This window comes from Centruroides vittatus, unplaced genomic scaffold (genome assembly GCF_030686945.1).
Source record: "Centruroides vittatus isolate TY-2023 unplaced genomic scaffold, ASM3068694v2 contig_109, whole genome shotgun sequence".
NCBI classification, from domain to species: Eukaryota; Metazoa; Arthropoda; class Arachnida; order Scorpiones; family Buthidae; genus Centruroides; species Centruroides vittatus.
Window position 1 is genome coordinate 366,759 of NW_027120701.1, and position 72,089 is coordinate 438,847.

At 30.7% G+C, this 72,089-nt stretch overlaps 1 protein-coding gene across 1 annotated transcript; it reads left to right on the plus strand.

Moving 5' to 3' along the window:
* The first annotated feature begins 1,301 nt into the window (after positions 1-1,301).
* LOC136975666 (uncharacterized) lies at positions 1,302-6,420 on the plus strand. Its single transcript, XM_067270776.1, has 6 exons — positions 1,302-1,456; positions 1,529-1,738; positions 3,122-3,341; positions 5,550-5,781; positions 5,865-5,994; positions 6,154-6,420. Exons 1-6 carry the CDS (start codon positions 1,340-1,342, stop codon positions 6,355-6,357), a joined length of 1,113 nt encoding a protein of 370 aa, XP_067126877.1. The 5' UTR covers positions 1,302-1,339; the 3' UTR covers positions 6,358-6,420.
* Positions 6,421-72,089: the final 65,669 nt, after the last annotated feature.

Below are 72,089 nucleotides of genomic sequence, written 5' to 3' on the forward strand. Positions count from 1 at the left end.
TTTATAAATTAATTTTCAAAAAATTCTTCTTATTGAATTATTTAATTTTATTTTTAAAAAATTACATTTATTAAGCAATAACATATTGATAATTTATCTCAGACATTTCAACTCGAGAAGTAATAATTATCTAGGAAAAGCTTGTTAGTTCTCAGGATTTTGTCATTCCCGATAAAAAAAATTTATAAAATACTATCACAAGTCATTCGATATTTACAGTTCTTTATTATCTGCGTATTAAGTAAGTATTACAAAAATGTATTTTTACTTGAAATTCTAACAAGTTTTCTGATATACTTGAAATTTTAATACGAACTTAATATACAGGTTAGCCCAAAGGTCAGATAAACTGATATTTTAATCAACTCTTTAAAAAATTCTAAAACCCTTTTAGAATAGCTGATACTTGAAGGACACCTGTCCACTCCCACACAATTTATCACGAATAGTACGAGTAGTTTGTGAAGTTGGTATACTCAATTCCGGTTTTTTAAGTAACTTACGCCATTCGTTTGCCAACCTTTTAATGAAAATTATAAGAAATTCTGGCCATTTGGCTATACCCTTTGCAGGCGTGGGAAACTACAATAGATAGGGGAAAATGCTCATAGTGACCACAGAGAAAAAAATAAGGAAAGTGATGATAACGGTTGTAAAGAGTAGCTAAAGGTGCCAGTGGTAGAGAGTAACTAGGTGGTGAAAAATGACGTCGAGATATACGAAAAATTTCCGGGTAATTTCTGGCTTAAATTCAATCCCGGTCCTCCAGAATGTTAGGATAACGCCTTATCTTCGGTTCTGCGACTATCTAGAAGATGGAATAATTTTACACAATATATTTATATTGTAAAATTACAGAAATGAAAACTAATATAATAAGATTTCGATGCCTTCTACACGTGTTTTATGTTCTTACTCTCACAAAGGTAAATTTTTACAAATAATCTATGTTAGAGTAATTTTTATTCTATATATATGTAGCTCTATATGTAGGCTGAGAAGAGCCTACAAGAAAACGTCGGCTTTTCTAGTGTTGATTGGATTCCCATGGTCGGAATTCACATGTGGAAACCTTCAACATGTTTTTGTATTAGTCTTGGTGTAATTTTACAAAAGTTTTATGTCAAACTAAATGTATAGAAATTTAGAGAAAGCTATTATATGAAGCTAATCAAAAATTGTTAGAATATAACTTTGTTTTAATCAACTGATTTAAGATTTAATCGTTTCCATCTAGGTTATCTGACTTTTTGGCCACTCTATTGATATTGAAATGATTTTTAAATGAATTAATACATTTATTAATATTATTTTGTAAATTTAGGAATAATCTGCAGAAATGGCAATCATTTTACCGGTATTGTTTACATATGCTATGGTTGGGATTACTTTTGATTACAAAAATTATGTAAAAGAAAATTATGCTATTTATGGTAATTTATATCATAATTCAACAGTAAGTAATAATAAAACAAACTTTATATTTAAAAAATTTAATTATTAAATTATATAAATTTATATTTTTAAGGTAAAAATCGATGAGAAATATTCTTCACAATATAAAGTGATCGAAGTTCCTAAAGACGTCAGAGATCTTTATGATATTGATGCAAGATTATCTTTGCGTATGAAACTCTATTCTTATAGATCGAATTCTTTCATTGATGGTTTAATTAAAAATTCTATTGGAAATAAACGCAACAATTTAGAAATCCACATTTATGTTCAATATCAAAAGGTATATAAAAATACTATATTATTCAGTAAAATTAAGATTAACTAGTTATAATCCTGAAAAGTCGAATTACAACACCATAAAAGTAAAGGCACAGTGTTACAAAATTCGCTGAAAAGATAGAGTTGTTGAAATATGCTAACCATCAAAAATAAGCAAAAGAGATGCCAAGTAAATTCATTTATTTAATAACGAGGCTACATACCGGTACATGTGCAGTAATATATTATATTATATGTATCTATATGCGATTAACAACAAGATTATCAATTACTGCCTTAGATGGATGTCGTGTGACATCCATATAAAACGAAGCAAACATACAGATTAAAGGAAAATGCTTTCAGTGAAGTTGTCAACCTTATCGGTTGACAACTTCACTGTCAACCTTACAGGCTCAATTGATAATAAATCTGTGCATATGATGTTCCTGTGATAATAAATGTGAAATATGCACAAGGAGTGTCCGTCTGTCACGCGTGTTCTCATCTTAAACTATAATGCTGAGTGTTTGCACTGCTTTCCTCCGATAAAATATTTAATAAAGCATTGCTTTTAAATTATCTTGCAAACACTTCTGTCTAGGTTGAAATAGTTTCTAATATAGACAGAAGCAAAATATATCGATGAATAATGCATGTTTCTGCTCGAATTTTTAGTTTGTTGAATTCTCTACAGAATCATGCATTGAGTCCTGTATCGCAGAGTTAGTGGTACGCTTTTAGCATGTTGTCTAACTTGGAAGCCAATCTCATGCAAATGTTTCTTAGTTGTTTGCGTAGCTATAATTACACTACCAATATTCGGTACATGAGATTTAATCTCCCTTCAGCAGCAAAAGAATTATGCACTTCTATGTTCCTAATGTATCAAATGTCTTTCTAATCTCTGCTTCCATACACCGCTCCCACGTCAAACATTTCCTGAGTGTTCCTGAAATCACTGTACCATTCAGCGTTGCACAGTAATGACATTAAAGCACAAATGAGTAGAATTGGAATTAACGACAACCCTACTTATCTAAACTAAGCAATCATGTTCTAGTAGACATCAATTAAATAGCGTTGTATTTCTTTATATTCAATTGTTTATATTCTAGGTATACTGTAAGCTTTTAACAAAGTTTTTTGCGTTTATTCATGTCTCATAAGGTAGTGGCGTATTTCCAGTCTAACCATTTTCATGCCCCTTCCATCACTATCTGTGACATAATTCGCTACTGAAGTTTAATTATTCTCATATAACAGTCTCCTCTTTTTTACAATTCCACAAACTGACGCTTTTTCATTCATTGTATTGCAATTTTACTGTTGAAAAATTTAACTTCTAATTTATTCGGATTTTTATAAATGAAATAATGATATTAATAGAATTGTATTTTAATAGAGTATAGTAGGAATTCCCGAAGATGCTAAACCATACTATGACTTAGAATCAAGGCTTAATAAGTCATCTAGCACTCATTTTGTCAAGAGAACAAGAAACGGTGCAATAATACAAATAACGCTCCTATTTCCTTGTAAATCTGAGGATCATCGACAAAAAGTTTTAAAAGTTGTACTAAACCATTTACCAAAATCTGGTACATTCGATAAGAAATTTATTGGTAAGATCTTCTATTGTTTCTTAGTATTTATCAGTATTTTAAATTCTTTATATACTTTGGAAAACATAATTATTAGTTTTTAACTCTCCCCGCCCTGTCAGCATCAAAACAACCTTTTTAACAAAAGGTTTTTGTGATTACGGGGTTGGATTATTGTGGATGCCTCTCCACACAGCCAACAAGAATAAAATTAGCAACACATATGTACTGTACTTTAGTTATCTCTATGCTGTTAATGTTATTCTTGTTGAATCGTGATGAATTATTTCTTACTTTCTAGAAAATACCTGTATGTAATGTTGTATACATATCTAGTAGTCCAAATTAAATCATATTTTATATACTGCTGTTTCCGTACATACAAAAAAACTTCTGCAGCAAAAAATTTAGTTGTCAAACCCACCACTACGGGAATTGCGGAGCTTCATGCGGCAGAAATAAACATAGCAAATTTACAGTGTACATGTGTCAATTTCTGGCTATAAAACTGCCTATGGTATATGAAATATTATTTGCATTATTTCAGACCGGTAGTGATGTTCATTTATGCGCCTTTCTTGTAGTGCTGTTTAGTAAAAAAAATGCTAATGCTGCGTTTCCATTGAAAGTTATAACACATTAAGAAATCGCAGCGTTACATGTTCCGCAGAGGTGAGTTTTTGAACTAAATTTTTTCTTGGTGTTATATCTTAATATGTGCTAAAACCAAAAATCAAAGAGGTTTAAAATACAAATTAGAAACACAAACGGGTAAGTTATCAATCCCTGATTTATGATACATTACTGTGGCTGGTTCTAGAAGAAAGAAATCATAATTCGGATATCGAGTTTGTTCTCGAAGTTTTCTTCTATATGTATTGTGAACATTCTAGGACAGGGATGGGCAACCCGCGGCCCTCGGGCCGCATGCGGCCCGCAGTAATATTTTTTGCGGCTCGCGTGGCTTAAAATATGAATAAATATATCAATTTCCCAGCTTAATGATATATTCGACAAAAATTCAAACGTTATTATCTACAACTTATATTCGTGAAAAGTTTTTCGCAATGAATTTAGTAAAAATTAAAATAAGAAACCGGCTAACAGACACATCGAATCTAATTTAAAACTAGCGGTGACTAATATTTAACCGAATATTTCCGATATATTACGTTTAAATCGGTGCCAGAAGCTATATTAAGTATACATATGCTAATTTATAATTATATATGAATAAAGAATTGTGATTTACCGACAGTTCCCCCCTCTTTTTTCTTGTGTGCGGCCCGCGTCAGTTCAAAAGTTTTGAAATGCGGCCCTTACGTAGAAAAAGGTTGCCCATTCCTGTTCTAGGACATTTCGCCGACAGGTGTATAAGGGATTCTCAATTTTTTAAAATTCTTATTGTACTTTTTAGACTATTAAACCAGATAACCCCTAGAGCAAAATAGCTGTTACACCCCAGCTTCCATAATCATTGTTACATATATAGATTAAAAGAAGGCACGAAAAACGATTTGAAATAAGAATCTGTAATACGTATCTTTATTGACATATTTGTATGATTTTTCACGTTCATAAACAGAAAAAAGTTTTTAACATGAAGAATACAGAAAAACAGTAAAGTTTATCGTAAATTTAAAAGTACTGTACTGCAACTTTTTTTAAAAATTTCATGCTCAGAATGGATCCATCCAGGACTTCAAACGTCGATAGAACCCAAATTAACTGAGTCAACTCACCTATAAAAATGTCATTTGGAAAATCAGATTAATAACAGAGCATTCCTTTTATTCTTAAAAAATTTTAAGAGGCGAAAAGTAATTTATTCCGGTAAGTACTATTTACTTGTAGCCAGGTAGATAACACCACTGGACACTGATAGTTGGCTATTGGTTCCTACCAAACCAACGGGCTGGTACCATATAATAGTTTTACCCGGCGCAACCCCTTTGTAAGTTTTCCCATGTGTTGCGTTGCCGTCTCCCATTAAACCAAACCGAACGATTAAATGCCTTAAAAAAGAAACTCTCAAAGCAATTATTTCAATTTCCTAATATTACAGAACTTTCATCTGTCTCTTCTGGACTTTCAGGATGGATCTTTACTTCAATGTCCATCAGGCATTCAAACTGAAAGATTCATAAATTATTTTATGATAATCCTTAAATTAGAAATAAAATAATATAGTTATAAATTAGTAATATATTTTAATACATTTTCCTTCAGAGGGACTTCAAAATGTCGAAAAAGAACTTGGAAGTGATTACCCTGGATTTTATTTTCGACAACAATATTGTGCTGGATGTAAATCATTCTTGAAAAGTAACTTGAAAGATATTTTAGAAACAGCTGAAAATCTAAATGAGATGTTGAAAGATAACAATGGGGTTCCAATTAAGATGGAACTAGAGGATCTTTCAACTGTGTTTAAGGGCCTCCCAGCTTTTGAAGAAAATCAGTAAGTTTTCTTTTAAATTCTGAAAGTTCACAATGAACTAGACATAATTTCTAAAAGTTTGACAAAATTGATAAATTTTAAAGAGAAATAATTAAAAAGTTGGATGAAGTTGAAGAATTATACAACGATATTCAAATTGCAAGAAACACTTTCTTAGATTGGGATTACGATAGATCTTTACCAGATGATTTTGACTCGGAAGAAGAAAAAATGGTAAATTTATTTTTATAACAAAAATTATTTAAAATATAATATACAGTATTTAAAAATAAATAACTTAAATTAGCATAAAACAAAGTGTAATTTAACGTACTAATGGTTATTCATGAAATAGTAACAAATTTTTAATGTTATGGTTTTACTTTTCTACAGATTAATCAATTTCATATTGACTTACAAAAAGCAAAAGAAGAATTTACAACAGCTATACTTAATCTAGATATTTCTTCATCGGCGTCAATAAATCAATTCGATGAAGCTTATAAGGCTTATGGACCTACAGACACACACGATCGGTTCCAAAAGAGATTGGAAGAAATACAAAAGAAAGTTGATAAAATTCATTCTAAACATTGAGATATGCATTTATTGTTTAATGTATATTTTCTTTAATTTGAATAAATATGATATGTTATAGAAGAGTTACATGCAAACTGAAATTTTGGCGCATTCGAGATTTGGATTCGCATCACACACACGTGAGAAACAGGCTTTATCGGAGAAGGTTACGTAGATATTTGGCTGAAATCTTAACATAACATGTATGTTAAGATTTTATTATTATTTTATGTGAAATTTTTCGTATTCAAAAAAATATAACTTTTTCTTGCTGTTTGTTAGTAACGGTGTTGGTCTTTCTCGATTCCCAAAAGATTCTATTTGGAAGTAATTAGTGATTTTGAAACTCGAATGGTCTGAGATGAAACTTCACATAATTTGAGTAAAGGAATCTTTACTTTGGATGTAATTATTTCATAAAGTTATTAATATTTTGCTCATTAGATCGATTTCCAACATTATACAGTTTTATCTATTTAACAGATCATGGGAGAAGTTCGCTTAAAAGAGCACGTTCTCGATTTCTCCCCCAGTTTACATATTATAAGTCAATGTTGCAGATTATCGGGACAAAGTTACGTCTAGGATGCATGGCAATCTACACTATGATGTGCATATGTTATGTAAAGAGGTTATGGAACTTCCTATTAGTCAACTTTTAAATACGGACAGTTAAAATATTTTTTACAGGTTTATAATGGAGAGGTTTCATTGACACACGTATAAGACAATTACATATGTTAAAAAAGTATAGTAAAATATACATAAACAAACAATGCAAATCACGTATACGTCTTAATCTCGAGTGGGCGAGACAAATGAATAGCGAAGTGATTAGTGAAATCATATTAATTAATTAATTTAACCAGGCAATAGACACGCTGTTCTTTCTTACATAGGGAAGAGAGGGACTAGTTGTGACACAGACAAGCTGTGTCAGAACTTATAACTTTTTACTTTGAGGCTGATATACTGAATGCCATCATTGCATTCTACGCATCTCTCTTAATATTGCATATGAAGTTGGACAAAGAATATTGCGCAGCATTGAAGTTTTACTAGTTAATGTGTTTTTAGGGACGAAAAGTAAAATTTGCGTATGCAGATTAAATTACATGATAATAAATATAAATAATATATTTTTGTCAATCCAGGAGTATTTTAAATGGCCAGCCAGAAAGCAAACAATATGCAAAAATTCAGAACACAATTGTAATTTTTAACGCGCTGTCTATAATTTAACAATTTTTATTTAAATTTATTGAGTCCATTACTTCCGACGCGATATAAGTAAGATATTCATAATTGTGACAAGCAAAAGGTTACAAGATTAAGTGAAAGCGACTGAAAAAGTAGACAGAAAGGTGTATTTTACAGCACTTTTTAATGTTTTTAGAATGTCTATACTTTAATGTGTCACAAATGACTTTTATCCGAGTGCTATTACACTCACATAAACTGTGCAGTGATAACAAACAATGATCATTATTATGTATGACTTAATTGCCAATCTGAAGATATGTAGAGAGTAATGATGGTTATGTTTCAACCAAATATGCCAACGACTAGTCTAACCTACATATTTTGGTTTATAGGTCTTAGTCAGTTTACGTTAACTTTTCTCATTCTTAATTTTCAAAGTTTATTATTAGCTAATTCTTATTTTATAACTGTAGTGTTATAAAGACCTTGTATATACATTATAAGAAAAACATTCCAAATAAATTCAAAACAGGTTGTTATATTCGCGTCAGTTGTTTTTATCTGTTCATAGCTTTTAATTCAAAGCATTTTCCCTGTTATTGTTATATTCTTTGGACTTTACAAGTCTTTTGCATTATTATCACTGATTGCTTCACACACTTGTAGAAAATAATAAATTACTCGGAACTATTTAAAACCTGCATAAAGGTTTCAAGCTCATATAATGAGGGGGACGATAAGGTACTCAATGTTGTGTTAGAAGTGCAGCTAGTATACACATTATATAGAAAATACTAAAAACTCTCACAGCTAACCGCGCCCTTTCCTACTGAGTAGCATACATATATTAAAAAATAGAACCTAACTAGCAAAAATGAAAAGTTTATTAATTTGTAAGGGATACTTTAATACCTGTATGCATAAGCACCAGTCCGTATTATTCCAGAATAAAGTAGAGTATCGGAAAAATAAATTCAATGTACGGTTGATCAACTGACTTTAACTTTTGCTTAATCATCTTTTATCGCTGATTTATTAATAGAATAAGTACCGTGTAGAAAGTCAGTGGAATCATGCTCGACATTCCATACACCATTTTCAAATTTCTAGGCTTACAGGAAAGCAACGCTGAACGTCTGACGTACACGTTTTCGCGTTTAAAACTTCGGCCTCAACCTCGCTATTAACACACATCAACAAGACGATAATTACGTATAGTCAGTGGCAACAGAAAAATACATAAATACATACATTACAGTATGTTTTGGTTAAATATCATCAGATGCAGGCATATTGGAATTCAATTAACAGAAAATAGGCATGTTACCCCAAGAAAAATGTGGCATCTTTTCCATTTGTCAGGGTAAGAGGCCTAGTGGAGTCACGTGTTCTAGCATATCCGATCGGGATCGGCGGTAGCTGACAATGGAAACTTCAGAACCTTAACTACATCACACATTAATTGTTTTTCTCAGTTTTTAATAAATTCTATTTTAACTTTTAGTTTTAGAATTACACTAGAAACATTTCACAACAGGAAACTTCGTTCTATCTTTCTTTTATTCCTCTCAGATGTAGGAAATGTGGTAACGGTAGTCAACTTTAGCGTTCCGCACTTAATATTGGCCCAACGATCCATCGTACAAACACATAACAATATCTTACGCCATCTTTTGAAAATATCAAAAATTAGGCATCTTTTCCCGATTACCATCTTACCCCGATCCACCCTCTATCTAACATTAAAAATATTATTTAACATTAAAGACATACAAGAGAAAATGCATGATAAACGTGTATAAAATATTAAAAAAGTGCTAAATGTGACACTTAAAAATACTTCAGTTAAATACAATTAATATCAGTTTTGTAAGCAATATTATAGTGTCTAATATCATGTTTGACAAATCAATAATTATTTATTTATTTTTATTATTTACTTATTTATTTATTTAGCTAAATTGTTTAGTAATCTAATTTTCATCTGCCAATTTTTAATTTGTCGTTGTAAGAATTGTGGGGTTCCAGCTCAGGTTCGAATGTCTCACACTCACACACCTCTTTTTCATACGTACAGAAAATATCTTGAAGTTTTTTGCATTTCTGAATGTGTCAAGGACTCCTGAGTTCAATCATTAAAAATTTTGGGGTTGCCGTGTAGTATAGAACAAAACCAGAAAAGTAAAAACAACTGTGTAATTAACAGGTTAAATTATGTCTTGATATAATTTCGTTTTTTAATTTATACGATCCACAGTTGTAAAACACTCTTAAACAAGATGCTTGATCAAACTAAAATGAAACTGTTTAGTTTATTCACGGATTCAGTTCCCATTTCGCTACGAAAATATCAAACGAATATGGTTCATAAACATCGATATTCGTTGTAATTGTTAGACAGCTGATTGAAAGGTTTTAAATAAAGAAATCATCTTTAATTAAAGTAATAGCAGCGTAAACACAAAAGTTTATGAACACGAGTAATTAATTAAAGTACATCGTTTAATATAATATCATAAGAAAAAAATACTACTGACTTTGCTATAAACATAGTACATAAATAAATTTATTATTATTAAGATCATTTTACTCCCTTCTAAATTTTAGAAGAATTGATATCGTGCAAGACAGTGCTAATACAATTGACTTCTGAATGAAACTTTCATGATTTTAGACGTAAATAATTAAATTATTTAAAAAGTAATATTACTAATGTTCTAAAGTAAGCCGAAATTTTCTCTATTATTATCTACAATTTAGATCACAGTGATGTATAAAAAAAAAGACTAGAATCGTTTGTTACATAGAACAAGGTTATTTATAATAATATGATACAAACGAAACGTGTTTGAAAAGTAAAGTAAAAAATTTAAATATAATAGTATATATTTTATATTATTATTATTTAATTTTCTTTATTATATAAATTTAATTCAATATCGTAAATACTTATAACCCCTTAAAAATTGATATATAAATGAAGTTATTAATAACTGGTTTTAGTTGATAATGAATTAACTGGCCAGTTTATCATTGGCCAGTTAATCTGGAATACAGAAATTATCATTAAATATAGTCAATATAGATAAAACATCTTAGATTAAACATGTAATTAATGTATATCAATTAAACAAATAATAGCCTAAAGTAATAGCAGAAAGTTTTTTACATAATAAATAATAATTCCAAAACATTTAATGCTCGAAATAAAGGTTATATTGTATCAGGACAAATTTAAGAATTTAGACGAATTTTTACTTAGAAATATTCCATTTCAATTACTTTTATAGAGAATAGAATAAGTTGGTAAGTATCCAAATACAAAAGGAATTAGTCAATAAAAATGTCATAAAATTTCTTATAAATAATTAATAATGTAAAAGATTTAGAATCATTTGGAATTGAGCATAAATTTGCTATATTATCTATTTTTTACAAACAGAAATTTACTTTGGACTATTTGCCTCTCATCAGTCATTAATGTATAATACGATAAAACTGAAATACTATCTGATGTTGACCTTGAGATGAACTAAGTATTTATAAAACGTAGAGGTATAACAAGTAAAACTGTAAAACTAAAGAGATAAAACTTGCTAAGATATAAAATAAATTGGCAAATAGGTAAAAACATAAAAACTTTAAAAAATAACAGGTGTAAAATGCTTTATGTTTATCACGTGAGCCTAGTTGATAAATAAAATTGTGTAAATAAAATTACATATATAAAAAATAATAGGAATAAAATTTAAAATTTAATAAATATTTTATAAATGAAATTAAGTATATGTAAAAAAAATTTCTTTTTTAAAATGATACTTGCTTGAATCACTGAATTTTTTCTGCAATTTCTTACTTTATCAAAGGTGAAGAAAAAGTGTGTGGTTCGAGTATCACTTCAATAATAATAATAACAATAATAAATAAATTTATATATATATATATATGTATACTTAATTTCATTTCTACATAATCTTTTAAAATTTTTTTATATTTTATATTTTACTATTTATGAAATTTTATTTATAAACATCTATTAAAACGAATAAGTTTTGCAAAACAAAATTATTTTATTTGATTTTAATTACTGTGTTTTAAGCTTTTTTTCGTTGTGTCTTTTTAGATTTAATTTTGAAATAGATTTTAGATCAAACGGTTGATGTATAAAATTTCAACGACTCCCTTCCAGAACCTGTTTATAAGATTGCTGAAAGAGGTTCAGATCGGAAATGCGTACAAAAATAAAACAACAAAAATAAATAAGACAATTTAAAGTGATTACTCTTTTTAAAAACCTTTCCTAGTCCAATAATTGTTCACTTGACAATTTAAGAAGTGATCTACAATTATAATATCCAGTTGTTAATTTTAATAAATATATAACATTTGTCGATACGAAAAGTAAAACTATTTTAGCAAATAAACTTTTATATAATAACTTCGAACGAATAAAGTAACGCAGAAAAATATTCTTAGAACACATGCACGTTGACTTATAATTAACGTAATTTAGAATGAACAGTAGCTAATTAATTAGAGTTTGGTCTTATTATTATTTTATGCACTTTGCTTCTCCTTCCAAAAACACAGCAAGGACGAATTGTTGCAATAGAGTTACAGATACATTACCTGTACACACACCACGTAAGTTATTATCAGGAAGGTAAGTGAAATATCATTCAAATAATTTTAACAGTTATATAAATTCGCATTTTCTTTTTCTGATTTTGTTTTGTATTTTTATATAAAACGATCAAGTTATATATTATTGCTTCGAAGAGTAAATGTCTGTAATTACAGATATAATGTCATCTTTATATATAATTTCATAGTCAAGTCTTTCACTGAACAAGTTCTATTTATAAATTAGAAAAATGATAAAATTAGTTTGTTAAACCCGTAGAAATTATTCGTGGTTGGTCAGGGCATCTGCATGACCTATGAGAAGTGGGCACCCTTAAAAATTAGACAATATGTTTAAAATGTACATGACCTTTAAGTAGCTTAAAAATATAATAGAAGTTCTAATATTATTATTTTATTCTAAAATCCACGTTGTATTAATATTTTAATAAAATCATTTTTGAGGATACTTTATATTTAAAAATATATTAAATAATTTTTTAAAAAAATTGAGTGGGAATGTGTTGGACTAAAACATACGTTATGTAGACACTGATCTTTACTATTGAGACTACGCAATGAAACTTAATAGAAATCCAGCCTGTCACCGTGACGGGCAGCCGAATTTAACTGTATTCATCTATTGCACACATTGCTAACAGCAAACATTTTAATTGCATCGGCGACAGTTTGAGTGTGCTTCGTCGGCTCTTCATCTCGAGTTGGCTTTGTTTGTAATTAACTAATATTTTTATTTACTGCTACCCTATGCCATTTCTCAATTAAATGTAAAGATTACGACATGATAAAGATGTTAGACAAACAACGACTTCCTTTTCGAGGTCACAGAAACGAATGGAACTTCACTCTCGATAATGCGATTTTAATTCATGATGAATTTTTAGCTACTGTGTAGTCGATACACGTGTCTCCAGACTAGTGTTTCTCATTTCCCGGTCTTTTGCTTGTCCCCCGGGAAAGAAGTAAACTGTTTCCAGGGATATAATTAATTATTTTTAAAATATATAAAATATCTTGAAATCGAATGATATAATTATTTTTCATTTTTTAAAGTAATTTAATACGTCCTGCAACCACCAAAATTATAATATTAATAATGCTGTGTAAAGTATATATTAAAATTAGCTTTGAATTACGTAAAAATTTTCACAATTAGAAAAAATTTATTAAAGTTTATCGGAAACTGTTTACAAAAAATGCCTTTGAATCGAATTGAAGATTTACAGAGAAAATGAACTTAGATCAAACTTCTAACTTAAAAGGAAATTTTCGTTTTTTAAATAAAACATAATACAAAATTTTTCTGAGCAGAAGTTCTTATCGTTGTTATTCGAAATGTCAGAATAAAGGTTTACATCAAAAGATCAGAAAATCAATAAATAAGTAAATAATAAAAATCTGACGTATTTGTTGGTGTCGAATACACTTATATTGAAGATACAAATGATTTTCTATAACATGACAAGCTGTAATTTTTTACAATAAGAAATATTGTAGGTGGTAAATTGGAACCCCTGCAGACAGTGCCAAGATGATAGCAATTGTGAATTGAAATTATGATTGAAACCAGCTTACATTAATGTCTATGAAAACTTTTTATTTTAAACATAGATCGGTGTTCAACCATTTTTTCACACAGTTTTAGTTAGATACATCTGGCAGCTCAGTATCATTTTGATAGAAATTACCCAGTTTTGTAAATACATTGAATGCAAACTGCAGCAGAATTTTGACAGATACATACCAAAATTATGTAGGAATATACAGTCAAGTCCGCATAAGTCGACACCCCAAGGGGAAGTGAAAATGTGTCGAGTTATCCGACATGACCGCTAAAGCGAAGTTGAAAAAAACCACAATACTACAATTAGAAAAATACAGTAGTGCAATGTATCTCTCTGACCATCCATCACTGGTACTAAAGTTGGTTTCTTCTCCAAGCACTCCAGCAATTTCCATCGCCTTTGTTTCAGTATCTGTCCCGAAACACAAAGATTCGATGAACGAATTTGCCTTAGCCAACGTATTTTTTTTTTTTTTCATTCATTCATTCATCCATGTTTATTGACTGTAAAATAATTTACAATTTCCTGTACCTGCCAGAGGCACAACCAGGGAGAAAACGTACAATTACAATAGTTTACAATTGAAATAGTACTGAACATGGACGAGTACAGATGCAACAGAGTGGGAAATCACAGAAAAATGAAAGTACAGTATCCGCGCGTCAGCTTGATGCCCGGAGAGAACGTACACAAGAGAACAGGGGGGCAGTGCTTATGCCCGAAGTGGGAGACTTATCCCAGCCTGAGAAGGAGAGGCCTAGGGTTAATCAAAACCCCTTCAGAGATATTGAAGGGAGGGGAAAAACAATTGGCTCGTACCCAAAAGCCCGTGAGGTAAGTCAATTAGCTTCTCCCAGGAGAAGTTTGCAGTTGGTCATTACAGTTTTCTTTGCTATGTTTTTGAAAATACGATAAATTTCCTGGTTCTTCCAAATATCGTGTAGGCCACATGGCCAAGTGATGTTTATCTCGCTCAAGAGAAGACAAAGTTCGTTCCTTTCACTGCTGGTTATTGGACAATCCTAAAAATAGTGGCTTGCATCATCCTTGATCATACAGATTGGGCAGTTCTTGTTGATGCGGTCTGTGAATCAGGCGAGATAACTTGCGAACTTTCCATGGTTGCTCAAGAATTGCGATGTGAAGTGATTAGGGGTGTACCAGTCGATTTTTAGGAATTGATTGATGTTGGGTATAAACCGATAAGTGATATGATTATTATATTCATTCCAGCGTAACTGCCAATTGTTGATGGCCTCCTTCCAAAGGAGTCTTTTCAGGGTGCCCTTGCTGATCCTGTTATAATCAATAGTGATGGTGTTGTCTAAGGCTGCTTCTTTTGCAAGGGCATCTGCCCGCTCGTTTCCCCTCGTTCCCTGGTGAGAGCGCACCCAGCTGATCTGAATACGATTAGGGGAGGTGTCTATTTTGTTCCTTATGTTCACAGCAAGTGGATGTAGCTTGTCAGAATAGATAAGATTGAGGGCCGAGAGTGAGTCTGTGAAGATACCGATTTCTAAGTTGTTGTAGGTGTTATCTGCCCAGTCCAGGGCCTTGCAGATTGCCAGGAGCTCAGCCTGGAAAACGTTGCAGTTATTGTGCAGCCTGTTTTTGATGGTGGATTTCTTGATTATCATCATATGCCACAAAGGCACAGCCGATTCCACCTTTGATGCCAGAGCCATCGGTATAAATTATGATTCTAGCCGCCCTCTGGTGGTCAGGGTTGCAAGAAGTGTTTGCATAGCTGTAGATGGTGTCACAGTAAAGGTGGTCTTTTTCCAGGTCCTTTGTTTTTAAGATGGTACTGCCAATTTGAATATCTTCGCCCATTTTTGCTTGCTGCATCTTACGTTTTCGTGTGATGTCAATGTCGATGGGCATTTTGCGTGCAATAACTTGTATGCTGTAGTTACTAGTAGTCCGATAGGCCTTCGTAAGCAGCATCAGAGCACGTCGCTGCGCGGACACCAATTTTCTCTTCGGGTGAACCTTAGAGGCCGCCCAGCCCCAAGTGCCGCACCCATATTTGATGATAGGAGTAAAAATACTGTCGTAAATAGTTGAAAGGGCCACAGAGGAGAGGCCCCAATCTCTCCTGGCCACCTGGGCAAACGCCTGAAAGATCATGCCAGTACGGCTTGTAACTTGCTCTATATGAGCATCCCACGAAAGTCTGTGGTCCATCACTATGCCAAGGTACTTAAGAGTCTTCTCTACTTTGATGGTGTTCCCATTCATTTTAAGGACCGGTGTTCTTAGGTAGAGGTTGCCCTTTCTCGGTTTATTGTAGACTATTGCCTTAGTTTTGTTGGCATTAAAAGACAGTTTATGTTCGGAGCCCCATGTACTTATAAGATGTAACAGGCGATTGCCCTTGGTCTCAAGGTCTGCTCGAGACCTGCCCCCGACAAGCATGAGCACGTCGTCTGCATAAGCAGTACTTGAATCTTGACCGAAGTGCTTCCTCAGAAATACGTCGAACATTATATTCCAAAGCAGAGGTCCGCACATGGACCCCTGCGGACAGCCTCTTGTTATTGTTTTCTGGACCTCGAGGTTTCCATACTGAAGGACGGCCTCTCTGTCCCTGAAGTAGTCCAATAGCAATTTAAGCAGATTGCGGGGGCAATCGATTTTACGCAGCTGCTGTGTCACTAGGGGCCACCAGGTGCTGTCAAATGCCTTGGAAATATCCAAGCTGACCCCTAGGACGTATTTGTTATATTGTAAAAGCTGCTGAATGTCTTGAACAGTACGATAAATTGCGTCTTCGGCAGATTTCTGTCGTCGAAATCCATACTGTCTATCACTCAGGCAGTGATTGTGCTCCACGTGCCACTCCAGACGAAATTTGATAAGTTTCTCTATTTTCGTTTCTTTTCTTTTCTTTCGAAGACACAATGTAGTGATGTAAACTTAAACACTGGGCGAATTTTTCATCCTTTTTATTCGGTTGGAACGCTTTTTTATTACATAACGCGTTTCGGGCCGATGCCCCTCTTCAGCCAACTAAACATTAAAAAGTGAGAGATGGCTATATACAAATATTTAAAATAAATATCGTGACAATATACATAATTAGTTTTTAGAGGTTGTTACCTTCTAAATCCTGGTAAGAGCTTGTATACCGTTAAAAGCTGGTCCGTACCTCATTCGGTAGTTTAGACGGATGTAATAGTCCAAGGGTACGAATCTTGATAAAATTCCATAAAAAAGGAAGGTTTAGTATCAGTCTGTAGAAGTATACGGGGTTATTCTTTCACAAATCATATTTGTGAAACCATACCTGAGATTCGTCTTCCGGTGTGTTGTCTAACACAGAGCTCGTACTCCTCCACCTCAACTGCGGAGCACGATCTGTTTTTAATTTGCATATGTCTGGTCGAGCATTAGCAGGGGAATATTCCTTTTTTTAATAGGTTTCTTTTCCGATAAAATTATTCGGGGGGTTTGGCGGTGATTTTTTTTTTTTTTTTTTTTTTTTCTAGAACATAGCACGTGGCCATTGCTATTTTTTCCCGCTTTTAGTATTTTTAATATTTGTCGCTATGCAAATGACGTAACAGATCTTAAAACAGTTTTTTATTTTATAGTATATTTTATAGTAATTTAATCCAGTTTTCATTAATTTTTATGCTTAGATTAGTATTTATGCAGGTCTTATTTTTATTTTTAATGATTTCTACACTTTCTTTGAATTTTCTGTTGTATGTCTTATTTTCTCTATGTAAAATGCTTGTTTTAGTATCATCGATTTTACAGTTATTTAACACACAATGGTCATGGAATACTGAGTTTAGTCTGTTGTACTTTAAATCGGCTATATGTTCTTTCACTCTTATTTTGAGTTTTCGTTTTGTTTCTCCTATATAGAAGTTGGTATTTTTGCAAGTGCATGGTATCTTATAAACTATGTTTTTCATATCTTCTTTTTTTATCGTCTGTTTCTTTTTTCTTTGTTTCGCTTTAAGTCTAGATAACAGGTTTACGTATTTTGGGGCAAGTTTTATATTATTTTTCCTCATATCTATGTCGATTTCTTCATAAAGGTTCCTAATGTATGGGAAGCTGGTATATTTTGGTTTCGATTCGGTTTTTTTATCTTTTATTTTTGTTTGGTTATTAGTAATTTTATTTTCCCATTTATGAATCAGTCTGGTTGGGTACCCGTCTAGGGCAAACTTTTTCTTCAATTCGATGATGTGTTTGGGTTTATTAGTTTCTTTACTAGTTCTATTCTGTATTTTTCGGTATTCCATGTTAAAGATGTTTTGTTTTATATACAATGGTATATTTGAAGTATATTTTATTGTGGTGTTAATTGAACATGGTTTTTTAAAAGGTTCAAAATCTAATTCGTTTTCGTTTCTTGTTATCATGACGTCTAAGTATCGTATACTATTATCGGCCACATTTTCTTCCTCTATTTTAAATTGGATATCCTTATCTATATTGTTTATTATATGTTTTATCATGTTAGGCTTTACTTCTGCATCATTATATATAATTAGGACATCATCTACATATCTTTTATAATATTTTATACCTGTTATATTATTAATTTCTTTGTCAACGTCGATCATTATTATTTCAGCTAGTTTCGGGCCTATGACGGACCCCATACTAATACCATTATTCTGTGTGTAGTATTCTTCATCTATCTCGAAATAATTACTCATATATGCAAATTCTATTAATTCTATGATATGTGATTTTACTTCTAATTTTTTAAGTTTATCTTCGATTAATTCCCATTTTATCGACGGGTACATATCAATCACATCCAGACTAGCCATTTTTGATGTTTTTTCTATTTTAACGTTTTTTAGACTGAATTTGATGTCTACAGCATCAGGCCCACTAGTACTAACGAACCACTCACAAAAAAAACCGGGTAAAAAGGTATATCCTGGCGATAACTCGGAAAACGCGGAGCTCGATCCGAACACAACCAAACAAGTCACTATCCAGCGCCCTCACCCCTTAGCCAACGTATGAGAGCATCTTTGACGTCTTTGTATGGCGACTTTCTCTGGCATTTTCGAGACAGCCGCGACGTAAATCTTTGTTGGATTTATGTCGCGGCTGTCTCAAAATGTTTACGTCGCGGCTAAGTTTCTTAATTTTCTCTTTTTTCTTCAGGATTCCTACCAATGTTGTTTTCGAAAGGTTATTTTTTTTGTTTTGCAAATTCAGCTTGCGAAATTTTCTTACATTCAAATTCAGAAACAAGTTTGTATTTTTCCTTCAGCATAAGCGTTGTTAGCTTTCAGACACTCATTTCGGTTAATGTTACCCTAGGTCACAAAATGGCGGCGGCTGGATTTTTTCCCCATCCTGGCGACCGCGGTGGAGAAAAATTTTTTCCTTAGAGTCGTGACGTCGACGCCTTGGAGAATTTTTCCCTGTTCGGTTTCATACCTGAGTTCGACGTTGGCGAGTGTCCTGTAACCTCGAAACGGCGACTTTCGTGTGTGTAAATTTGGGACGGTAGAGGGAGCTTTTTCGTGACGTCGTGCGAGAGTAATATCGGCGGGTAATTCGTAGTGGTTTTACGAACGAATATGCAAATGCTTGATCTGTGACGTGAATTCTGTTCATTTCGATTCAATTTTATGCAAATTGCCTACCAGTTGGAAACGCCTGCTGCTGTGTTACAGTTCGGTTGAACAGTCGTATTTCTTTTCATAACGATTTATCGGTTTCGAAATAACTATTAGCGCTTAATATTTGTTATTATTACTTCCTGTATTTGTAAGTATTCCTATTTCTTTTATTGTAATATTTCGCTAAGCGTTAGAAAAACCTCTAATTAGAAATTAAGGAAAGGCTTTGTTTTTTTTTACCTACATCCCAACCTCCCCTCTTTTAGTTTATTACAAATTGTTCGGAAATGAGTGATTTAGTCGATTTGCTTTCCAACGACGAATTTTGGTCGAAATGCACTTGCCGTGATTTTTACAAGTTGATGGAAGGCGAATTTTTGGAGTTAGGTGTACCTCCTCTTATCGATAGCGCATTTAAATTTGCTGCGAAATTAGGAATACAGCCGACCGAGGCCATTTGCATTTATTGTGATTCCCTATGCAAATTATACTACCGGAGTAATAGAGAAAGCTGTTTCCTGCGATGCACGAAGTGCCGTACAATGACTTCAGCCTTCGAAGGTACATTTAAAAGTAAATTTGGTCGCATTTCCTGGGGTAGCATTCTGTCGTTTATATGGAACTATCTTTGTCTGGAATGTACTGCGACGACCTCTGCGATTGCGGCAGGCATATCTAGAAAGGCGGGTGTCGATTGGTCCAATCACATAAGGTTGGTAATGCTTATTGCTATGAGTAATATGTCATCATTTAAAATCGGAGGGCCAAATAAAACAGTGGAGATTGACGAGACTGTCATATGTAAGAGAAAGTACGAGAGAGGGCGTATATTAAAGAGCACGAAATGGGTGGTTGGCGGAATCTGCCGGGAAGACAAGAATTGCTTCGTATGTCAGGTTAACGACAGATCAGAAAATACTTTGAATTGGATCGTGTATAAATACGTAAATTCAGGCAGCACTATAATAACGGACGAATGGAAAGGATACATGCATATTGACGACATCGAAGGGGTAGCAGTCGAACATAGAACAGTAAATCATTCGAAAAATTTCGTCGATCCCAAAACAGGAGATCATACTCAGAATATCGAACGCCTCTGGGGCTATTTAAAAAACAAGAAACACCTGCCAAAACACTATACTAGTGATCTATCTGACTCGTACATGTACTTGTTTATGTATAAGAAATTCTTGAATTGGCCCTCCAGGAAACCAGGCGAGAGATTTCAAATTTTTGCTCAACACTTACGCAACATCTATCCTGGCAGTGGAAAAGTGCCGATTTGGCGCGAGCCCGAAACCGTTCCTTCGGCGCCCGCGGCGATTACGAAGCAGAAAGGAAACAAGAAGAAGGGAAAGATGCCAAAAAGCAGGAAAGTGCTTCCACATCAAAAGAAGGAAAACGCCAATCGACAAATAAAACAGCGGCCGAAGGAAAAAGAACAGGGAAGAAAAGAAATGCACCGAAAGAAAATCTGGAGGTAAGCGAAACTGGGAAAAACTTGGATCGGACAGGAAAGAAACAAAGGAAGAAGTAGCCAACGTTCATCGGAAAGTGAGTAAAAAATTACTTTTTCGCTTTTTTTAATTTGTTATATTTCGGATAAAATCCGCATATACTGTCGAGCTATTCAAGATGGCGGCCGGTCACGTGGCCATCTTGAATCGAGGGAAAAGTTTTGTCCCCGTCGCAGTCTCCAACGTAGGGAAAAAATCCAGCCGCCGCCATTTTGTGACCTAGGGTAACATTAACCCTCATTTCTAATAGAAATGTGAAACACGTGCTAAAAATAACGCATGACGTGAGAAAATGCAAAATCTGATTCTGCTGTGACGTTGATATAGATTGTATATTTTCGTTTTGTTTATCTGTTATTATTTTATATACAGTCAAACCTGTTTTTATGCGGGGGATAGGGACCGCATTTAAAAAGAACGCATTAAAAAAATAGCACGAAACTTCACAAATGGCTGTAAATAATAGTTTTCGCGACACAATCAAAAAATATTTTTTTATGCGGTCAACAGGGACTGCATAAAAAAAGTCTCACATAGAAAATAACTCAAAACCGTACGAAATATAATTTATTGACAACAGATGTCAGCACTTGACTGCATCGTCTGGTCTATCGTCTGTTTTACATATTTTTGTCCAGGTGGTGTTTTGTTGACTTAAAAAGTAAATTATTTCATTTTTCGCATATGCATGCAATAATATTACTATAATAAGTGCATTTATGCTATAATAAGTTTATTTAGCTATAATAAGTCAACGTAGGACATGACGAATCGCACGAGACTAGTCGCCAACTATACCGCACAAATTAAAAATTCGCATTAAAAAAATCGCACAAATAAAAATCGCACATAAAAAGAGCGCATTAAAAACAGGTTTGACTGTATACAAATACCGTATTTTACGGACTATATAAGACGCACTTTTTTTTCGAAAAATTGCCTCCAAAATTCAGGTGCGTCTTATAGTCTGTAAAATACGGTACATAAAATGTTACTATATACATATTAATAAAAATGCCTTAATAAGTCGACTCCAATCCTGAAAAAATGAGTTCACACCGCACGGTGCGGTGTGAACTCATTTTTCAACTTATCAGACGTCTAAACGAGTGTGGGACAGCAAAAGTATGTCGATTTATCCAGTGGTGACGAGATAAACTGTTACGAGTAAACCAGAGTTTTTTAACATTAATACCTATGTAATTCGGCCGGGCCCACAGAAAACTGACTACTTAATCGACGGTGTCGAGTTATCCGGGTGTCGACTTATGCGACTTGACTGTAATTATATAACAGGAGTGAGCAATCAAGAGATCAGTGGGAGCCGAAATTTTGGTTTTGCAAAATGCATGGGAACCGCAGTTCTGTACTGTCGTGGCAGATAGTATGGTAAGGCGCGCGATTTTATTATATAATATAAAACAAATATTGAATTTTTTTAATGAACATATTTTCACAAAATTATAAAAATAAAATTGTAATAATAATAATAAAAACAGAAATTAATACTTTTAGCAAGAGCCGCATGCGGCTCTCGGAGCCGCATTTGCCTATGCCTGTTATATAACATGAAACGAATTGTACAGACTATTTTTAGTTTCATTAAGAATAATTGCATTTTTCATCGTAAAGCTTTTAAAATATTTTATAAAATGGCTCTCATTATTAGCGATCTCGTTTTAGTACAGTAACCCAATTAAGTCAACAAATAACTATAAAGACTTTGCTTGTGGTAAACAGGTAAATACATTTCACTTAGAAATTAGTATTGTAAATTCATTATATAAGAATGTGTTTACATAGATGATGCATATTCCTCACTATAAAAGGGCAATTTAAATTTTAACGACTTTATTCGAAGAGTAAAACTTCGAGCCATTTGATCTAATGCCATTATATAACCTGCAAATTTGAGTAATTTTTCCTTTATATCAAGTTTCATAGATTCAAGACAGCAGCGACATGAATTCGAATAAGGAAGAAAAAGTTTGCATGAATTGTTTTCTTGCACCCTGTTGGTCAATGGCTCTCATTTATGGTTTGGATCCTTTCCAGAATTGTTCCTGTAAGCAGCCAATTTGCGAAATTAAATATCCGAAACTGAAAAAGATCTATATTCAATTTTATCAGTTTATATTCTGGCAAAGTACTGCTATTTTATTATGGCAATCGATACCAGTTTTAGGAAAGTCTGCAGTGTGTACTGGATGGTATGATGTATTCAAAACTGATGTTCAAATAATGAGAACATATCTTTTAGCAGTGTTCCTGATTTATTCAATCACATTGACCTTTATCAGCCGTAACAAGATCAATCTGATTAAAGAACTAAATAACAAATACTTTTATGAAAAAATGATTCTTGAGAATAACTCTCTAATGACAAACGTCTCTCTTGGTTTTTCGTTAATTCTCATTTTAGTAATTATTAGTTTTCAAGTTGTCCATATGATTGTTTTCTATCCTGCTTTTGCAAACAATCAACAGTTCCGATTTGAAACTTTTTTTTGCCCCATCGGGCCTGAAGTGCTGATATGTTTATTAATAGGAGGAACATCGTCCGCTCTACTGTTAGCCGCATTATTATTACTTGTGTTTTATAAAGAATTTGAAGAACTGTTCCGCGAAATGGCTACGATAAAAAGAAATGACATAGACCTGAAAATGAAGTTACAAAATTTGATGAATCGTCATCATAAATTGTGGATTTTTATAAATCAATTTAACACGAAATACGAAATGGTTTGCGTCATCATTTATTTTGGAATAATTTGGGCAACGATTTTGGTACTACGCATACTTTTATCTCGATATGCCAGAGTTGTTTAGAATTTCGGTTTTGATGGTGATAATTATTTCATCTTTTATCTGCGTTATATGTGGCTGTTTGCTGTGCTGCATCGCTTTCACGGTATTTTTGTTACGTTTAATTAGTTTTTATTGTTCAATTTAACTCATTAATATAATTTTAACTTTTTTAGATGGAAAATGGATTTCAAGACATTAGGCAATTTGGAATTTGCAATTTGGAACTGCATCAAAAGCTAGAAGTAGAAATTATTTATTTAAGTAAAAATTAAAGATCTTATTAGTTTAGTTTTATTATAGATCACTTTTTGTATAATAAATTTAATATTAATTATTAATTTTTTGTCAGATATTGGATTTCATGAAAAGATTTGGAAAAGTCTCATTGTGTCTTTGGATTGGAGGTTTTTTCTGCATCAACAAGAGAATACCTTTCAAGGTAATTTTACTAACGGAACTCTTTTAATATTGTATTTTAGCGGTTATTAAATAATGCGTGTTTATCGAAATTTCAAAATAGCGCAATGATAAGAAATTGGCATGGAGAATTGGTTATCAGCACCAGCAACGAAGATATTTGAAATTAATTTCTCGTTGACCTCTTTCTCCTTATAGGAGATCTGAGCAGAATAGTTCTAACAAAGTTTTTCTGTTTGTTTTCGTACAGAAGGCATTGATTACGGTAAATTTAATTGTTCAGAATTACACATATTGCAATGTTACGCTTTTTGATCATTAATGAAACGTTCACGTACGATATTCTATTCGGACCATACTAACATGCTGAAAATTGGTTGCACTGAGTATATTGAAGAATAACTATCTTGTTAAATTATTTCGTTGATGAACCTACTTTGGAAAACATTCATATTTTTAGAAAAATATTTCTTCGCAACTTCCTGCAAAAATTCTTGTTATAATCTCATTTGTAAACAAATTTTATGTAAAATTGAAATCAAGTAAAACTCAAAGTACCGCGATAAAGCTTTCTTATATTTTTATTTAAAACAATTATTTTTCTAACAATTTTTATATGATTTTTTTTTATTTTTTAGATGGCTACAACTCTACATTCTGTGTTTTCGGGATTATTGAAGTTGAAGAAGGCATCAAATTTTCATAGAAGCTGTAATCAGATCTTTCTGAACTCCTCTAAATTGAATGAAAACATTTAAAGTTTGTTTGTATATACCGTGAAATAAATAACAGTTTTGCTACAAATTCTTAACGATTGATTAAACTAGTTTGATAAACATTAGTCAAGTATGTTTTTGTTATTCTATCGGAAATATAATATATTACAACTAGTAACAAAACAAATCAATCTGAAAATCACTAATTTAATACTGGTTGTAGCCAAAATAATAAGCTATATACTCTAATTATTTATATTTTAATTATGTATATACCACGCAATTAAAATATTTCCAACGAAACTTGCGTTTAGATAAGCTTCACTAACATTTTTATCTCTAATACAGCAGAGAAACGGAAGAGCAGCTATATATTCTCTTTATAGGATTAAAATAGAATTTTATGAATTCTATTTTAATCCTACAAAGAGGTTTAGGTTCAAGGCTTGTGGTCATACTCTGCATCTTTAGACTCAAATTTGATATCGATGCAAAATCATTAGAAAAGTTCAGATTTATTCTCAACATAGAATTCCTGTACCAAGGATAGCCATTGATTGCGACACTCTATGAATCTATATACTATTTATTATTTAAATTGTATAAAGTACAAAATAGACAATAAACACTGAAAATAATACATAAAAGATAAAAACAAAGATAAAAATAATCATAAAAGATAAAAAATAAAGATATACTAAAAAATAAAATATAACTCATGGTGACTGTGAAAGAAGCAACAAATAAAAATAATACAAAACAACAAGCACATAATTAAAATGTGACAAGTCACAGAGCAATAATTCAAAGTAAATATTGGGTCAAATCGAACACATTATATTATATTAGTATAAATGCCACTAACTATTATTTTTCCATTAATTCGCAAAAAAAAAAAAAGAGAATTATAAGAACCTTCCCTTAATTCCGTCTGGTTCCCGCGAAGCTAAAAACGGGAAGAATCGAATGTTAATTTAACTATCAAAAAGCAACTAAAGAACTGATGTTCACAGGGGTCTTCAAAGCGACAATATCCTTTCTCTCGCATCGACACAAGAAAATATCGAAAATATGTTATAACAATCAATTGTTAAAGCGTGAGAAAGTTGACATTTAACTAAGTCCATACAGATAATCTAAAAACAATCCAAAAATATTGTGAAATTTCTAGTCTATTTTCTTTAATTCCCACCGTACAGCGATGAAACATTCGACATGCCATCACTTCCAAACAGAAAATCACTTGATCAGATTGCCACACCTGATAAGGATGTGACGGCAGTGCACGCAATCTTGAAGGCAATCCGGTAAAAACTATCTGTTTGATTTGGTGCCTTATCCGCGAATAAACTCGTAGAAATACCTTCTTTTTGTGATTTGTGCAAGTGTCATCCTAAATGTCACTCCAGACGTCCACGGAAAAGTTTCCTCAGAAACAACAATCATACCGTGGTGTGATAATTAACAAATTAATGGACACTCATTCTCTGTCAGTAATAGTTACTCGAAATCAGTATCAATAGTACTCTCTAGCGAATTAGAAGCTAGATCGAAGAAAATACAAGTATGGTCCTCTTACCTATATCCTTTTAGTTGCAATCCCTTAGTGACTATTAAACTTTTCTTTATATTTTCAATAGTTGCTCTTACTCCTATATTACCGACACTTTTCCACAATCCAGCTGAATCTCCCACTCGCATTAAATAGAAAAAAAATCAAAAAACACGTAAAAGCGAAGAACAAAAGAACGCTATCAAATCATACCATGAGAGAATCTTGGCAATCTGACGCTGACAGAAAGAAATAAGCCTCGCGCCTTAACCCCCAGCTTCTCACATATTTCATTAGGCAGTAATTCACAAATGTCAAATCGTATCAAATAATTTAAGTCAGTAAGTAATAAATGGCAAAGTACATCAAATATTTAAAAAGTGATTACGTCGTAAATAACAAAGTATTATACATCAAATAATTCAAAAGTCAGTAAGTATAAATATAAAGTACTGTACATCATATATAGATAATACAAACAGAGTTGACCAATGAAAAGGTTCATTTTACTCTAATTTACAAAACAACATCTTTACTTATTGCTGAGATAGTTTTATTAAGAGAACTAACGTTTTCGGCCTACTCAATAGGTCATCCTCAGGCTTAACTTTCGAAAACAGAACATTAGCGTTCCATTAAAAAAATACATTTTTTTAAAAATTCAAAGCATCAGTAACGGAAAAAAATAAAAAAATTAAAAAGAAAGAACATGGTAATATATACAAATATAATATTACCATGTTCTTCCTTATGATTAACCATGTCCGATTTCTTCCTTATATAATTATTACCATGTTCTTTCTTTTTTATTTTTTTTTCCGTTTCTGATTCTTTGAATTTTTAAACAAATGTATTCTTTTAATGGAACGCTAATGTTCAGTTTTCGAAAGTTAAGCCTGAGGATGGCCTATTGAATAGGCCGAAAACGTTAGTTCTCTCAATAAAACTATCTCAGCAACAAGTAAAGGTGTTGTTTTGTGAATTAGACTAATTATTTGCTGAGCAAGTATCTGCTTTAGGTTCATTTTACTGCGTTAAAACGAAAAATGAAAAAAACAATATATTTTTTTTTTCTTTCTTAAACATAAAAAAAAGTAATCAAAATAGTTTTATTAAATATAATTATTAAGTATATAATAATAATGTAATTAGTTAAATTTAATGACGAAAAATACAGCTTAAAAATTATACGTATAATCACAAAGTGTAGTATAGTAAACATGACAATGATGTAATTGATGAAGCAATTCTACTTATGCCGAAGATAACTTAAAACTTTAAGTAGTAAGAAGAAAAATCAGAAATATCAAATTCGTAATTTTGCAAGTTGTATGAAGCAATTTCGAAGCAAGTAAGTCAGAAATGTCAAATAAAATAAAGTACAGTAGAGCGTCGAAAAGTGTAACCAATTGAAGACTGGGGACCTTCCAGTTAATGATTTGTTCCAGTTTCCGATTTTGTACGAAAAAATACATTAACTTGTCCCATGTTAAAATTTTTCTCTGTTGCATATCGCTTCCTGTTGAATTTTTCTCCGTTGCGTGTCGCTTCGTGTTAAATTTTCGTCGATTTTAAGCCTAACGAAAATTTTTATTATAATAATCGAGGCTATCGTATCGTTAAAAATTATTTCTGCATTTTGTACAAACAAAATAAATATATTAAAAAATATAAAAAGCATGAAAATTATACTTTAGAAGTAAATTTAGTATCAAAAACATTCGATTCAGCACGACACAGTCCGACTGAAAATCGTTCCACTTTCCGGCCATTCCACTTACCGACGTTCCACTTACCGACGCTCTACTGTAATTCAAATCAGTAAGTGATTAACAGCAAAGTACATAAAGTATTTAAAAGGTCATTAGGTCATAAATGGCAAAGTTCATAAAGTATTTTAAAAAGAAATTATGTCATAAATGGCAAAGTACATTATATATAGATGGCACAAACAGAGTTGAACAATGAGATGATTCATTTTACTGTGTTAAAAGAGAAAATGAAACAAATATACATATTTTTCCTTTCTTAAAAAATAAATAAAGAGTAATAAAAATAGTTTTATAGCTATTATTTGAAATCCTGTTTGATTCCATCAAGAAAATAATGCGTCCAACTCATCAAACTAATCTGATCGATCAACAAAATAAAGATGAAAATAAAGCCAAGTGTTTATTTTAAAACTCAACTTTGGGTTCATAGTCCAAAAATAGTTTTACTAAATATAATTATTAAATATATAATAATAATGTAATTAGTTAAATTTAATGATGAAAAATAGAGCTCAAAAGTTATTCGTATTATCACTAACTATAGTATAGTAAACATGACAATGAAGCAATTCATGGAGCAAGTCTATTTGTGCCGACTATGACTTAAAACTTCAAGTAGTGAGAAGTAAAATTAGAAATATAAAATTCGCAATTTGCAAATCATATCTAGTAATTTAAAAGTAAGTAAGTCAGTAAGGTCAAATCATATCAAGTAATTTAAATCAGAAAGTCATTAATGGCGAAATACATCAAGTATTTAAAAAGTAATTAAGTTATAAATTGCAAAATACATCAAGTACTTAAAAAGTCATAAAGTCATAAATGGCAAAGTACATCAAGTATTTAAAAAGTCATTAAGTCATAAATGGCAAAGTATATCGAGTATTTAAAAAGTCATTAAGTCATAAATGGCAAAGTACATCAAGTATTTAAAAAGTTATTAAGTTATAAATGTCAAAGCACATCAAGTATTTAAAAAGTCATAAAGTCATAAATGGCAAAGCACATCAAGTATTTAAAAAGTCATTGAGTCATAAATGGCAAAGTATATCAAGTATTTAAAAAGTCATTAAGTTATAAATGGCAAAGCACATCAAGTATTTAAAAAGTCATTGAGTCATAAATGGCAAAGTACATCAAGTATTTAAAAAGTTATTAAGTTATAAATGTCAAAGCACATCAAGTATTTAAAAAGTCATAAAGTCATAAATGGCAAAGCACATCAAGTATTTAAAAAGTCATTGAGTCATAAATGGCAAAGTACATCAAGTATTTAAAAAGTAATTAAGTTATAAATTGCAAAATACATCAAGTACTTAAAAAGTCATAAAGTCATAAATGGCAAAGTACATCAAGTATTTAAAAAGTCATAAAGTCATAAATGGCAAAGTACATCAAGTATTTAAAAAGTCATTAAGTCATAAATGTTCATAGCATATCAAATATTTATAAAGTCATTACGTCGTAAATGGCAAAGTATATTATATATAGATGGCACAAACAGAGTTGAACAATGAAATGATTTATTTTACTGTGTTAAAAGAGAAAATAAAACAAATGTACATTTTTTTTTCTTTTTTTAAAAAATAAATAAAAAGTAATAGAAATAGTTTTATATCTCATGTTTGGAATCGTGTTTGATTCCATCAAGAAAATAATGCGTCCAACTCATCAAACTAATATGATTGATTAACTAAATAAGGATATAAATAAAGCCAAGTGTTTATTTTAAAACTCAACTTTGAATACATAGCATTAGAATAGTTTTTACTAAATATAATTATTAAATATATTATAATAATGTAATTAGTTAAATTTAATGATGAAAAATAGAGCTTAAAGGTTATTCGTATTATCACTAACTATAGTATAGTAAACATGACAATGAAGTAACTCATGGAGCAAGTCTATTTGTGCCGACTATAACTTAAAACTTCAAGTAGTGAGTAGTAAAATCAGAAAAATAAAATTCGTAATTTGCAAATCATATCTAGTAATCTAAAAGTAAGTAAGTCAGTAATGTCAAATCATATCAAATAATTTAAATCAGTAAGTCATTAATGGCAAAGTACATCAAGTATTTAAAAAGTCATTAAGTCATAAATGGCAAAGTACATCAAGTATTTAAAAAGTTATTAAGTTATAAATGGCAAAGCACATCAAGTATTTAAAAAGTCATAAAGTCATAAATGGCAAAGTATATCAAGTATTTAAAAAGTCATTAAGTCATAAATGGCAAAGTACATCAAATATTTAAAAAGTTATTAAGTTATAAATGGCAAAGTACATCAAGTATTTAAAAAGTCATAAAGTCATAAATGGCAAAGTATATCAAGTATTTAAAAAGTCATTAAGTCATAAATGGCAAAGTACATCAAATATTTAAAAAGTTATTAAGTTATAAATGGCAAAGCACATCAAGTATTTAAAAAGTGATAAAGTCATAAATGGCAAAGCACATCAAGTATTTAAAAAGTCATAAAGTCATAAATGGCAAAGAACATCAAGTATTTAAAAAGTCATTGAGTCATAAATGGCAAAGTATATCAAGTATTTAAAAAGTCATAAAGTCATAAATGGCAAAGTACATCAAGTATTTAAAAAGTTATTGAGTTATAATTGGCAAAGTACATCAAGTATTTAAAAAGTCATTAAGTAATAAATTGCAAAGTACATCAAGTATTTAAAAAGTCATTGAGTCATAAATAGCAAAGTACATCAAGTATTTAAAAAGTCATAAAGTCATAAATGGCAAAGTACATCAAGTATTTAAAAAGTCATTAAGTTATAAATGGCAAAGTACATCAAGTATTTAAAAAGTCATAAAGTCATAAATGGCAAAGTACATCAAGTATTTAAAAAGTCATAAAGTTATAAATGGCAAAGTACATCAAGTATTTAAAAAGTCATTAAGTCATAAATAGCAAAGTACATCAAGTATTTAAAAAGTCATTAAGTCATAAATGGCAAAGTACATCAAGTATTTAAAAAGTCATTAAGTCATAAATAGCAAAGTACATCAAGTATTTAAAAAGTCATTAAGTCATAAATGGCAAAGTACATCAAGTATTTAAAAAGTATTAAGTTATAAATGGCAAAGCACATCAAGTATTTAAAAAGTCATAAAGTCATAAATGGCAAAGCACATCAAGTATTTAAAAAGTCATAAAGTCATAAATGGCAAAGTACATCAAGTATTTAAAAAGTCATTGAGTCATAAATGTTTAAAGCGTATCAAATATTCAAAAGTCATTATGTCGTAAATGGCAAAGTACATTATATATAGATGGCACAAATGGAGTGGAACAATGAGATGGTACATTTTACTGTGTTAAAAGAGAAAATGAAACAATATACATTTTTTTTCATTTCTAAAAAAATAAATAAAAATAGTTATCAAAATAGCTTTAGTAAATATGATTATTAATAGATAATAATAATCTAATTAACTAAATTTAATGACGAAATAGAGCTGAAGGATCATTCGTATTATCATAAACTGTTTCGTACTAAACATGATAATGAAATAACTCATGGATCAATTCTACTTGTGCCAACTATAACTTAAACTCAAAACCAGTAAGAAGAAAAATGAGATTTATAAAACTTGTGATTTGCAAATTGTATCAAGTAATTTCAAAGTTTAGTTTTTTATAAACAGCAAAATTCGTCAAGTAATTAAAAAGTCAGTATGTCAGTAATGTCAAATCATATCAAGTGATTTAAGTCAGTATTTAAGTTGTCAAGTATTTAAACAGTAACTAAGTCATAAATGGCGAAGTTTATCAAATATTTAGAGAGTCAGTAAGTCATAAATCACAAAGTACAGTACATCATATATAGATTGCACAAACGGAAGGTTGACCAAAAAGAAGGTTAATTTTACTGTGTTGAAAGAGAAAATGTAAAAACAATATATATTTTTTTCTTTTTAAAAAATAAAAAAATAATCAAAAACTTTTACTAAATATAATTATTAAATAAATAATAATAATGTAATTAGTAAAATTAATCAGACAAAATTCATTTTTTAATTACAATATAGAGCTCAAGGATTATTCGTATAACGATAAACTGTTATATAATAAACATGACAAGAAGTAACTCATGCGCAATTCTACTTGTGCCGACTATAATTTAAAACATTAAAGTAGCAAGGGGAATAACCAAAAATATAAAATTCGTAATTTGCAAATTGTATCATGCGATTTCTAAGTCAGTGTGTCATAAATGGCGAAATACATCGACTAATTTAAAATTCAGTAAATTGAAAATGCAAAATACCTCAGGTAATTCTCAAGTAATTAGTAGTAAATAGCGATTTTTTCAGATAATTGAACAGTTAGCATTGTGTAAATGACAAACTACATAAAATAATTTAAAAATTAGTAATAGGTAATGTACAGTTTCATGGCATATCTTAATGGAGTTGGCTAGATTATCGTTAAGTTGTTGTTCACATCATCCTGCAAGCTTCACTTCTGTTAAGAACGCATATACGCAGTGCACAGCATGCAAGGAACACTTACACAAATTCCTACTGATGGACTTGCTCATATCATACAGTACATGCCTACCTCAGAATCTTGCTTTAGTTTTGTGTATCCAAACAAACATTCTTTGTTTTATCCACATTCATGACCATTTTCATACACTCTTAGCGCCTCTTTTCACTTAAAAAATCTGTTTCTGTTTTACACACTCTTCTACTTGCTTATCGTTTTTTTCCCTCAGTGTTATACGGTCTCTATGTCATTTTACATTTTTCACATACAACTTCGTGCACACTTCATTTTTCACACTCCACGTTGCCAAATTAAAGCAGATATCCTAACCGCATTCGCTCACTCTCACTCTCTTTCACATAACACTGCACCAATACATCTTTGTTACTTTCTAAATGGTTTCATATCACACAACATATACATTTCAGTTATCTCATCTCAGCTGTAATCACTCTGATGTTATGCTTCCTTTTCCAAACCCACTTCTTATAACCATTAAACATGGTTGGGAGGACCATATTCTCGTAAAAAGCCACATTCGCTTTTTTCGAAAACATGTTTGTATGAAACAATCTCTTTGTGCATCCAACTACTTTCATACAGACATTCTTTTCATTTCCAATTTACCCCTATATTCTGCTAGTTCGCTAAAAGATGCTCTCTATGTAAACAAACTTTTTAACTTCTATAGCGTCATACCATTCAGCAGTATCTTGCTCTCACTCATTTAATCATGTCTTTCAAACAGTAAGCCTTTTCGTTTTCTTTCTATTTATTCTCAATGGAATTTTTTTCATCTCATAATTTTTTCATAATTTTAGTAAATTCACGGTTACGCTTTCTATACTCCTCCTTACTACCGCCATTCAAATATCTCAGGTACGTCTCGTTCTTTTAATTTACAGCTTCAGCAATTTCTTTATTTTACCATTCTGTGCCTCTCACTCGTTTATTTTCACAGTACCATATACTATTTTTGCACACTCTTTTTTACAGCATTTCACAGAAACTCAGCGATTTTTCTAATATCTACACTTAGCAGATCTATCTTTGCAGATATATATTCTCTATAGTGTAATTTATGCTTCTGTTAACACTTTGTAAAATTTTCATTTTAGTGTTTTGTTTTCTACATCGCGAACCGTTCAGCAATTGTATTATTGACTAACCAGGACCTAGTCAGTACCTACTTACCTTTTCATCACGTTCGTATTTTTCAGAATCTATTTCACCCGTTCATTATATATCACAAAATAAATTCTAGTTTTTGCTTTAGAATTTGGCTCCCCTAAGTATTTATGTGGATTGACGTGTGTGGAAAGAATGTGTTGAATATGAACAGGTCCTTTGCAGCACGTAGTTCAATCAAGCAATCAGTATTGTCATTAACTCCAACAAAACCATACTTGCCGACATACGGCAATAATTGTCAATCATTCATACCTACATGCACATTAGTATCATCTAACAATACAATCCCTTTATTTCGTTTGCATTCGTTTCACGCATCCAACAGAACACTCCAGAATTCACCTTTCCTGTCAAACACACTGGATTCAACTAAAATATATACATTAACACAAAGTATCCTTGTACTGTATACCCTACTTTCCTTCTCAATCAGTGAACCCTACAGTCGTTAACTCATGATGTTTAACAGTCAGACAGACATTAATGTAGAGGGTCACTCCATGTTTGCCAAAAGATACGCGTGAAAAGCCTGATTAAACGGATCTGAAACGATACGAAAAAATACTATTTAGGTAAATTTAAATTGTGATGTTCACACTAACTATAATTGTCTTGGAAAAGACATTCTGACACTGATATGATCAACTGATAATCTTAGATGAAACGTTTGTCTTGGCTTTGCGCGCAGGTTCAATATGATGTGAACGATTTTGTGATTTATCGTAAATCCCTCTTTTAAAGATACACTATGTTTTGTATTTTCGAAAAGTAGACTGAAAAAAAAATTGATAGAATTTGCACTTGAATATCCGGAAGGTTGCTACACGACTCGACCAATTTATAGCGATAACAATTGGTAAGGAAAAGACTTATATCAGCAATATATTTTGCGTTTGTTGTCCATTTTGTATACATGAATATGTTTTATTTAAATTTTGGGTTCTTCTTCATCGAGTAACACAACTATTAGATCCGAGCAAATAATAGAAAAATTTCTGAACGTATGCAGATACCAACTCCGAAGCAACTGGCAAACTATATTGTTGCATTATGTTGTTATATGTCCGATAATGTGAACATTCCATAATTTGTCTTGTGTTTTCAGAATTGTATCTTAAATTTTTCTGTCTGATAGTGTAAATCTATTTTATGCGCGTAGCATGTAGTATTTAGCGTGTTACAGATGTTAGATTAATATATAAGGAAATTTGCGAAAATATCACATACTCGGTAAAATGCCGCATATCTTTTAATTAATAAACCTAAATGTAGACAGCAAATTTGTCTACACTGTAACATGCACAACGTGGCGCTAACCATTTCAAAGCACATGGTAATGACAAAAACTGGTTTTCACTAGAATTACAAGTAATTTATATTCATTCGTGACTGCCAAAAGATTATAAAGTGCGGGAAAATCTAAACCTGAAATGAGAAGCAAAAATTTGTAGAAATGATGTGAATAGGTTGACTAAAGTATTAGGCCAGAAATATATGGTCATGGCATCGGTAGGATGTCATGCTGAGAACGATTTCGCTTAAACATAATTTGTAGAAATAGATGTAATTTGAGGAAATGTGCGCGGTAGTCAATGAGAAAATGTCATATGCTGCATATAAGTTTGTAGAATTTACACTGATGAAAAGTGACTGAAATGTGATTGGATGTAATGTGTACAGTGTCTGCATTACAATCATATGATATGTGTGCCATCTAATCGTTTTTATGAAGATTTATGCAGAAAATAATACATGAAAATTACTTTCCATAATAATTAGTTATCCTTAGTTACTATATTAAGAACAACGTTAACTGTGTATATATAGCTCATCCGAAGCAATAGTTAAGTGAATAACAATATAAAATTGAAATAAATAAAATTTACAGGTTTATAGAAAATAGAACAATAAATGAAATGCAAATAAAACTAAAATATTAATATAAATTATAAATACTATATGTGTAGATTACATATGTACTAAATTAAAATAAAGGATAAAAATAATTTTCATCTGTCAACATATAAAGAGCACAACTGCTGAAACTTGAACGCTGGAACATTATTGAACTTTGTATTCATATGCATCTGGAGTTTTCTTGGAGACTTTTCTTCGCCTAAAAAGTAAAATAAGATTTACTTAAAAATTACTAATTCACTTTTTGAGGTTATTTAAATAATTAAAGTCGATGTAGTGCATTACGGAGAAAACTACAATGTATTAATGAATTAATAATGTCTAATAGTAAATTTGTGAAAGCATTAATTTTACACTGAATTTTCTAACAATAAACTATTTTAACAATAATTTACTCTTCAATGATTATTACCTGAATAGAGAAAAAATAAATAATTACCTTAAAATTTTATTGAGTTAACATTTAATAATTTAACAGTAATTTATAATTCTTCACATTAGTAAATAAATTGTTTAAAACTAGTAACTTTACTTATTAATATTAAGTTAAAATACATTTTTCAATTTTTTTGTATACAAATTAACTGCAGTGTTACACTAAAGACTAAAAGATAAACACACGAGAAAAAAGGTATTTAAAGAAGACATATATTAGTATTATTCACTTTTTTAAAATAGTCAAGAATTGAAACACTACTGTATTGTCAATTGTTCGTGTTTTCTTTAATTAAAATTTTAAATTACTACAAAAATGTATGGAAAGTGATTATCCGATTTAAATGTTTTTATTGTTTATTAAAATTTATAATTTCATAATGTACACTAACATTTAATGTAACATATATCTGACTTTTCACAGAAATGCTTTGATAAAAAATTAAAATATAAATAATTAATCATAAGTGATTTAATACTGCTTAGGATATGTTGTAATTCTAAAATAATCTAATTATTGTAGAACCAAAATAATTTTATATTATATGACAATTAACGCATGCAATATAATATAGATTGCATGCATTAATTTTCATTTAAATAATATATAATTATATTTGATAAATTACATAACTCAATACGTCAGTACTGTTTTTAAATGAAGTCTCCATTAAAAATAGAACTACATGTGCTATGTACTGTCGAGAAATTATTTTCGTTTGACTTGTTATCGTGATATGAGTTAGAAATTGAAAAGATGATAAGAGTCTGTTTAAAATATATCTAGGAATATTTGAATTTTCGGCTTTTACGTTTTAACTTCACTTTGAATTGGAAATAAACTTGGAGCCAAATTTAAATTGAATACAGCACAAATTATCTCTTAAGTACTTACTTTTTCTTAATATTTTGCAGCTTTCACGAGTAGTTTGAGTTTATTTTCATCTGAATATTATTCAATGAACATTAGTTAAGAGATACGTTCGAATTTTCTGATGTACTCACCTCATTATCGTACATAAGGTAATTTTTTTCAAATGACAAATAAATGTTAAATATATATAAGCCGTGAATTCCAGTAAAAACATTTTATAGTTATTATTTACTTATTTTTAAACAGAACTACAATATACTTATTTGAATTAGTGTTATAATAATCCGGAAAAAGCAAAGTAAAGAGTCATTAGAAAAAATCTAGATAGCAAAAGCTTTAGTGTTAGTAATGGTAAATAGTACGAAAATTCTTGAAAATCGTTAAGACTTTCTTTATTGTATTTTTAATGCGTAACTTAAAGAAATTTATACATTATGATTATGCATTGATGTAAATAGTTATTAAAATATAGAAAGAAAATACATTTAAAAAAGTTTTTTTTTAACTATTTGTGCTTTTAGTAGTCTGTGATGTAGCAATATATATGAAAGTGGTGTGTTCAGAATGCTAACCTCCGGATAAGGAAATTGGATAAACAGAAAATGACATCCATTTATTGCATCTTCTTTACTGTTGTTGACATTCCTACAGAAATATTTCTGCTGTCCAGCAATTTAGAGAAAATATATGACCTTTTACAGAAAATCTTTTATAAATGTGTAGGCAATTATATGCTTATCTGTTGATATGTTACCATAACACAGAGATGATTACAAAACAAACTTTACAATGATGTAAGCACATATCTATTAACCTGTGTTAAATTTTGTATATTATTCGTTACGACAGTGATTATTATGGAAAAGTGAAATCATTTGTTATATGCGAATTATAACAAATTTAAATATCACATTTAGAAATTCTCCCTCCTAACTTTTATCTGAAATTATTTATGTGATTAACAATTATCATATTTACTAATATTTAGCAGTTGTTATAAAATAAATCAATAAGTGTATAATTTACTTTAATTATTTTTGTTAAGTGTTATTGCTATAATAACTAAATACAATGCATTAATTTTCTAAATAAAACGGAAAAAATGCACAAATCTTACTTGAAGGCAACTGGGGGTTTCAAATATACATAGTGAGTTGTACCGCAGTCTGGTATTCAATAGCATTAATTAGATAAAATATACGGACAATCCTTATCATAATTTCTGTATAACAATTTAGTGAAGTTTAAATTCTTTTAACAGTGTCACAAAATCGTTTCGCATATTCACATTATGAACATGTGTAAACTATTCAATAAAATTATTCACACATCCAGATAATTTAACTTACTTCGATTACTCAGTTTGTAAAAAAACAATTCATATTCGGAAAATTCGCGTTCAACAAGAATGACTTTCAATAAACAATTGGCTTTGACCATTGTTTAAATTAAGCGCATTATTTAAATTTATTGTTAATGTAACAATGGACCCATTTGCGTCATGCAGGCTAGATCGAGCGCACATGACACAAATGCAAATCAGTTATTAGTTCGTTACAACTGAAAACTGTGTAGAGTTTACATTTTTCTAGAAACGTTCTGGTGTTACACAATAACTGAATGACAATTTAATAAATTACTTAAACGTAACAACCAACTAAAGGCAGTTATTTATATTAAGGCTTATCACACTGGTATGTTAAGCCCAAATATAAATAACTATCTTAAGTTAGTAGATACTTTAAATAATAGTAAGGGCAAAAAACAAATATCAATAAATTACTTATTTACGGCGCAACGTGGTGCGGGTTGTTATATTGCGCTGTGTTAACAGACGGAAAGAAATAAAATAAATTACTGCACATTCAAGTAATAAAAATGGATAATGAACAATTCTTAGAATGAAAACAAAACCCTCTATTAGTTAAAATTCAGCTTTATATTTTTATCTGGGCTAATTTTAAATACATAAAAGACATTTACGTGGAAGTTTATTCTTCATTTAATTTCGGGTATAATGTTTGTTTACGCCGAAATTAATGAACGTTTAAACAATTTCATATTTTTGTTCCTATTTTCGTTTCCGTTGTTAGCAATCGATTGATAATAGTCCTACAGAATGATTATTACTTTTGTCTATTATTTTTTCTAGAAGACATTACATTTGTCTATTAGATTAGTACAGAAATTGTCCGCAGATTTCAACCGCAATGCTTCCTGGCTTTATATTATCTTAGTAGATGACACATTTTAAAATAATTACATAATTTTTTAATGTATAAAGCAAAACTAATAATTAAAACCTGCAGTAAACCACCAGCAATCATTTCAGATATCAAAGTTAACTTCAAGTCTTATTCAAATAAAATTTTGATAGCTTGAACCTAGACGGAGTAAAGACAGACATCCAAAACACAGTACAGTCAAACCTGTTTTTATACGGGGGATAGGGACCGCATAAAAAAAAACGCATAAAAAAATCTCACGAAACTTCACGAATGGCTGTAAATAATAGTTTTCGCAACACAATTAAAAAATATTTTTTATGCGGTCAACAGGGACCGCATAAAAAAAGTCTCACATAGAAAATAACTCAAAACCGTACGAAATAAAATTTATTGACAACAGATGTCAGCACTTGACTGCATCGTCTGGTCTATCGTCTGTTTCACATATTTTCGTCCAGGTGGTGTTTTGTTGACTTAAAAAGTAAATTATTTCATTTTTCGCATATTCATGCAATAATATTACTATAATAAGTGCATTTATGCTATAATAAGTTTATTTAGCTATAATAAGTCAACGTAAGACATGACGAATCGCACGAGACTAGTCGCCAACTATACCGCACAAATTAAAAATTCGCATTAAAAAAATCGCACAAATAAAAATCGCACATAAAAAGAGCGCATAAAAACAGGTTTGACTGTATTGCTTCTCGGAAAGTTTAAAAAGACCTTTCCAGCGTTCTTTAGAATATTTGAAAATTTTCCGGTTTGACGAAAGAATGTTCGCAACATACCGAATATTGTAATTTTCTTTAGAATATTTGAAATTTCATATATGAGTAAGGATAAATAAAGTGAGATGCATAATCTGGAAAAAATCCTAGAGGTTATTTACACAAATAATAATAGAATATATCACTAATCACCTTAATGGCAACGTGATTGATTAACGTTTTTATGTCCAATTATTTATAGAATGGGTGTTTTGCTGATTTGTTTTATAAAAGCTAAGTTTCTGTTTATCGTCGTTGCGTACACTTTTTTGCAACAATTTCATTTATATAATAAGTTCTGAAATTCCAATATGTTCATATCATATTTCTGTTTCATGTGACAGCAATGTTTGTTCGTAGTTATTCTGTTGCAGTCGAAGCCGAAGGTTTTCCTAACAATTTTAATCTAAAATGTAAAAATAGATAACTCTTTCTTTGTGGTTTGGGGGAGAAGCATAACCGGATTTAAGGGAGAAATTAGTATTTATCTGAAATTTGTTTTTATGAGCTTGATTAAATTTATTAATTATAGTTGTTTGCTGAATACGAAAAAGAGAAACTGTTACCAATAAAGGAAAATTAACTGAACAGGACTTACTACCATTTGCTTAAATTACTACCAAGCCAGGAAAGAATTTAACATTTCATATCGTACATTTCTCAGAAGATTAATAATAGTAATTTAGCAAAGCGAGCTCTTGTATCTAATTCAAATCTAACAATTATTTTATAACTGAACGCATCGTTCAGTTATAAAATAATTGTTACTGAATTTCGTCAGTTACAACTTTTTTGGAAATTTTTTCGTTATCTTCAAAGAAAGTTTTTCCATATGTTTTAGCAACATTATTTTTTAAAAGATGCTGGATTTAATAAGCTAGTTGTTACATCCAGCATTTCCCAGGTTTCTATAAGCCCTAGTCATAGTAATTGTTACACTCGAAATTTTTAATCGTATACTTCAAAAATGTATATGGTAAAACTTATTTAAAAATTTTGCCGCTAAATGTCATCAAGTCAGGTATAGCGAGTTACTAATTGATATATACAAATTAAATCAATGTTTTGGGATTGGATGTACATTATTATCTATGCTAGAAAGTTTTTATAGTTCTTGCCGAGTTTCATAGGAATTAGTGGAAGGGCCTAAGAATGCATAGCGAACAAACGAACAAAAAGATATTCTGCTATATATATATATATATATATATATATATATATATATTTTAATTATAGTGATATCAATTTTTAAACGAACTAACTTACATATCAAAACATAGCATGTAGAGTACTTTTCATTCAAAATATTTTATGTGCTCAAAGTGTAAATTATCTGTACATTGTTTTTCCTTCCCCTGGTAATGATCCTCATAATACAAATGATTGAAATCAAATTATGCATTTGCGCAATCCATTTTGCCGCAGTTGTAGAAATTAATAATACCTTTCACTACTGAAATAACTTACTAATCTTTAATTACTACTTTAAGTGATGAAAGCTTTACTTTCATATTGGATAAATTATTCATGTTTTCAACATATTCTGTATGCTAATATTTAATTATCTATTTTTAGTACGTCTGTTTGCTCCACTTATTGAATTTTTCTAGCGTTACTCAACATTCTCTCTTTCTCTCTTTCTCTCTCTCTTTTTGGTATGATATGATATGAATTAATCTTTTTATTTAAATTATATTCTTGCATTCAAAATGTAATGTTCTGCTCTTATGTTTCAAGCAGTTCCGATCAGTATTTCCTGTAATATAGATAAAACTATTTTTATGATAACTTCCATATAGAAAATATCTCGAGTCAAGACCATTTACAAAAATATACAATAATTTCGAGTCTTTTCTTCATTCATGAACACAACCAGAGAAGTTACAGTTACACTGGCTTGAAGAAAAACTTCATTAAAAAGACAAATAATAAGATATAAAATTTCACAAGTTAAAAATGATATCAAACGTCAGCCGTTTATTGGAGGATCTGACGTTTTATTTCAAAAACAGAGTTACATTTTCCCACATTACGATACCGATAAATGCCGCAGGGTACACGGTTAACGCCAGAGAAATTCGATATCAAATTATGAATACGTAACATAAAAATTCATGATAATTGCAAAGTCTTATCTCGAAAAAGTTAAAAGATCTGGAGAATCATTACATATCATCATAAAATGTAAATAACTCCTTTTAAATACGTGTTGTAATATTTTATTACTAACATTAAAGGACGTTGCTATTAAATGAATATTTACTGGTAAAACTAAATCGATTTGAACTTACTTTAGATTCACCAACCATATTTTACATACTACAGTAACAAGTCACAATTGACATATACGGCAGTTTTAGTAAAAAAAAAAAAAACTTTGTGGTTCTAGTGTGGAGCATATTGTACATATGTCAATAATAGAAGAAAGACATAAAGCTGATTGGTTTAGAACAGGATTGTCCAACCTTATATCCTAATGAGCAAAATAATAAATTTAGGTATATTTAGTTGGCCACGAACGTACTTTATATAAATATATAATTTTAAAAAGTTCAAAATGTGAATATCAAATTTTAATAACAAATACATATAACTACAAAACATACTGTATTATTTACAATAAAAAACGAAATTATACTCACAAAAAATAAAAATAAATTCAATGCGATTATTGACATTGCCTTCCTTTCATAATATCGTTAATAAATAGATTCTATGGTACTAGTGTTAATTTTAAAAATTTTAAGAATTGTTATTTAAATGGCAATTACTGAACGTATTTCTTTCAGCAGTTTCGACGTTTTTCATGGACGAAAAGAAATGTTTACAACGGTATGTACTACTTCACAAGAATAACACTTTTCTGGATAAATTGACAATTTCATCAAATTCATTGTAAGACTGAACTTCATTATAAATTTCAAGTAAGGAATGCTCTCTATGATAAGTTTTCAGAGATTTTATGCTTTGTAGTTCAATAAATTCTAGCTGGTATTCGGCTGGTGCTTCCAAATAAAGTAATTAAATAAAAATGGATGACTAAACAATTTTTATTCAATTTCTATTTCTCTGAAGTCAAATAATCTGGTTGTTACATTTTTAAACAAAACTGAAAAATATAGTAATTTATGTGAAAAGTCCATGGGAAATTCTTTTTTTCTTTTTTATAAACTCTGAAAATACAGAATTTCATACTTCAATTTTATCATGACAAATAAGGACGATGTTATTATTTCATGTTTCGATTACGAAATATTTTTTTTGGCCAAAAGATATTGAATTTTTTGTTTCTTCTGTTATTTTTTATTTTCTTAGTATTCGATGTTATGACCAAATACTGAGTTATTAAAAATATAAATTTAATGTTGATGAAATAATTACAAATATAATTGGAGGTTAAAAATATTTAAATTATTACGTTAACAAAAAAAAATAGATAGATAGTTTTATGTCTGTATTATATATCTGTAAATAGAAAAAATGCCAAAGTGGAAGAGGCTAATTTATTCTTTTTTTCTGTAAAGAATAAATTAGCCCATTTAATTTTGACATTAGGCTTAGCGTCAAGTCGTTACGAAATGGCTGACACTCTTTTGAGAAGAGGGATTATGTGTCTTTTTCATCTTTTTCAATCGCCTGATGAAAGGTACCATTTTATATCACTAACATCATTTCATTACAGAAATCTTTGAAACTGAAACAATCAATATGACAGACCACGCTACCAATTTTTTTGTTGGTCAGTTACAAATTATTACTATTATTACGAGTAAAGATATGAACGAGGGCTGTCTATCTTGTTGACTAACTTAGCCCTGAAAGAAATGAAAGGAAAGAAGAAGTAATAGTGATAGATTAGATGGAAGATTAGGAGATGAAGGGAATGGGGTCTGCAGAGTCGTCTTGCTTCGGCATACATTAAGAGAACTAACTTTAGGAAAAAGAAAAAAAAAACAAAAATACAATTTAGGCTACTTTGCCTACATTGAGACTTACAATGTGTACAGTTCTAGCATATATACAATTATATACAATATGTACAAGATGATCAATTGTTTGTCGACAATTTAATCAATTTCGTCAGTTGTAGTAGTTAGTAGTTGTCAGTAGTTCTTCCATTGTCTTCTGGTAGATATTCTGACTGTTTTCTTGCAGACAGTTTTTTCGTTGCTTTTATAAATTTACACAGGTTATCGAATAACATTTTATTTTGCACAAGTGCTGTGCGCTTTGGTGGCCGATTTGAGCCAGCAAAACACATTGTATCATAAAGTTTTCACGAGAATGTTCGTATTTGCTGCACTGGAATAAGTAATGTGTCACGTTGTCAACGCTGTCACTGTCTGTATCACACTTATCAGTATTTCTCTTTCCAAATCGAAAGAGATATTCATTAAATTTACCGTGTCCTAGTAAACATTGAGTAATTTCGTAGGCAGGTTTAAGATGTCTACATGCTCTTCTGACCGCGATCGTCGGTATGAAGCTATACAAAGTTCTACCTGTGTTCGAGTGTTCCCATTCTTCTTGCCATTTTAATCTATTATTTCTTTAATTTTTGCTTAACTACTTTGATTGGTATTCTACTATATAAACAGTGCTATAGATCAGTGATTCTCAAAGTGGGGGTCGGGACCCCCAAGGGGGTCGTGAAAAATATTTGGGGGGTCGCTGAAAAATTGATGCCAGATCAATTTTTTCAAATATTTTATAAATTTACTATGGATTCATGTTTAGAAATAATAGAAATAAAAAATATATAAAATAATTTTTACTTAAATAAATTGCACATATAAATAATAAAAATAATATAAATATTTAAATACGAGCCTAACCCCCTCCCTCCGGGATGTTTTTTGACACATACTTATTCTTCGGGGGTCTTTTGAAATTTTTAAGTGCAGAAGGGGGGTCGCGGTCCAAAAAGTTTGAGAAACACTGCTATAGATGATAGATAAATAAAACGCACCCCAGCAAAAACAAAACCTCAAGAACGAGTAATAGGGTAAACAGAACGATCGGAAACCCGAAAATTAAACAGGATCGACACTAGGTCCAAAATAGAACAGTGGCCCGCCTTACGACTGAAAACGAATACCGCTCGCTAACGATTGAGGGGGCAAAGCAGAAGATCATAAAAATTAATAAACAAACCGAAAACAAAGGGAAAAGAGCATACGATACAAACGAAGGGAAAATGAAGTAAAATAGCACGAATTAGAGTCGGATAGAGTATTAGCCAGAAAGATCAGGTTAGGGTCAGAGAGAAGGAACGAACAATGACCTTTGTTTAGCCCACAGGTTTTAGACCCTATAACTGACGAACAAGTAGACGTAATAAAAAGTAATTTAGTAAAAACACGAAGAAAATGCCACCCTCAAAACCAACCGAAAATAGTGGCCTGAAACGAAGCGAGTCTGCCGAAAGAATGCCCTAAATTTCGACTGGAAGCGCCGCGAGAAAATCCTATATAAACGCGGAAATAATAAAGTAGTATATTAACCGACTTGGAAATTATACTGAACGAAAACCAGTGTAAACGAAAAATCGCTATTCTGCATAGAACGATAGTTAGGCGTCCGAAACAAACCACAAAGTGGACCACGTGGACACGGTAGAAGAAGAGCCGTATCTTCGTTGAATATGCATCGATTTTGACAATATAAGCATTAAAATAGACTATTCGACTTCAGCAATACAAATATATATACAAAACTCACGACAGAGCAGGTAGAACGCCGATGTCACGATCGAAAACAGAGCCGAGGATCACCATGTCCTAACTCTCTTGTCAGACTTCCTCACCCTACACAGATACACAGCAAAGTTGCACACCAAAAGAAGAACTCAGAACTTATCAGACTTCTGTTTGGTCCAGTGCTGATGCACAACTTACTAACTATGCCCTGTGCTGAAACAAACATACATGACATCCGCTACGTTGTTAAAAGAACACACAACTGAAAGACACCGGGACAACATTCACAATTTCTGGTAAAAAAAAAGTTGACATCACTGCACCAGGAACTAGCTAAATACCTAACACATATCATCATCAATCCACAAAGCACGCCAAAATTTCTTACTCAGGGCATCACCTACATGAAACCCAAAAGCAACAATACCACAGACCCCACACAATGCAGATGCAATTACATGTCTTCCAACACTACGACTTATTTATAGCCTATGTTTCAAACAAAATATACACACATGTTGAAGAACACAGCATTCTTACGGAAGAACAATAAGGTTGCCGTAGAAATCACGGGATAAAAATAACAGTTACTCATAGATTCAGTCATTGTACGGCAAGCACACAAGCAACACAGAAACATACACATGGCATATATAGATTATAGAAAAGCATTCGACAGTGTTCCACACACTTGGCTGCTACATATTCTACACAAGTACAAAATACATCCATTACGCATTACATTCTTCCAAAACACTATGCATTACTGGAAAACAATACCATCTCAGGACACATAACATTTCCATACAAACTAACCAAATATTCATTAGGCGAAGAGTTTTTCAAGGAGATCTCGTGAGTCCTCTCTGGTTCTGTCTAACCCTGAACTCATTATCTAATATGTTAAACAACACGTAATATAGTTATGATATCAGACATGAAAATACAACACAGTTTACTCAAAATAATTATTTAAAACAATAATGTCAGATTATTTATCCAATTCTTACTTAACTCTATTGTAGAGAAATACACGAAAAATAAAATTTTTTTCTGTTCTGACTTATGGAGGATAGATAACTTTGAAATTTTAAAACATTATATCAATAGTAAAATAAAATAAAGTTGAAAAAGGTAAAAGCAAACACAGTTTACACTGTCACATCTTGTGTACATAAATGACAAAAAACTTTATGCATCCACACAAAAACAACTTCATCAACTCCTACAAATAACACATTCATACACCAAACACATACAAATGGAGTTTGGCATAGACAAATGCAAAACATTTCACATAGAAAAAGAAATCCTAAAGAAAGAAGATTTTTGCACTTGGAAATGGAAATGTTATTGAATCTATAGAAGAGTGTGAATTCTACAAGAATTTAGAATTCCAACAGGCCAAAATGACGGAACATACACAAATAAAGCAAAGATTAATTAAAGAATACCAAAGTAGATTAAATGCTATTCTCAGAACAGTTAAATAAAAAGCACAGTTAAACAAATAAACTTTTACGTGAAAGAGTTAATCTTTCTACGGCGAATTTAAAATGATGTTGTTTATACTTAGTAAGTGTTGTTCTTGTTTTCATTTGGACCTGTGTGAATCCAATATATAACTATAAAAAAATAAGTGAGTACTGGGGTTGCCCCAGTACTCACTTATTTTTTTGAAGTTATATATTGGATTTATTATATCAATATATAAATAACATCATTCTAAATCCGCCGTAGAAAGATTAACTCTTCCACGTAAAAATGGCAGATGTGGTGTGAACGACATTGTTAACATTCACTACAAAAAAAATACAGACACTGCGAATGATTTTTACAAAAAAACAAAAATCATTACAGTTAAATAAAGCAGGAACTCTAGCAGACTCAAATAACACACCACTAAATTTACACTCAAAACATATGGACACGACACAACATTTAAAAAGCATAGACATTATTAATACAATATGTCAAGCAAACATTTCTGTTTTTATAACTTTTAGCTTCATGTACACCGCTTTAAAAATTCTCGGTAAGTATCAATTAAAAAGGCACACTGAGCATTTAAATGCGTTTATTATGTGTAAAAAAGCATACTTCAACTATCATCAAAACCAAGCAATAGCTTATTATATATGTTATGGACAAAGTGATTAATTGGGCATTATTCATAATATCCGGTCATTATGAATAATGACCAAAAAGGGCGGGCAGTGTAATAAATATTGATTAATTTATCAAATTGGCCGGTCATTATGAATACTGCTATCACCTAGTCGGGCAAAGTGATAATAATAAGTTGAGGAAACCAATACGCACGCGCAACTGAGTGCCGATTGGCTAGCGTATGTCGTATGATCACTCCTCATCTTATTATTATCACTTTGCCGGACTAGATGATAGCAGTATTCATAATGACCAGTCAATTTGATAAATTATTGAAATTTATTTCGATGCCCGATTTTGTTGGTCATTATTTATAATTCCCAGTCATTATTCATAATGCCCGTATTAATCTCTTTGTCCAGAACATATATATATTTATATTTTATTTAGTGAAAATACAAATGGCACAAGTCATTAAATGTGAAGTAATAATGTGGGTATAGAATTAAACAAAATTTGTACATACTTTAGTCCCTGGATAGTAAGCAGATAGGGGGAGAGCGATGGTAATGCTGTCATGGCGAAAATTCTGGTTTACAGTAAATTTCAGGCCACAATCTTTTAATAAACTCATCCTTATTTACAACGTTTATCTAACGAAATACGAATAATAACTTCTTTACAGGATAGTAGGCTAAACTTAATTTCAAATCATGCATAATTTTACAGCGCTTATGGAAAACCGTTTAATTTACAGAGGTTTATGATTTACTTTACAAGGTTTGGTTAATTTAAGCATGCAAAAATTGTTTAGTTTCTAACGCCCAACTAACTGCCGCCGTACTGATGTGTGAGATTTCCAAATTCAGTGGCATATTTTACGTAAAGTATACTTCTGTACAATAATTTAAAATACGTTATACTATATTTTCGGGCCTCATCATCCGCAGCCCCAATTTCTCCCGGTTGAAGTAAAAGTGACCTTATTAAAGTACTCTTGATAGTGTTCACAGAACGGAAAAATTTAAAAAAACTCAATTGCTGCTCTGTTTTATCGGTCGTAGCAACTGGAATACTTTCTGCTGGGGATAAAAATCTTATTTATATTTCTGTAAGAGAAACGAAGTATTGCTATTGTACTGTTATGCATCAATAGTGTTCAACAATACAGTCAAACCTGTTTTTATGCGGTGGATAGGGACCGCATAAAAAAAATCGCACGAAACTTCACGAGTGGCCATAAAAAATAGTTTTCGCAACAAAATTAATAAAATATTTTTTATGCGGTCAATAGAAACCGCATAAACAAAGTCTCACATAGAAAATAACTCGTTTTAAAATCGTAGTCTTAGTCTCTAAGGAAATTACCTTCCTCTTCGCTTTGTTTTTGCCCTTATTCATTTTCGGGATTATGTTTAAACATAAAATAAAAATCCTAAAATTTTATATCTAAATAGAAAAAATAATGCAGTACATTTACGCTTTGAAATGAATCTTATCTTAATGGTCCAGAAATGTGAAAGCACTTTGAAGGTTTAATTAACGTAATTAAAACACACGTAGAATTTATTGACAACAGATGTCAGCACTTGACTGCATCGTCTCGTCTATCGTCTATTTTACATATTTTTGTCCAGGTGGTGTTTTGTTGACTTAAAAAATAAATTATTTCAGTTTTTGCATATTCATGCAATAATATTACTATAATAAGTTCATTTATGCTATAATAAGTTTATTTAGCTATAATAAGTCAACGTGAGACATGACAAAACGCATGAGACTAGTCGCCAACTATACCGCACAAATAAAAAATCGCACAAAAAAAACCGCATATAAACAGGTTTGAATGTATATTGTTTCGTACAAAATTCTGGAAACTAAAATGATGGAAATTAGATGCTTACTTTTTTGCAAGCATGACATATCTTTACTTTGAGATAGTGAGGAGTTAAATACCTCCGACTCTACATTTTGTTTTGTCTTCTGGGCACAACGTTCTATGCATAGTTTTACTTTTCCTGGTATTATCCATATATCACGAGAAAGTATTAGAAACGTGTGAAATTTGACCATTTAAATTTTTTGAAAATCTCGAAGTCTTGAGAGAATTCTACCGTAATCCGTAATAAAATATCGATAGAAACTTTCTTACAAAAGTATGCATGTATATATGAACTAGCAGATAAGCCCGGCGTTGCTCGGGCGAAAGTAACGGTAGCGAAGTTTAAGATTATTACGTTATGGCTAACCTTATCCGTTTTCAGAAAATGCAAGAATTGGGTTTCCCTGTTTCTAGACTAACTAGATAATTGTTAGATGGGTATAAAAATATGTTCGATTTTCCGCAAAAACGAAAAACACTGCATCTGCGTCTTACACGTCGCTTTCTCTTAACAATTTCATTGTTATGTAACACTTGCATTGTTGACACTTGAATTGTCACTTAACACTTTAATTGTTACTTGACACTTCCATTGTTACTTAACACTTTTATTGTTGATGGAAGTGTTAACCTCTTAACAGTGGAACAGTCAGCGTAGCACTTCCACTTAGTTGTGGAGCTAAAGCGTGGGAAATTTTTTAAGAATTTTCCCACGCGTTTTTCTCGTTTCCGTTTAGGAAAAAAAATTTTTAAACAGTTACGTCTTGTAAAGAAAAAATCGTTCTTTATTGTCACATAATTTTTTTATATATGAATTTTTTTCGCGGTAATTTTTTGCTAAAATTTTTTTTTTCAAATTTATATTAAATTCTTTTTTGATTTTTTATCCGATACGATTTTTTCAAAACTTTTGAATTTATTTTCAATTTTATAAAATTTTTTAAAGTTTTAGGCATTTAAGTAATGACGATTTTTTCCAACCTGCGAATCAAATTCAAGAAAATGTAATTGACAGTTAACGAATTTCATCCACAACAATAGAAGACGTAAAGGTTGTTATGACTACAACTGGCGGCCTTTCCCCCCAGACTGAAATGTGGGTGAAGGTCGTCTCGTGTTCTACTTTCTGTAGAAGTGACGTAATCATTGTAAATAAAAGAAAATTTCAGTATATCGTTTATTTAAAATTTTAAAATTCCTTGTTCAAATTTACGCCGAAATATTAAAGCGAATTAAAATATTAGCATTTTGTAAATAAACTTACTTGACATATAATAAATTTAAATAAATTAATCTTTAAGAAACAACAAAACAATAAAAAAATGTAGAAATATTTTTATATTCATCTTCACATTTATAACATATGTTATCGTCATTGACCGATATTTAATTTTAAAAACAATTTTCATCATTGGCATGCATCAGAAATGAAAGCATAACTTCCCTAAAACACTTCACTGAGTGGGTTCGCTTCACTCTGAAAAAGCTGACAGTTTTATCTCAGAAATCCAATGTGTGACCTACTTTCTCGAACATAGTAAAACAAACTAAGTTACAGTACAAAAATACACATAAACGCAAATAAATTAGTAACTCAATAATACATACCTTCATTTATATCCATATGTTATATCCAAAGGTCAGTTATCCCAAATTGTCGAAAAATAAATTATTTTCAACTTTTCTTTCTGAATTTAGAAGTAATTCACAGTAAACTTTATGCCTTAAAATATCCATTGCAATCAACGCAAAATGTATGAATCCACGTAATAAAAAATTATCGCAGTGAACTTCGAAAAAACGAGAAACACAGAATTATTAAACCGCACTTTACGAAATCTGGCGCGAACTGTCGTATACAATAAACAAAACGAAAATGCTCTTGTCCAATGTCATCACGTGACAAAAAGTTTCTAAATAAACGCTAAAAGTTTTAAAGAATTCTTTCACAAAAACCGATGAATTTAATTAATACACAATAACTAAATCTGCTTAATAAAGGTTAATAATTTTCCATTATAATTATGCAAATTAGATATAAAAAAGATCATCGCGCAAATTCTCCCGCGAACCATGGATGACTCTTACGTCATCTGGATTGAAGTTTCCTGCAAAATACTGAAAATTTTTATATAATTATTTTACTAATCCAGCCAAATTTAAATAATATAAAATGTCTAGATCTGTTTAATAAAGATTATCACAAATATTATTACAAATATGCAAATTAGATATGAGATAGATCACTAGGAAATCTCCCGCCAAGATAAAAATAGCTTTCGGTCACGTGTTCACCAAGAAATATGTTTAAAATTTAATTTTTCAGCTTACATAAACCGTACAATAAATGAGTATTTCTTCGAAAGAAGTCGATATACACGAATAAATAATAATTATTTAATAATGCTTTTATCCATTTTAAATTGATATTGTAAAAATTAAGCCATTTAATCTGTGTGGCTTTTATAATTTAGAGTTTCCGAGTATTTTACTGTGAAATTCAATTTAGTAAACAGAAACAAAGTTAGGCTATTAAGTATAAACAGCACAATACAATAATTTATACGTAAGTTGAGTGTAAATACAGAAAAAAATCGAATTATATCAAAGATGGGACAAACAAGCTTACATCCCCAGAACAGAGCTTATAATTCGTTGTTATTTTCAGCCTGTTTCTACTTCGACTGTTTTTTGTTGGTAAAAAGTTAATGTTTTAAGATGTTCTTAGTGAAGAAACATAAAAGTATCGAAATATAATATTCACACACACAAAAATATTCATGTATGTCGACATTAGAAATTTGAAATCAATTATAGAATGTCCTGGATAGAGATATCGTGTGATTGTCTGTTTCTTCTGTCTTATTTTGTTTTTCTACGTGAAAATAAGATATCTTTTATAACTATTGATAATATAAACATTTTGTTTCTTTATATATTACCTTCAATTACAGCTGCAAACTTTAACACATGGAGCATGTGAGAAAGTATTATTGTATAGATTATTACATTTTTATGAATACACCTGAGACTCGTGACAATATAGGCCTATATTAACCTACTTTAAGTGTCAATATTTTATTTAGAATCATTTTAAACGTTATTATTACATCAAATTATGAAATGGAATGTTCCAAGTATAGGAGTAAGAGGGAGGGGAAAGAAGCCATGCGTGGGGAAAAAATGAGTTTTTATCTAAATTATAATAAAATTTACTTATATTTACGAGAAATATCGATAATTTTCTTCTGGAGAAATGTATCTTGATAAAATTAATTATCTATATGAATGAAACTTTCAATAATACATTAGATACAATGACTGACGTTCCTTTCTTACCCTTTCTGTAGTATGTCTTATTATTAAACATAGTTTCCTAGATTATAGCATAATAATGTGTAAAAAAAAAATGGAAAATTCTGTTAATTTGTAAACGCAGATACTATCACATAACAAGCATACTGTATCCTCTGTATATTTAAAGTCAGTTATTCGCGATTGAATTTTTCTAGATAAGCCTGTTTAATCCGTAATTTATTTGACAGAAAGAAATTGTTTATGGCCGTATTTCATTTATATAATGTTTTTCTCGTGATATTATTTCTAATATCGGAAAAAAATATACATTTCTAATATGGACATACATCAATATTTTTAATTCTGAATATTATATTTCGATACTTTTATCTTTCTTCACTAACAACAAAGTACTTTTATTTTAAAAAAATAAGTTTTTACCAACAGAAAACAGTCAAAGTAGGAACAGGCTGAAATTGACAACAAATTATAAGCTCTGTTCTAGGGATGTAAGCTTGTTTGTCCCCATCTTTGATATAATTCGTTTTTTTCTGTATTTTCACTCAATTTACGTAAAAATTATTCTATTGTCCTGTTTATAATTAATAGCTTGTCTTTGTTTCTGTTTACTAAATGGAATTTCACAGTAAAATATTCGGAAACTAAATTATAAAAGCCAAACAAATTAAATAGCTTAATGTTTACAATATCCACTTAAAATGGATAAAAGCATTATTGTATATTTATTATTTATTCGTGCATATCGACGTCTTTCGAAGAAATAATCATTTATTGTAGAGTTTTTATAAGCTGAAAATTATTCTGTTGTCTTTGATGAAATTTGTTACAATTTACTAATTTTTACAGAAACATTAAATTTTAAACGATGACATTAGTTAAAATGTATTAATTTGTACACAAACATTAAATTTAAGGCGTATTTCTTGGTGATCACGTGACCGAAAGCTATTTTTATCTTGGCGGGAATTTTTCCACAGTGATCTTTGTCATATCTAATTTGCATATTAATGATAGTACATTACTAATCTTTATTAAACAGATCTAGACATTTTATATTATTTAAATTTGGCTGGATTAGTAAAATAATTATATAAAAATTTTCAGTATTTTGCAGGAAACTTCAATCCAGATGACGTAAGAGTCATCCATGGTTCGCGGGAGAATTTGCGCGATGATCTTTTTTATATCTAATTTGCATAATTATAATGGAAAATTATTAACCTTTATTAAGCAGATTTAGTTATTGTGTATTAATTAAATTCATCGGTTTTTGTGAAAGAATTCTTTAAAACTTTTAGCGTTTATTTAGAAACTTTTTGTCACCTGATGACATTGGACAAGAGCATTTTCGTTTTGTTTATTGTATACGACAGTTCGCGCCAGATTTCGTAAAGTGCGGTTCGATAATTCTGTGTTTCTCGTTTTTTCGAAGTTCACTGCGATAATTTTTTATTACGTGGATTCATACATTTTGCGTTGATTGCAATGGATATTTTAAGGCATAAAGTTTACTGTGAATTACTTCTAAATTCAGAAAGAAAAGTTGAAAATAATTTATTTTTCGACAATTTGGGAGAACTGATCTTTGTTTGGATGTAAATGAAGGCATGTAAATTTATTTGTGCATATAATTATCTAGTTCTAATTTCGAAACATTTATGGCATTTAGTGTTTATAAGCGTGTTATTTAGACATGTCTACCAATTTAGTGCTAAAACGTAGAACTACGTCAAAGAAGAATACAAACTTTAATTAGCAAGTAGTATCTTTATTAGAAAACTTATTTGTTGGTAGATTTTTTTACATTTAAAGTGTAATTAGATGAAACTAAATGGATGTGAACATAGAAAGTTGAATATGGCAAGAGTAATAGATAAAACTATTATTACATATTACTCGATCAGAAAAATTTACACTTGAAGAATTTTGTTTTGATAATTATTGCCTAGGGTTTATGTCGAAAATATTTTTCAGTTATATTTGTAATTACAGTTAATTCGAATAGTAATGGCGCTTAAATATTTATAGAATTAATTGAAGTTTTCGAATTTTGTTTTGAGGAAACTGAGGAAGGCAAGAGTATCTACAGTTGTATAATGAACTGAATTTAAGTAAATTAGGTGACTTTGTATGTTTCGATGTAGTTTTTTATAATATTACGATATACGAACTTTCGATTTTGTAAATTGTATTATACTAAAAAATAAAGTTTTTCGTTATTCTCCTACTTAATGATGTATTTATAATGTTTCTGAACTAAATAATACTTATTAAATTGAAATCCGAGCTTTACAAAGTACTATGAATATTAGAGAAGACCGTTTTACTATAAACTACTACGCTTTTACTACAGCTTACTCCAATGTTGATTCTACGAAAAGTAGGTCAGACAAGGACCGTTAGACTAATGACGTAGGCTGTTTACTTTTTCCGGTCGCATCGGTGCACTCCCGATAGCGTCATTTACAGAAGTCACACCTACTTTTTTCTGACGCGAGCCAATTAGGAATATTAATTTTTTTAACCAATCAGATGACGGCGGGAGATTTAAATTCGATTTATGTCGATAGATGGCCGTCTAAAATTTCATATTTATTTTAATTTTCTTTCTTTTATTGTAATTTCTCGAGAACTAAAGGATATTCCAAAACAAAGTTGGAGAACCCAACTACTCGTGAAAATTCTACGACTTCACGAAATGGTCCAGGTATTTTATAAGAATTTTTGAACGGCTATTTCCGTCCTTCACCACTGCCACTCGATCGCCTTGGACGGCTATTTCCGTCCTTCACTGTTAAGGAAGTGTTAAGACTTTAATCCTGTCCTTCTCCCCCGTGGGGAGGAATTTCGAAAAATCCCTTTTTAGTGTGCGTTCTCGTGACGTACCCTAACTGTGTTCCAAATTGCAACTTTTTACTCCTTACCGTTTCGGCTCTGCACTGATTATTATTATTATCATTATCATTCTTCAACTCGTCTCGATTATATGTACAGATAAGTGTGTATGTGTATGTACGTTACTAAATGTGTAATCCTCTGAAGAAACTAGTTAATATTTCCATTCTTGTTATAAGAAGTTTTGTATATAGAATTGTTATTCTTGATACAAAACAATACACAACTACAATCGTTGTAAAAAAAAGCTGACAAATTTATAATTTAAAAAAAAAACATAACAGACTATTAATGTCTTCACTTTCCGCCATGTCCAATGGGATTGTGTTTTTTAAATGTGCAGGGGTTGACACCTGTAAACTATTAGAAAGATTTGAATTTTTTTTGCAGAGCCGTAGCCTCTAAAGAAAGGTCGTCTCTGCTGTGAAAGACTGTTGTTTCTTGTGATTGGACATGGCGAAAAGTGAAAAATTTTTTAGTCTCTGTTACGTTTCATTAAACTATAATCTTGTCGCTATGTGTAAACACATTTCTGATATTTTAATTATTATTTATTAATAAGTATAAACATTATAAACTAAATATGAGTTTTGATCCTAAAAAATTGCTAATTGAAGAGGTATTTTTAAATACAAAATGCATTTTACAAAATTATTATTGTGTGTTAATTTGTGATAAATCATTGAAAAATATAAAGAAAACTTGCATAATTCCTTACTACTTGGTTGAATTTCTGTTCATTTTTTTCCAGATACTGTAAGCTCTCCGATAGCCGTATTGTTCTCCTAAGACAACTGCAAAATGAAACTGGATTGCGTAAGAAAAATTTTTTGCCGTATTTTCAAGAAATTAGGAGAAACAGTCGGACGGCATCCGTATTACTTTATTATTTTACCAATAATTCTGTCAATTGCTCTCTTGATATTTATCAGAATATTAACTACCAATAAGACATTAAACGATATAATAACTCCTGATACTAGAAAACTTTTTACAGTAAAGAAATTAATAGAAAATACATTCTTGTATAACTAATCTCAATTTTTCTAATCAGGTAAGAACTCCTGATATACCAAATTGTCTGCTAATACTGTATATTTGTTGGAAAAAGACGAAGGAAACATGTTTGGAAAAATTATTCTTTCAGAAGTGAAATTGATCGACGAAATCATACAAAGTATAAAATTAGAAACTGGCAGAAAGACAATACAATATACAGATCTCTGCACACGAATACACAAAAAATGCTTTCAAAATCCTATTATCGAAGTGATATCAGAAGCGGGAATTGATTCCATACTACAAAAGAGAAAGAAGCTGAAGTATCCTGTGGATATAGATTTGTTGTCTTTCACTTATAAAGCCTATTTTGCGAATTTAGGTGGTGTTATTGAAGATAATGACAATTTTGTGGACAAAGTCAATGCCGTATCGTTATTTTATGCAACTTATGATAAAAATGAGGTGAACAACAAATTATTTTCAAAATGGTCGGATCATGTTTATGACATAATTCAAAAACATCACTTTACGTATATCAAAGCTGTTCCATATTTTTTTCTAGTCAGGGAAGAAAAGTTTCGAAAAACATTTGATAAAACGAAACCTAAAATTGGAGGTTTAGTCGCAATTATCATTGTACTTTCGATATTTTTCAATATGAGCAATAGCTGGCTGAGAAGCAAACCTCTTCTTGAAACAGCAAATGTAATCAATACTGGCCTGGCCGTATTGTCGTCTTTTGGATTGAATGGCTGCGTCGGGTGTTGAATTCACTTACTGGAATGCTACCGTTCTATTCTTAGTTATTGGTAAGTAAATCAATGTTGCTGCAAACGTATCTTAGCGATAACGCTAATATATTAAAAAATTTTGTCTGTATTTCAGTGATTGAGATAGGACGATGCTTTCTTATTAATAGCATGTTGGAGAATCACTGATCACAAAGATTCAGTTGAAAAACGCATTGGAAGTAACAAATGGAGAAGTAGGAGTTTTTATTACTTTGAATTCACTCACTAATTTCATATCGTACTGCATCGGGATGATGGCTCCTTTTCTCTTCATTAGAATATTCAGCTATTATACTGCACTTGTATAGTTTTGAATTTTTTATATCAGATAACGTTTTTCGGGGGAAGCTTGGCTTTGAGTGGATCCAGAGAAGTGCGGAATCTCAGTTTCAGACAATTTGTTAGATGTGGTAAGTTAGAGTTTATTTGTAAAAAATAACATTTTACTAAATTAATAATTTATTCTTCAATACATAAGACGATGTTTGAAAAATATTTTTAGATTAAGAATGTAATATCTGTTATCTGAATTTTTGAAATTTTGCACCTATAGCCATCCGTGAACGTTGTTTAAATACAGTGTCGATACTGATGTGGTCGAACGGATTTAATAAGGCCCTTTATTTGATTTATTTTTCGTATTTTCGAGTCTGTCACAGTTACAGGATTAACCTTCAGTGCCGCCATTTGTTAGAATAAAAACGACGTGTTTATTTTGACATCACAGAAAATACTTCTTTTTATTGGAGAAATTTTGGCGTAAAACTTTTATGACGTAAAATGTAGAGACATGCTCTTACTCTTATCTCAGTTCTGTTTCAGCCGAAATTTCAGAAAAAAATTACTCTTTCTGTTTTATGCTAGATTTTACGCCGAATTTTACGCGTGTGTGTTTCTGGCCTAAGAATGCTCATTAAAACTAACGCTTAACTTTCTTCTGATTTCAGCAGCATAATTATACATATTCGAACAACTAAATTTATATGTTACTTTATTCGATGATAATATATTAGTCAGATTTATTATTAATTATTATTTTACTGGGATGCAATTTGAATGTATTGTAGATTTATAAATTCTCACTGCCTTCGCTTCATTCGACTGTCTTACTTTAATATCGTGAACAGAATTAAACAGATAAAATCCGAGACCAGATATGGGTATGAGAGGGCTAAAGAGGCCCGATCAGCTATATATAAACTTACGAAACCAGAAAAAAGTCGCGTTATTTCAATTTAAAATTTCACCTAAAAGCAGATGATTAGCACGATTCTATTGTTAAAAGAATATAATATACAGGGTCAAGCCACTACTAATTTAAGGCGGAAAGCATATATTTTAAATAAATTTAAAATATGATTAAAAATTGTAGCACGTCATTGTGACGATATCAGAATAAATAATCGCCCCTTATAATTTAATTTAATTTTCAATAAACTATAAAATTTTAAAATTCTTCTTATATTCTAAAATTGAAATTGTATTTTAAATGTCATCAAGAAACTGATTTCGGTATACCATTTTAAAAATTTTATTCGTGTTATTGGAACTTTGGTTTGGCATCAAGTTTTCATTTTCAATTTTATTTAGATATTTAAATATTAAATATATTTATTTAATATATATTATATAAAATATTTATATGTCTAATAAAGTGTATTAAAAATTCATAGTATGAGCACGCATCATAAATTCCAGTAAAAGTATTTTGTTATTTAGAATATTTAATAATACGTGATTAGGCGTGTAGTTTGGCACGAAACATTTAATTTATTGGTTATTAAATTATGTCAAAAATAAAATATTACCTGAATATTCATACCAGATGTTTAAAAACCTTCAAACGTCTTAATAGATTATGCATAAGTAGATTGTTATTTAATCGATATTTGGATTAGATTGTTATTTGTTACCTACTCTCGGGAGTTAGTGTCATAAATCGACTAAGATCGTTTGCGCAAGTTGCATCTCTCCAATCAATGTTGGTAGACGGAAAACAACATGAGGTCGACTTTACAACACGGGATCTGTATGACTTGCTTTCTTAGCCCATGTAGAAAAATAGCACTCGTTATTGGCTGGGATCCATTTGAAACCTGTAACTGAGAAAACGCAATTGGAATATTTAAAAGCGTAAAATTCAAAAAACGATATATTCGAATAATTGATCTGTGTTTACGGCAGTTTGTAGTTTTACTGATATGCCAAGCGATTCCGACTTTGACTAAATATGCAATTTGTCACGGGATGGTTCGACATACACAAAGGAGATCGTATATTCTTTAAAGCATTTTATATTCTTTTCTGCACAACTTACTCTCTAGCTTTTACACTCATCAAAAATACCAAGTTCGATGTGATTGACGAATTAAAGCATGAATACTTCCGGAAGAAGATGATTAACAGAGATTATGTCTTACGAAATGTTTCTCTGTTGCTCGCATTGTTCTTAATAGGAATGAATGTTTTTACTTGCGATTCCTGTTATTAAACTCACTTTATTTCGAATGATAAAAAAGCAAAAATTTACCGGAGAAGCCGTTCTATGCAGTTTCGAATTACTCCTTGAATCAACTTTACTCGTTGGAGGAATCGGTTTTGGGTTGTTGCTTGGAGCAATGTTGTTCTTTATCGCTCATAGAGAACACAATGAGCTCGCCGGTAAACTCTCTCTGCTGAAAAGAAGCGACTTGCATTTACGAGTAAAGCTGAATAAATTAATGTTCCCGTCACGATAAATTTTGGAAATTTATGAATCAGTTCAACACCAAATTCAATTTCGTGTTTGGCGTTATCTATTTTAGTATCCTTTGGTTGACAAGCTTTTGGTTCTACGCATATTTATTTCTAGATCTGCCCGATTTCATAAAGAATCAAATGTTAGGAATGATCGCTGTATTCACATTCATTTGTTTAATATCTGGCTGCTTGTTGTGCTCTTTAGCATTCATAGTAATTCTGTTGTGATTACTCATATTACTAATTATTTTTCTGGGATTATATTTACTAATTTATTTCTTTTACTTAGATGCAGAATTCCTTTCAAGACATCAGAAAAATTGCAGGTTGTGCCATTGAAGTGGAACGAAAAATTAAAGTATATATTTTTTTTGTTTAAAAATATTCACTTTTTAACAAAAACAAAAATGTTATTATTGTTAACTGTAATGTTTGTGATTTTGTATTGATTGTTTTAGGTTTTAAATTTTATGAAAAGGTTCGGAAAAGTCTCATTGAGCCTTTCGATAGGCGGATTCTTGATCGTCGATAAGAAAATCCCATTCAAGGTATGATCATTTTAGTATTTATGCGATTTTAGGCACTTTCATTATTTAAGAATAGACTTGATAATTAATTATCTTTTACTTATCAGATGGGAAAAACATTGCACTCCACTTTTCTCGATTTTATTAAAATTGAGTAAAATTCGAAATCAAGAGCGATATTGTGACCAAATATACGCTACCAATTTTACAAAATAAATTTTTACAATAGTCATTTCTGAGAATTGATCATAATTATTATTAAAATGAGTTATTTTAATTATACCTCATATGTATCTATTATATTAGTAAATATATTCTATATCTATTAATTGAAAGATGATAAATTTAAGGTTCACCTATATATGTGAATGACAGAGAAAAACAAAAATGTAATGTAATAATCACAGAATTATTATAAAATGATATACAGTATATACTATCATTATATTTGTTGCTCTTATCATAAAAGCGAATATTCTGGTTAACATTGTAATTTGTATAATGTAATTCTGAACATTCTATTGTATAACTGTTATTGTGTAATATTTCATTACTATAATGAGGAATAATATGGAAATGATATTTTGAACTATTATGCACCAAAAATAGTATATTTAGTAAGAAAATAAATTTTTTTATATAAGATTAAACTGCATTAGATCTGATAGAAGGCAATTGAACACTCGGGCGATCTACCAAGAAGGACTTCTTCCCAGGAGAACATTTTATGAAAATTTATTCTTATTTAGAATTTAGACACGTTAAAATAATTCAAAAAATTCCATTTGTCTAAGCTGTGGAATGTTAACTCTTGAGTATTAAACTTCTATATTCGCAATCTTCTCTTTTGAGGAACTAGTAGATGAAAGACAAGTTATCTTTGTATTTCGAGTAATTCGTAAGGAAATTGAGAAACAATGTTTACGCAAAGTATAAATAGATTACTGTTGTTTATTTACCATTACATAATACTGTTAGAAAAAGAGCATAGTAATATGTAGCATAGTAATATTTTTTGTAGTATTTTTAAAAATAAAGAATAAATATTTTAGTAACACATCAATTTATGCTGTATATAAAGATGTTTATAACAAAATCTAGCATTGTAATATTTTTAACTTCTTCTTGTTCGATTCTTTAATTAATATTATTTGTATTATGGCTCTAACATCACCGTTTAAATATACTGAGGCAAGACAAGTAGACTAAAAAGAAAGCAAACTCACTCTCTTTCCTCATATATATATTGTATTTGAAGTGCACTTTGCAGAGAGTACCTTGTCAACCATTACATGAGATGGATTACAAAAAGCGAATGGACATCAAAATATTTTTTATTACTACTTAAAATTGAAACGTATTTTCAACATTATAAATACAAAATACAGAAACTTACATTACTTTAGAAATTTATAGTATTAAAGATACTGCATGGCTTTTTGACCAAATTTAGCAAAGTTTATTCCGTTCGTTTTCTCTGCAGAAATCGCTGAATACGGTAACTTTAACTTAAAAATTATGCAAATTGCACTTTACTTTCTTTGGCTATTTGTATCTACGTTAATATACAACACTTCGTTCGGACAGTATCAACTTTTTCTTAAAATTTGTTGCGCTGAGAAATATAAAAAAAAAATTAACTTTTTCTTTTGTAAAGTTTTTGTTATAAGTTAACACCTTAAACAAAATAGAGACAAGTTAAGTGAAATTCGGTATACTTTTAAAGACCCAAGCAAAATGTTTATTAAAAAAAACAATTGAGTTATTTTAATAACGATTTTTATATACTCTTTTAATTCACCGATGACTTCAACAGATTTAAGAATTTGACACCCGAATTACATTTTTTTTTTCAAAGAAATTGGAGTTATTCGTTTGCCCATCGTTCACCTTTGCTTACTCTTCAAAAAAAGTTATAGTTTATCAAAGTTTAAACCGTTTTACAAGACAGCACCCTTTAATTGTGTTTTTTCCGCAAAACTTTTTGTGTCGTTTCATACATAACTGTTTGCTAGGATTTAAGCTCCAACTGTTGAAATGCTAGGGAGCGTATTTTCCGCGACAACTTTCAGTTAGTGAACTAAAGTAGAAACTAAATCATTTCTGATCATTAACTTTCTATTTTAGCTTTCGTTATATAATTATGTCATAGCATGGCGACTTGTGTTTTTTTTTGGTAAGAAAATAATATGTATCAGAATGCTGGATGGCAATTTTTAATTTTTAATTCGTAAAACATGCATTCTATTCTAGTTGTGTCATAATACTGTACATAATACTTTTCTTAAAACATAGAGTCATTTCGGTCATCTAACTTTCTGTTCTGGAGAAAATTTTGAGTTGAAATAACACGACTTCCGATTTGGACTGGAAATTTATATATAGGTAATCATGGTCTGCTGTTCCTAGGCTTTCTAAATTTTATCTTGACATTCGCGTACTGTACGGAGATTAAGGAAGGACATGCGGACAGACGAAAGAAGGACACCAGTTAAAATTTATAGGTCTGTAATTTAAAAATTTTTGCCCAATTAACTAAAACTAGCAATGCAACAACAAACATTAGAAAAAAAACCGATGGTCAATCTTTATTTGTCTGAAATTGAGAAACTTGTACATTGAAAATATCATCATGTATTACACACTTTAACAAAAAATGTGCGATTTTTCTATTTATAATTTAATTTAATAATAGAATGTTTACAGGAAATTTAATTACACAAATAACGTAACTCCGGAGTGATTAATACTATTTTGCTGTAGTGTTCTGTTCTGGCAAATACGCATGTGGATTGACTTGTGCAGAAAAAATTTGCTGGATATAAACAAATTCCTTGCAGCAAATAGTTCAATCAGACGTTCACTCCATCTAAACCCTACCTGCTGCTATATGGCACGAACGTCTATTACAGACAGCTACATGCGCATTCATATCACTTAAGAACACAATCTTTTTATTTGCCTGGCATTCGTTCAAGATAGCCAACAGAACACTAGAATTTACCCTTCTCTTCAAACGCACTGGAATAAATTAGAGCGTACATTAGTACATGGTAATTCATGTATTGTTACTTGTATTATAGTCAGATTATCTTATCTCGAAATTATGAGCGCTACAAAATAATTTTTCATATGATCAACTACACAGTAAAATATAATTAATGAGTTATCATATTGCAATTTAACTATTTTTCTCAGCAACTATAGTTTATTATTTTTTATTAGTGAATTTAAATAAAGAACTTATTACACAATTTAAGTTTCAAAGAAAAAAAGTTCGTAAAGTTTCGATAATGAAGTCGTAAACAAAAAGAATATTATTATTCTCTAAATAACAGAGATTAATTAGCTATGAAAATCTCTAGCGGTTCTCTAATGCATTACCGTGATAAAGACGTAACTTATTACTATTCCAGCTCTCTTATATATAACAGATCAATGTATAACTATCGGTGAAAAACATACCCCTCAAGAGTTTTATACTTTTGGACTCAGGGCTCTAGTAGCGTAGAGAGGTGAAGGGGCAAGTGCTCCGGGCGCCAATCGCAGAGAGCGCCTGAAGCATAAAGGTAATAGTAACTATTCGTAATATATTATAGATATTTTAATGTATGTACTACATTCTATTATTATTTGTATTATATTTTTATTACGAGTAAATTCTATATATTATATTACTCTATGTGTTTCTGGAGAGTGGAGGGGGCGCCAATAAAGTGTCGTGCCCCGGGCTCCAGTTATGTTCGCTATGTCACTGCAGGGCTCCTTGAAATGTCGAAAAATGCAAAAATAGGCCGGTTTTTTTCTGTATGTATGGATGTTAGCGTGTTCATATTTGTAAGGCACAATTTTGTTTACAATATTTAAAACTTAATAACTTTTGTACTTTTTGTCATATGTTTCTGAAATTTCACACGGAAATTTGAGTATTAGAGGAATTAATGAGATTAAATTGTGCTGGTGAAAGTTTGACAGAACGTGGAGATAAATGGGGTCGTGTGTCATAAGTCGAGTAATGTCGAACTTAATGACGATTTTACTGGTTAATAGCATTTTCATTTCTTTTTATAAAACCCGTCCCTGTTCTCAAAATTAAGTTTTTTTTTGAGATTTTATAATAATTGAAGATATAAAAGTTTTTTAATACATTATCATAACAGACGGCGCCATCAAATGTTTGTGGAAAAGATAAGAAACTCGTTTCTGGATTTTTATATTTTAGTTCGTGGGTAAGATCCGCCAGGGTGGTAACCGCGTTTTATAATTAAAAACTGTCCACCGCTTACTGGGCTCCGATTGCAAGTCGGCCTTTTTGAGTAAGATGGCTTCCTTAAGTTTAATTTATTTGGAATTTAAACAGGAATCTGTGAGGATATACTGTAAGTAACAGAGACGCTTATGAGCCCCTGTAAATAGTTCTCTCCTGACACCAGTTAACCTAGGAAATCAGCGGGTTAACGCGCTTTAAACCTCGCGGAATAACGAGTGGAGGGACGCTAGTAAGTTTGGAAAGGTGCTGAATGGATCTGAGTCATTGATGAATCCATTTAACAATAACAAATAAAATTTAATGGAATTCAAAATGGAAATACATCAAACGATCCAACTTAAAGCTATCTTAACTCTAAATGCTGTCCGCGTGAGAGAGAGTTTACATAAAACAACTTGGAGATCCTATACCTCATTGATTAAGAGACATGATGTTCGATGTCTTCTATTTGAAGTTCTTACTTCATACATACGCACATTATTACAAGTCTTTATTCTTCTACTTAACAATCAGGCACCTTTTATTTAGAGCAGGACTTGTATCATATCTAATCTATGTGGAGAACTCCTCGTAGCTTTCTTATTGCAACCACGTTCATGGACGATCTCTCGGAATATCTATTGGAGTACCCGTCTGGCTAATTCCTGATCTCTAGACGGACTCTAAATGAGTTTCATGGAGAACACCTTGTTACTCCTTTCCTACAGAGGTTCCCGGTGGACTCCTCGATTTTGGGCGCGTGTCTTGATAATATTCGTGGAGTTTACCCAATCAAATTATTACAATATTATGTCATAGAGGGGTTGAAAGGGGTAGAATCGTTTGACGTCATCATAACTAAGTTGATGACAAACGATCTCCTTAACGGAAGCTAAATTCCTTTTTAACGGAAAGGAGTTAAAATCCTCCCTTTACATAATTTATAAATTTAAGAAATGTCTGGTCCTCTTAAAGTCAAGATATTACCATACCTGGTTCGGAACATCATTTAACGACAGATTGTACAAAAATTAGGACCTGTTCATTATTAAAAGTTTGGATGTTAAAGGGGGGTAAAATGACATCATTGGTTTTATCAGTCATCACATCAATTTCTGTCAACACTTCCTTCTACCAACTGCGTAGTTGTTAAGTTAAAATAATTTATATAATAATAAAGTGTAAATTTTTACTTTAATCTCCAAGAAATATAAGGGGTAAAAGGGGGGCTTCCGGACCTCACAAGTATCAATAAAGATACTTTGATAAATCGAGTATTTATGTTCTTCACGTTTATATTTTTGCATGTTCTATGACTCCTTTCACAACAAATAGAATAAATAATTTTGTCTAACGAAAACTAATCAAGCAGAACATACGTAATTTTTGCAAATATAACATCACGTTCCAGCTGTATTTACGTTTTGAATTCAGGTTTCGAATAGAAATTCTAGTTATGTAAACTCATTATCTCTGAACATTCCACTAAGCCATTAAATAAAGCAGTGGTTCCCAATCTTTTCTAGGATGCGCGACACTTTTGTGAGCAATTTTCTATAGCGGAACACTTACCTAAGTTAATATGAAATACATAAGCTTGTCATCAGTTATTTTATTAGAATTGAGCAGTTATAATTCAAAATCTCTACTCGTATTATTAACGCCAATTCTAAGACAAGAAAAAATATACCTAAATAACTTTAATTAATGGGAATTTTACATATTTCATTCAGTTTTTATCGTTGCCTTTATCTTATTCGAAACAGTAGTACACTCCGTAAGTACGAGTCGTACATATATATTTAAGTTTATGAAAATTTTATGATTTTAATTTTTCGATATTCGGCGGCTCGAATACGATTGTACACTTTCCGATTTGCGACTAAATCTGCGGAACACTCGAGAGATGCTTACGGAACACCAGTGTTCCGCGGAACACCGGTTGGGAACCACTAAAATAAAGTGTAAAGATTAAATTAGAATATTTGAATTAGTAATGGCAAATATATTAAAACAAGTTAAGTAATGAAGCTTTGCCTTCATAAAATTCATCAATACATCAAACATCAAACATCGCACGGTGAAGATCAGATTAATTTTAGTTTTTAATTAGTTAAGTTTATATAACCGAAATATCATTGATTAATTTTAATAACTCAAATATTTTACCATAATCATTCAACAATTTTCTCGAACACTTGACTGTCATTTAATATTATTTTATATATTTTATTGAATTATTAGTTATAAAGCTTTAAATGGAAAAGGAATAATTATATCGAACTTTAGAACGTTTATTATTTTAAGCTGTGATTTATGAAAATAATCTTATTTAAATTAGAAATTTACTTGCCGTAATTCATTCAAAATTTATAAATAAACGTTTGTATAATCTAGATAAAAGACATATTTCAAACTGTTATTGAAATGCACGCTTTTATTTTACAGTTTCTTAGCATTTCATTAAATCTCTGAAATGTAACCTTACCAGAGAAGATTATAATTAAACTCTAACTTTTTATTATTGTAACAGTAGAGTGAAGTTTTTGTGTGGCTAGTTTGGATATACGAATGCAGTAACTTGTATTTCTTCGTAAAAAAACGATCATATTGGGTTTGTAATGTTTTATTCCATTCAGTTTGACAAAACCCACCTCTATAGACTTTAAAATATATTTCTAATGTTTCCAACAAAGTAATAGGACAGATGCAGAATAAATAAACTTGAATATTATAACCCGACAATGTTGTGTAAGTTTGAAGTGTGAAGTAAATCCATAATTTCAGTGTTGCTAAAATAGTAAGTTACGGTGATTAATTTTAGTTTCACACAAATAAATTTTAGTAACACTTTTTGTGGTGAATTGTTTTGTTTAGTTGCCGTAAAAATGTAAATAAGAGTAACAGGTTTAAGTAACAGTTTTTAAAAAGAGACCCAGTTAAAAGAAAGGCATAGATTAATGTTGTACGAAGGCTTTACTTTTTATTTGTCTGTCTTTGTTATTTATACACGCATTCTTAAGATTTGATGGATATTTTATTTCCAATAAACAATCATTTCTGTCACTGTCCGTAATAATGCCATCTTGAAGAACACCATAGCCATGCATTTCTGGGCAATGCACTCTTCATTGAGCAGATAAAATCTGTAGAGTTTCCTATCAATATATGTTTTGATCAGCTGAAAATGTGTTTGTTTGTTTTCCCATATTTTTGTCTTGTTTCAAAAATCTAGCCTTATTGCTTTTCCTATTTTTCTTTTTTAAAGTTGCTGGTTTATTCCAATCTTGTGGTAAACTTGTTCTTGATACTATTTTTATTACTTTACCAATAAAACAGTAAGACGTCCTACATGCTTGCATCAACCAAGAAGTCCAGTCTTGCTTGAGCAAAAAGCATTATTCATATTCCATTCGTCATTAAATAACTATAGACTATATGTCAAGTCATTCAATTACGACATATAAATAAATATTAGGCATAAAAATATAAAAATTTTGGAATATAAAATCTTATAACAGATGACGCCACAAACAGTTTTATTTAGTTTGATTAATAAAGTTAGTTGTTTTAAATAAAAAGTTAACAAACGTCATAATTATGCACACTGTTGATAAGTTTTTTAAATTAACTCAATATGGCAGTAAGATTCTGAAAGTGTTGTGGAGTGGTTTGCATTTTCGATGGGGTGGAATGATAAATTTAACATTTATCTCTGGTCGTACTAATGCTTCAAGATATCAGCAAGTACTGGATATCCGCCTAGTATCATTTGCAGAAATAATTAGGGTCAGGATTTTCCAATTTCGACAAGATAATGAAAAATCAATCTGGGAGTGATTTTTAATAAAAAACTTAGTGTGCATGTTATAAATTGCTCTTATGTTCTCCCGATCTTCATCGTGTAGAAAGCACGTTTCGTATATATAGGATTTGCAAGAAAAGTATTGATATATAAGAATGGCATCAGAGACGTAGCTACCGTGGAGCAGTTGTAGAAAACTGATCCAGAAGTACGAATTATAAGGGCGCCAAGTTAGAAAAGGCAAATAAAAAGTAGTAGAAACATCTGTAAAAAATTTTAGATATAACAATTAATCAATAAACAATTAGGTTTGAATTCGTTGACAATTATGTACACTTTTTAAGCGCTTATCACCCTGCATATCTTGTCGCGTCGTGTGATAAAAATATTCTGGGAGGATCAGAATTGTCGCAATCGGCATATCGCTCCGACATTTCGCCTAGTTTTGGACCTTAAATGCTTCAATTTGAATTATGTTTTTATATTCAGGTAAAAGAAATAACTTCTATACGACAAGTTGCTGAACTACTTTTAATACACACCGCAGCTTCGAGTAGCTTCTCCGACATTATTGCAGCATGCCTCATTTTTTCAACTTTACCGGCGACGTCAGCTACAGCAGTACGAAGTTTTTAAGAGTAAAATAAATCGAAGCTTGTTTAAGAAGCAGCGTGTCACAACACCGTCTTAGCTCTAGTTACTATATTAAATGAAAAAACAATAGCTTGTCAACTTAATCAAGAGAAAGTGATTGACCGATTCGCAAACGAAAACAACGAAAACGCAAGTATATAACAATTTTGAAGTTTTTTTAAATGTATTATTATGCATTTGTTATGAAACTAAACTTGCATAGATTTTATCAATACAGACTGTATAATATGTAGTAAATATTATTAGGTACTCCGTACTTAAAGAATTATGATTTGTTTTATTATTATATTTGTATTTATTAAATTAAATATCTTATCGTTAAAATGCCTTGAAACTCAAATAAGTTGTTATTAAGTAAGGTTATAAATCGAAATATGTTTTTAAATTAAATGTTAAAAATAAATTTCGCCAGACTTCTGAGGAACAAGGGTGCGCACCGATTCTACTTGTATCTGGGCGCTGAATATGTAGCTACACCACTGAATGGAATGCAATATACATCAATGAAATCATTATAAGAAGCACTAACTGATTCTTAACACGAAATTACAGACGAGAAATGGAAAAATCTTATTAAAACAATCGCAGATAGCGTTTACGAATAACTAGATAGGTGACATCAGAAAAATCGAGGCGATGTTTATCGATGTAATTAGCCTGGTCGATCAGGGTCTCAAAATGAAAGATTATAAGTGATTTTATGTTTAAAGAAGAAAAAACTATAATAAAAAGTACAAATAAAATAGAAAAGCGTAGTAAAAAAAATTAGTTTCGTTTATTTCAGTTTAGTTTAGGTTAATTTGAAGTAAAGTAAATAAATAAACTAAACGAAAGTAAAAAGTAAGAAATAAAATAAAATCAGTTGGCATTTACGCATTGAAAGTGTTGGATAAATTGGATTCGCTCGTTAAAACCATCCGCGTTTAAGATTTTGCCCAGTCTGGACTGAAAGAACTGTGTCTGAAACATAACATCAGTGTGTCGTTTGACACGTCCATCGACGTTAAGACACCGAGCGGTGTCTTGCCCCTGTACATCGTAGTTTTCTTCGTAGAGTCAAGCCATTCATCTAACTGCTTTCAAGGGAAAATATTTGAGCTGGATTTACGTGATATCTGGAGAAGAATGAAAGTTCCTATACAGTTAATCGGGCCTATGAACATAACATTTCAATATCTATTCTCGGCTTTTATCTATTTCTCTCCGTTCTCGGGAGTAAGGAATGACAGACTGGCAGATAGGCAACAGTGCAAATTTGTAGGTCTACGTTTTTTAAATTGCAGCCTAATCACGTTAATTTTACACAGACAAACACAAATTTGTGTGTATATTAGAATTATTACATATAACTCTCGTTGTTTGAGGTCTTCCTACTTAGCGCCAGCCTCTGCAGAGAACAATTGGAGACTCTAAATTCAGGTTTAATTGTACTGTGTTAGAAAATTGAGTTTGATATGACTAAAAGCAAATATTGCCAAGTTTCAGATAAAATTATGTACAGTACATTTTATTGAATTTTTAAATATTTATAAAACTAGTAATATGTGACTTCTTATAACATATTGATGTTATAGGCCTACATTTATTGAAATTTTTGAAATTTTGCAGAGAGGAGAGGTTTATAAGGGGGTTGATGCTATTCAATTTTTGTGATTACAGGTCGACAGGGTGGAAAGATAAAAGGAGTCGAGTGTCATATCTCAAGTAGGGTAGGACATACTCTAGAAACTTATAGCTTGTTGTTCTTTCCTAAAAAGAAAGAATAGTTATATAATGATGAAAGTAAAATTCAGTAAAATTATTACGCAGTATATTTTACTACTTATAATATTATATTGCTTTTCTTATAGATATAAGATACGTGTTTTAATTATTATTTAACAATATTAATAAGTAAACAACGCATGAAAAAAGTAGTTTCGATTTTTTTCTATCTTCAAATACAGGAAATACAAATTCACAATTTTAGTATGCAGGTCAATTGTATGCAACAAATCTGTATAAAACTAATGTTTTTGAAACTATTTCACTTTACATAATATAAATGTCATAAAATATAATATTTTCTTTTGTACGAAATTTATAACTTAGAAAGTTATAATTGGCTTTTGTATAATAAAGTTAAACTGTATGTATATTAATACAGGTGAATGCTTACAAGAAGAATCATCTATATAAACTTTTACAATATTTTTCTTCTTCAAAACTTCTTTATCAAGTTTTGAAGTTCTATTTATGGAAATTATTTAGGAATAGGCTACTGTAAACGAGGCGATGACGATGGAAAAATTTCGTGATTTATTAAACATAAACTAAAATATTTTATGTACAAATTATTTTGTATGAATAAG

What these genes read in the sequence shown, in the direction of transcription:
- LOC136975666 (XM_067270776.1), top strand. Translation starts at nt 1,340, where the DNA reads ATGGCAATCATTTTACCGGTATTGTTTACATATGCTATGGTTGGGATT. An exon ending in CCAGCTTTTGAAGAAAATCA is followed by an intron (nt 5,782 to 5,864) that starts GTAAGTTTTCTT and finishes TAAATTTTAAAG; the next exon opens with AGAAATAATTAAAAAGTTGG. An exon ending in ACTCGGAAGAAGAAAAAATG is followed by an intron (nt 5,995 to 6,153) that starts GTAAATTTATTT and finishes ACTTTTCTACAG; the next exon opens with ATTAATCAATTTCATATTGA.